Source organism: Lithobates pipiens, unplaced genomic scaffold, assembly GCF_037356315.1.
Source record: "Lithobates pipiens isolate NorthernLeopardFrog02 unplaced genomic scaffold, aLitPip1_a1.2 Scaffold_35, whole genome shotgun sequence".
Lineage (NCBI taxonomy): Eukaryota > Metazoa > Chordata > Amphibia > Anura > Ranidae > Lithobates > Lithobates pipiens.
Genome location: NW_027507811.1, coordinates 17,164,957 through 17,236,636, shown reverse-complemented (window position 1 = coordinate 17,236,636; position 71,680 = coordinate 17,164,957). Strand labels below are relative to the sequence as shown.

General features: G+C 46.2%; 2 protein-coding genes and 1 long non-coding RNA gene across 11 annotated transcripts in view; all 3 read left to right on the top strand.

Annotated features, from left to right (window-relative positions):
- LOC143955398 (uncharacterized) overlaps positions 1-22,852 on the top strand; it is a 95,313-nt gene extending 72,461 nt beyond the window's left edge. The window contains exons 15-19 of the mRNA XM_077465453.1: positions 1-560; positions 5,819-5,895; positions 17,963-18,019; positions 18,497-18,668; positions 20,312-22,852. The exon at positions 1-560 is cut by the window's left edge and continues 646 nt beyond it. Coding sequence (XP_077321579.1) covers positions 1-560; positions 5,819-5,895; positions 17,963-18,019; positions 18,497-18,668; positions 20,312-22,365 — 2,920 coding nt within the window. The 3' untranslated portion in view covers positions 22,366-22,852. The remainder of the gene's footprint in view (positions 561-5,818; positions 5,896-17,962; positions 18,020-18,496; positions 18,669-20,311) is intronic.
- A 3,504-nt stretch (positions 22,853-26,356) lies between these two features.
- On the top strand, positions 26,357-29,700 carry LOC143956149 (uncharacterized). The gene is made up of 2 exons (XR_013269849.1): positions 26,357-26,387; positions 26,581-29,700. It is a non-coding gene; the product is annotated as an uncharacterized LOC143956149 (long non-coding RNA).
- A 1,108-nt stretch (positions 29,701-30,808) lies between these two features.
- Positions 30,809-71,209, top strand: LOC143955815 (oocyte zinc finger protein XlCOF8.4-like). 9 transcript variants are annotated; one of them, XR_013269817.1, is made up of 8 exons: positions 30,809-30,901; positions 54,710-54,829; positions 55,101-55,199; positions 55,286-55,349; positions 55,466-55,560; positions 58,856-58,988; positions 62,377-63,719; positions 67,177-71,209. XR_013269817.1 is itself a non-coding variant. In XM_077465933.1 (7 exons), the coding sequence occupies exons 1-7, from the start codon at positions 30,833-30,835 to the stop codon at positions 62,967-62,969; spliced, it is 1,173 nt and encodes a 390-aa protein (XP_077322059.1). In that variant the 5' UTR covers positions 30,809-30,832; the 3' UTR covers positions 62,970-71,209. The 9 variants fall into 9 exon arrangements, 2 of the variants coding, with proteins under 2 accessions (XP_077322059.1, XP_077322060.1); XR_013269814.1 differs by having other exon boundaries at positions 62,377-64,811; positions 65,210-71,209; XR_013269811.1 differs by having other exon boundaries at positions 62,377-68,413; positions 68,447-71,209.
- The last annotated feature ends 471 nt before the right edge of the window (positions 71,210-71,680 follow it).

The window sequence follows — 71,680 nt, the reverse complement described above, 5'->3', positions numbered from 1 at the left end:
CGGGAAAAGATTCATTGTGAAATATGGACTTGTTAGACACCAGAGGATTCACACAGGGGAGCGCCCTTATATATGCTCGGTGTGTGGGAAATGTTTGACAGAGAAAACAACATTCCTTTTGCACCAGAGAATTCACACGGGTGAGCTTCCATATTCATGTTCAGAGTGTGGAAAATGTTTTGCTGTAAAGAAATCACTTCTTACACACCAGAGAATTCATACGGGCGTGCGTCCTTATTCCTGCCTAATGTGCGGGAAATGTTTTAATGTGAAAGACGGGCTTGTTAGGCATCAGAGGATTCACACGGGCGAGCGTCCCTATCCGTGTTTAGAGTGTGGGAAGTGTTTCGTTGAGAAGGGAAGCCTTCTTAGACACCAGGGATGTCACACGGGTGAGCGCCCTTATTCGTGTTCAGAGTGCGGGAAATGTTTCGGCGAAAAAGCAAGCCTTCTTAAACACCAGAGAATTCACACGGGGGAGCGTCCTTTTTCATGTTCAGAGTGCCGGAAAGGTTTCATTCAGAGAGGAGACCTTCTTAAACACCAGAGAATTCACACGGGCTAGCACGCTTTTCAGCCTATAGGAAGCATTTCATCTGAAAGATGGCCTTGCTAAAGAGAGTCAATTTCAACCCAGACTCCATCCAGGTCATGCCTCCAACATGTTTCGCCCCACCAATGAGGCTTAGTCATGGAGGTCTTGAGCAGCTGAGGCTGCTTTCACTACAGAGTTCAACCCTTAACCCTGCAAGCCTCAGATTTTCCAGGGAAGGGGGACAGAAGGGCCTAATAGTACACTATGCCACTATGAACCCGCACCATAAATGGTTGTGCCGCTCCAGGCTCTTATCGGTCCAGGTCCGGTAACTCACACTGAGAGTGCAGGCTGAGGAACAGCTTGTCTCAGCTCACTAAATGCAAGCACTAGGAAAGGAAACGTCCCAGGTGCCGCATAGCCAACAAAACCCAGTGATATCTGTGGTGAAAACAGCCTTAGCCCAGTCTCCATCCAGGCCATGCCTCCAACGTGTTTCGCCCCACCCACGAGGCTTAGTCATGGAGGTCATGAGCAGCTGAGGCTGCTTTCACTACAGATACCACTGGGTTTAACCCTCAACCTCGTAACCCTCAGATTTTCCAGGGGAGGGGGGCAGATAGGCCCAATGGTATACTTTGCCACTATTAACCCACACCAAAATATTCAGGATGCCGCTCCAGGCTCCTATCGGCCCAGGTCCGGTAACACACGCTGAGAGTGCAGGCTGGGGAAGAGGTTGTCTTGGCTCGCTAAATGTAGGCATAAGGAAAGAAAATGTCCCAGGTGCCGCACATCCAGCAAAACCCAGCGATATCTGTAGTGAAAAGCAGCCTCAGACCAGACTGCATCCAGACCATACCTCCAACGTGTTTCGCCCCACTCACAAGGCTTAGTCATGGAGGTCTTGAGCAGCTGAGGCTGCTTTCACTACAGATACCACTGGGTTTTGTTGGATGTGTGGCGCCTGGAACATTTTCTTTCCCCATGCTTGCATACAATACCACTGTATGTTTGCCTGCCTTCAATATTGTGCCACTGTGGGGTATTGAGGGCATGGCAAAAATACAGATTTTTTTTGCAGGTATGATATGATATTCTCACATCCGCAGGGTTTAAAGGAACTAAACCCTCATATCCTTTTTAGCCAAGGAGGCTGCCATCTTAGCCTCTGTTTGACCTGCAACTGCCATGGTGCTGCACATATAATCAGTTATGATGCCAGCCATTTGACAAAGGGAACCAAACTGATACTTAGGCAAAAAACACAAGCAATGGCAGCAAAAATGAGAAAATAAAGTGCAGGAACTTCCATTCAGGATTTCTCTTTCACCAATGGACTCTTCTGTAAGTTTCTATGGGCCGCTGAACCCATTTCATCTATGGACTTTCCTGTAGGTTGCTTTAGGCTAGAGGTCTCCAAACTTTCCTAAACAAAGGGCCAGTTTACTGTCCTTCAGGCTTCAGGGGAGCCAGACTGTGGCCTGTGGGAGTAGAAAATGCCCCAGTGTCAGTGGAAGTAAACAATGCTCCATTCTTGGTGTCAGTGGGAGAAATAGTGCCCCATTGATGGTGTCAATTGGAGGAATAGTGCCCCATCATTGGTGTCAGTGAGAAGAATAGTGCCCCATCAGTGGTGTCAGTAGGAGAAATCTTGCCCCATTAATGGTGTCAGTGAGATGAATAGTACTCCATAGATGGTGCCAGTGGGAGGAATTGTGCCCCAAGGGCCAGATAGAGGCAAGCAAAGGGTCAAATCTGTCTCCCGGGCCACAGTTTGGAGACCAATGCTTTGGGCTGATCAACAAATTTCACCAATGGACATTTCTGTAGGTTGCCATAGGCTGATGAACCCGTTTCACCAATGGACTCTTCTGTAGGTTGCCGTAGGCTGCTGAACCCGTTTCACCAATGGACTGTTCTAGCGGTTGCCATAGGCTGATGAACCCATTTCACCAATGGACTGTCCTAGAGGTTGCCGTAGGCTGCTGAACCCATTTTACCAATAGACTGTTCTAGCGGCTGTTATAGGCTGATGAACCCATTTCACCAACGGACTATTCTAGAGGTTGCCATTGGCTGATGAACCCATTTCACCAATGGACTATTCTAGCGGTTGCCGTAGGCTGCTGATCCCATTTCACCAATGGACTTTTCTGTAGACTGCTGAATCCATTTTGCCAATGGACCTTTCTGTAGAATGCTATAGGCTGCCGAACCCATTTCACCAATAAACTTTTCTGTAGGTTGCTATAGGCTGTTGAACCCATTTCACTTATGGACTTTTCTGTAGGCTGCTGAACCCGTTTCACCAATGGACTTTTCTGTAGGCTGATGAACCCATTTTATCAATGGACCTTTTTATAGTTTGATATAGGCAACTCTAACCATTTCACCAGAGATGCCTACAGAAAACTCTGGGCATCACATACATAGACCGTATCACAAAAGAAGAAATCTCGAAGTGCTGTGGTATACAGAAGCTAAAAAAATCAGGGGCTACCCATCCACCTGCCTACCCAAAATTGCAATGTACTGGATGCCACCACACAAGGAAGACCACCAACAACCTGGTGGTCCACCTTTAAAACAATCCTGAAAGCCATTGAGGTTCCATGGGACGAGGCTGAACTGGCCACAACTGACAGAATTTGATGGACAGCACTTACTGCCCAATGCGCCAAATTGGGCAAGAGGAACTAAGTCTAAGTATAGGCTGTGGTGCATCACTGCTTCTCTTTTACTTAAGAAACAGTTTTTTTATTGATACAGCTAATGTATAATTTATAAAGTCGCTATATATTTTTCACCTAAGATTCACACATTTTCCAAATGAATAATTATAATACAGGATTTATATAGCACTAACAGTTTGTACAATACAAAGGAAGACAGTCTAGTTACAATGCAATTCGATCGAAGAGAGCTAGGGGGCCCTGCACGTGAGAGCTTACAATCTAAAGGGAAGTGATATAAAGGGTAAGCACTGTGGCAGGGGTTGAGTTGATTGAGGAAGGTAAAAGTTCAATTGTTAGGTGGGGGCGTGGGATAGGCTTTCCTGAAGAGATGAGTTTTCGGGGATCCCCTAAAGGCAGAGTAGACGATAGATGGACAGTTTGGGGATAGGGTGTTCCAGAGGATGGGAGAGGCTCTGGAGAAGTCCTGGAGAAGAACACGGGAGGAGACGACGAGGGAGTTAGAGAGCAGAAGGTCTTGGGAGGAGCAAGGTGGATGGTTTCTAGAGGTTGACGATGTAGCCGAGGGCAGAGTTGTGAATGGCTTTGTAAATTATTTATAATAAAGTGGAACTAAACCCATCCATTTAACAGTTGCAAAAAACAGTTCTGTTACCGGCATGCCGGGAGTGCCAACTGTCACAGTTGCTTGTGCTCTCAACCCAACTGTCAAACCATCAAATGGCCGGTGTCCGTACTGACCACATGTGCAGCATCATGGCAGCTGAAGATCAAACACAGGCCAAGATGGCACCATCCTTGGCTGTAAACAGTAGGAGGGTTTAGTTCCGCTTCAATTATGTTTACAAATGTGTGACCTGTTGGTGTAAGTTGGGTGAATCTTGGGTGAAAACATTGATAAATAGAACTCTTAAAGCTTAATTTTATTGTATGTTATTCATTTCTCATGAGTTTTTAAAATAAACAAGAAAGCTCCGCACTTTACAATATTTTGTTCTCAGTCCAATTTTTTTTTTTTAGATGATCAGGATTCTTACATGATCGGAATGTGATCAGTTCATAGAGATTCACCCATTGGTGTTTTAGTAACCACCAGCCGACCAGCGCACAATGATTTATGTCGGCACAATGGCACGGATGGGCAAATGGCCGTACCAGTACGTCTCCTTTAAGATGCAGCATTGTGGGCGCGCCCCCGCCGGTTCCCGCTGACCCGATGTCCGCCGGGAGCCCACGATCGTGTCACGGAGCGGAAGAACGGGGAGATGCCTTTGTAAACAAGGCATTTCCCCGTTCTGCCTTGTGACATGACAGGGGCCTACTGCTTCCTGTCATTGGGAGCCGTGATCGCTGTCATGTCAGTGGTAGCCCACCCCCCCCCACAGTTAGAATCACTCCTTAGGACACACTTAACCCCTTGATGGCCTCCTAGTGGTTAACTCCTTCCCTGCCAGTGTCATTTACACAGTAATCAGTGCATTTTTATAGCACTGATCGCTGTATAAATGACAATTGTCCCAAAATAGTGTCCGATATGTCCGCCATAATGTCGCAGTCCCGATAAAATTTGCAGATCGCCGCCATTACTAATTTAAAAAAATAATAATAAAAATGCCATAAATCTATCCCCTATTTTGCAGACGCTATAACTTTTGCGCAAACCAATATACGCTTATTGCGTTTTTGTTTTTTTTTACCAAAAATACGTAGAGGAATAAATATCGGAATAAAATGAGAACAAAATGATTATTTTATATATTTTTGAGGGATATTTATTATAGCAAAAAGTAAAAAAATATTGTTTTTTATTTTCTAAATTATCGGTCTTTTTTTGTTTATAGCGCAAAAAATAAAAACAGCAGAGGTGATCAAATACCACCAAAAGTAAGATCTATTTGTGGGGAAAAAAGGACGTCAGTTTTGTGTGGGAGCCACGTCGCACGACTGCGCAATTATCAGTTAAAGCGACGCAGTGCCGGATTGCAAAAAAAAAGTGCTCAGGTCAGGAAGGGGGTAAAATCTTCCGGGGCCAAAGTGGTTAATGAGATGGAGAGTCCAGAAGGTCCAGTTCTGTACAGGTGACAGCGGACGTATACATGGAGCCACTACAAATGCCACATATAATATTCCCAGTGCTGCCATCTTGGCTATCCTACTCGTGATCACATTCATAGGCTCCTTCATTTTATAGTCATTATCGGTGGTTATAAACCAAAAAGAAGGAAAAGCAGACTTTGACTACCAACCCCTTTACAAGAAAAGAAATAAAAAAACAATAACATTTATGACACCTCAGAATAAAAATGTAAAATAAAACATATTTATACTTTATTCGTGAACAGAATAAAAATCAGATACATTGTAAAAATCTTGGCCAAGATTAAATTGTATACACTGTAGATATGTGCTATTCGATACGTTTTTCGGACAAAATTTTTTTTTCCCATGGGTTCTGATGTGTCTAAATTTCAAAATAGACATAGAAACAAATGGCAATGAATCCGACAAAAGTTATAATTAATTTCTTTCATTCGGATGAAGCCATTTTACAATTTGTTTGATAATGATCTGAATTTATTGTAAATAGCTGTGGTTGTTAAGGAAAAGGCGGCTGTCGCATCCTTAACAACCATGGTTCGTTTGCTGTCAACAGGTTTCCTTGCTGTGAGTAGAATGTGAGCAGAACACGGGGGGGTACCAGGCCCTTCAGGTTTGGTATGGATTTAGAGGAGAACCCCCAACACCAAAATGTGTGAAAAAAAATGGCGATTGGTCCTCCCCTAACCCCGTACCAGAACAAGGGGTGGTGCCCCCCCCCAAAGTGCCTTGTCCCCAAGTTGATGAGAACAAGGGCCTCTTCCCCATAACCCTGGCCCAGTGATCCCCTGTCCTGTCACTCACCGAATTCCAGGTAAACATGGGTTTTCCCGGGTGGGAAATCCCGCTGTCAGCAGATGAGTTATGGTTGTTAAGGAGCAGGCGGCCGCCACGTCCATGACAACGGGGAGTACCGGACCCTTCAGGTTTGGTATGGATTTTGAGAAGAACCCCAACACCAAAATGTGTGGAAAAAAATGGCACTTGGTCCTCCCCTAACCCCGTACCAGACCACGGGGTGGTGCTTTGAGGAAGGGGGGCTTCCCCCCAAAGCGCCTTGTCCCCAAGTTGATGATAACAAGGGCCACTTGCCCATAACCCTGGCCCAGTGATCCCCTGTCCTGTCACTCACCGAATTCCAGGTAAACATGGGTTTTCCCGGGTGGGGAATCTCGCTGTCAGCAGATGAGTTATGGTTATTAAGGAGCAGGCGGCCGCCTGCTCCTTAACAACCATGACTCATTTCCTGTCAGTGGGTTTCCCTGCTGTGTGTGAGCAAAACAACGGGGAGTACCAGACCCTTCAGGTTTGGTATGGTTTTTGAGAAGAACCCCAACACCAAAATGTGTGAAAACAAATGGCGCTTGGTCCTCCCCAAACTCCGTACCAGACCACGGGGAGGTGCTTTTGAGGAAGGGGGGCTTCCCCCCAAAGCGCCTTGTCCCCAAGTTGATGAGAACAAGGGCCACTTGCCCATAACCCTGGCCCAGTGATCCCCTGTCCTGTCACTCACCGAATTCCAGGTAAACATGGGTTTTCCCGGGTGGGGAATCTCGCTGTCAGCAGATAAGTTATGGTTGTTAAGGAGCAGGCTGCCGCCTGCTCCTTAACAACCATGACTCATTTCCTGTCAGTGGGTTTCCCTGCTGTGTGTGAGCAAAACAACGGGGAGTACCAGACCCTTCAGGTTTGGTATGGTTTTTGAGAAGAACCCCAACACCAAAATGTGTGTAAACAAATGGCGCTTGGTCCTCCCCAAACTCCGTACCAGACCACGGGGAGGTGCTTTGAGGAAGGGGGGTGTCCCCCAAAGCGCCTTGTCCCCAAAATGATGAGAACAAGGGCCTCTTCCCCATAACCCTGGCCCAGTGATCCCGTGTCTTGTCACTCGCCGAATGCCAGGTAAACATGGGTTTTCCTGGGTGGGGAATCCCGCTGCAGGCAGCCGCCACATCCTTAACAACCATTACTAATTTCCTGTCAGCGGGTTTCCCTGCTGTTGGCAGAATGTGAGCAAAGCAACAAGAGTACCAGACCCTTCAGGTTTGGTATGGATTTTGAGAAGAACCCCAACACAGAAATGTACAAAGCAAGGTCCATGAAGACATGGATGAGTGAATTTTGGGGTGGAGGAACTTGACTGGCCTGCACAGAGTCCTGACCTCAACCTTATAGAACACCTTTTGGGATGAATCAGAGCGGAGACTGTGAGCCAAGCCTTCTTGTCCAACATCAGTGCCTGACCTCACAAATGCTCTTCTGGAAGAATGGTCAAACATTCCCATAGACACTCCTAAACCTTGTGGACGTCCTTCCCAGAAGAGTTGAAGCTGTTATAGCTGCAAAGGGCGGGGCCAACTCAATATTGAACCCTACGGACTAAGACTGGGATGCCATTAAAGTTCACATGCGTGTAAAGGCAGGCGTCCCAATACTTTTGATAATATAGACTATATTGTCAAAAAGTATTGGGACGCCTGCCTTTACACGCATGTGAACTTTAATGACATCCCAGTCTTGATATATATATAAAAACATATGTATGCTTACATTTATGTCGTTTTTCGGTTTGTCTCTTCATATTATTATAGCTAATATTATTCCTAATATCACCATTAATATTATCAGAATAACCCATTATAGGACCAAATATATTTATAATTTAATAATAAGTAGGGGGGAATAAAAAAAAAACCCTATTTATTTCAGTGCCGCATCTTCATTCACATATATTTTATTTATTTATATTTTTTATTATAACTTTTCATTTGTCAAGTATCCAGTAAAATATGCAAAATATTAAGAATCTCCTAGATTGTAAGCTCTAACGAGCAAGGTCCTCTGATTCCCCCTGTCTTGAATTGTATTGTAACGTCTACCCTAATGTTGTAAAGCGCCGCGTAAACTGTCGGCGCTATATAAATCCTGTATTATAATAATAACGAATGCACCAAAAAGAAGCTGTCACTTTATACAAAAAAAAAAAACATAGGCCGCAGTTCTAAAAACGTCCAGAAGGTGGGGATCTCACTTATTGTTCAGGGAACGCCGAGCAGCGAGATGATACCAAACAAAGAACAGAATTGAAGCGCTACAGACAGGAAGTTCCGGGTCAGAGGTCAGTCTGGAGAAGGAGGAGAGGAGACGTTAGAGCTGGCAGAGAGGGTAATAAGATATTGTATTCTACTTATACCCGGGAACCCCCCGTCATGTCCGAATTCTTCCTCCATAGTCACCGTGTTGTCTATTTATAGTACGTCTCCAACCTAAATATAGAACCATTTATCCAACTGTCCATCCAAAGCCTCTGGTTTATAGACCAGATACATCCTAAATATAGAACCATTTATCCAACTGTCCATCCAGAGCCTCTGGTTTATAGACCGGATACATCCTAAATATAGAACCATTTATCCAACTGTCCATCCAGAGCCTCTGGTTTATAGACCGGATACATCCTAAATATAGAGATTTTTATCCAACTGTCCATCCAGAGCCTCTGGTTTATAGACCGGATACATCCTAAATATAGAACCATTTATCCAACTGTCTATCCAGAGCCTCTGGTTTATAGACCGGATACATCCTAAATATAGAACCATCTATCCAACTGTCCATCCATAGCCTCTGGTTTATAGACTGGATACATCCTAAATATAGAACCATTTATCCAACTGTCCATCCAGAGCCTCTGGTTTATAGACCGGATACATCCTAAATATAGAACCATTTATCCAACTGTCCATCCAGAGCCTCTGGTTTATAGACCGGATACATCCTAAATATAGAACCATTTATCCAACTGTCCATCCAGAGCCTCTGGTTTATAGACCGGATACATCCTAAATATAGAACCATTTATCCAACTGTCCATCCAGAGCCTCTGGTTTATAGACCAGATACATCCTAAATATAGAACCATTTATCCAACTGTCCATCCAGATCCTCTGGTTTATAGACCGGATACATCCTAAATATAGAGATTTTTATCCAACTGTCCATTCCAGAGCCTCTGGTTTATAGACCGGATACATCCTAAATATAGAACCATTTATCCAACTGTCTATCCAGAGCCTCTGGTTTATAGACCGGATACATCCTAAATATAGAACCATTTATCCAACTGTCCATCCAGAGCCTCTGGTTTATAGACCGGATACATCCTAAATATAGAACCATTTATCCAACTGTCCATCCAGAGCCTCTGGTTTATATATTGTATATTCTAATGATAATTGGTGCCATCTAGTGGACAAATGCTGTATTTTAACTTAGTGAAAAACATTCGAACAGTATCGGAAATAGCCTAATAACCTTCCTTTTTTTCTTTTTTTTTTTTTGGTTTCATTTTTTGTTTTTGCCTCTTTCACACAGAATAAATGTACATGCACTTTCACCGTGCAAATTGCTATGCAAATTTTTGTTTATATAAATACACCTCACAAATCATCTCACAAAAGGTTACTAAATAGTGAAGCAAAGGGAAGATTTGAAGTGTAAAAATAGCAGACATGTAATGAAGGACTGCAAAATGGAGATGAGCTCCCGGTTCGGTTTGAACCACGTTTTGATTGAATTTTGCTAGTTCGGTCCTTCGATGAACGGCCAAACTAAATGGGCGCTTGGCTTAGCTGAACCTCTGCCTGCAGCGGGAATTGAAACATTTAGTTAGTAGTATTCTTAATGCTGCTGAATGGGACAGCTTTCCGCTCGGGTTGGTTGTTCGGAAGATGACAGCCGCTGACGTTCTAGCAACTGTGACTTATCCCTGCCCAAACCCATTTAGATGTCAGCCAGGGATTCCCAGCTGACAGGTAAATGGAAACAAAGAGGTGCTGAGAGCATAAAAATCTAAAGTCTTGGGGGGGCCTCCCCAACATTTATACCAGACCCTTCAGGTCAGATATGGATTTTAACCTCCTCCCGCCAATGCTATAGCTAGATGACGGCTACAGCGAGGGTCTTAATTGCTGGGAAGGCGCCAATAGACGTCCTCCCGTGCATAAGCTGCCTGGGTGTGTGCGGCGCGCTCTGTGATCACCGAGTCAATGAGACCCGGTTGTTCACAGTTCTGAGTAAGGGGCTAATAGACGTCCTCCCGTGCATGAGCTGTCTGCGGGTGGCGCACTCTGTGATCACTGGGTCGATGAGACTCGGCGGATCACAGTTCGGAGTAAGCGGCCGATCCCAGGCCCCTTACCATGTGATCAGCTGTCAGCCAATGACAGCTGATCACATGATGTAAACAAAATATCAGTAATCGGCTGTTGACAGAGGTACATCGGTTGCGAACAGGGAGAGGCACTTCTGCTATGCAGTGCCACCTGCCAGTGAATATCAGTGCCACCTACAGGTGCATATTAGTGCCACCTATCAGTGCCTCATCATCAGTGCCACGTATCAGTGCAGCCCATCAGTACCCATCAGTGCAGTCCATCAGTGCAACCCATCAGTGCAGCCCATCAGTGCAACCCATCAGTGCCTCATCATCAGTGCCACGTATCAGTGCAGCCCATCATTACCCATCAGTGCAACCCATCAATACCCATCAGTGCAGCCCATCAGTGCAACCCATCAGTGCAACCCATCAGTACAGCCCATCAGTGCCTCATCATCAGTGCCATATATCAGTGCAGCCCATCATTACCCATCAGTGCAACCCATCAGTGCAACCCATCAGTACCCATCAGTGCAACCCATCAGTGCAGCCCATCAGTACAGCCCATCAGTGCCTCATCATCAGTGCCACATATCAGTGCAGCCCATCAGTGCAACCCATCAGTGCAACCCATCATTACCCATCAGTGCAACCCATCAGTACCCATCAGTGCCACGTATCAGTGCAGCCCATCATTACCCATCAGTGCAACCCATCAGTGCAACCCATCAATACCCATCAGTGCAGCCCATCAGTACAACCCATCAGTGCAACCCATCAATACCCATCAGTGCAGCCCATCAGTGCAGCCTATCAGTGCACATCAATGAAGGAGAAAAATTACCTGTTTTCAAAATTTTATAACAAACTATGAAACTGCTTATTTTTTTTTTTTTCAAAATAATTTTTTCGTTTTTTTGTAGCAAAAAATAAAAGACCAGACAGGGATTAAATATCACCAAAAGAAAGCTCTATTTGTGTGAAAAAAATATGATAAAAATGTCATGTGGGAACAGTGTAGCATGCCCGCGCAATTGTCATTCAAAGTGCGACAACGCCGAAAGCTGAAAATTGGTCTGGGCAGGAAGGGGGTTTAAGTGGCCAGTAAGCAAGTGGTTAAAAAGGATCCCATGAAAAAAAAAAATGCTGTGGGTTCCCACCCAAATTTCAGAACAGATGTTTCACATTTGATATGGAATTTAAATGGGAACCTTATGTATAACAAAAACATTTGGTGAGTCCCCCTCCCCCCCCCCCCAAAATCCATACCAGACCCTTATTTTAGCATGCAAGCCTTGCAGGCCAGGAAAGGCAAGTGCGCATTCCCTCTTCCCCTCTCTGAATCCATCATCAGGCCCACCAAAAGTGTCCAATTCCATCACTCTACGTAAATGAGAGTCGCCAGCCCCCCTGCAGCAAATTTTTAACAAAGGAGGAATACAATGGAGACATTCTTTATCCCAGTATAGTGCAAAATAACACTCAGTTTATTGTTTGTCGACAGAGAGGAGTGTCCTGTTTTGAATCACGTGACCAGATCGAGAAGCATGGACAAAGAACAAAGCCAAGTGACCGAGGGAATATTAAATCCAGAGGTAAGCTATCACAAGAAAATCTCATGGGTACGTCTGAGTTTGTACCTAAAGAAAGCTGTCAGGAATTGGATCACCTGCTGGTGGCACTGTGGTTCCCCGACCTGTAGGTTGTAGTTCTGGTGTTCACCAACGGGTGTTTCTCAGCAGCAGTTTCTAGCTATTAGTCATCACCTGATGCTGGCTGCTGGGAGGGTATTTAGTCCCTCCTTTGCTACTCCGTCTTACCAGCGTTCTGCCTGATCCTCTTTGCACGACCCCGGCTTTGATACCGATGACACATTTTCAGTCTTATTCCGCATACACACGATCGGAGTTTCCGACAACAAATGTTCGATGTAAGCTTGTTGTCGGCAAATCTGACCGTGTGTAGGCTCCATCGGACATTTCCTGTTGTAATTTCAGACAACAGATGTTTGAGAGCTGGATCTCAAATTTTCCAACAACAAAATCCGTTGTCGTAAACTCCGAGCGTGTGCAGACAATTCCGACGCACAAAATTCCACGCATGCTCTGAATCCAGCAGAAGAGCTGCACTGGCTATTGCAGTTAAGTTTTATCGGCTTGTTGTACGTCAGCGTGTTCTTGGCGATCGGAATTTCCGACAACATTTGTGTGACCGTGTGTATGCAAGACATGTTTGAGCCAACATCCGTTGGAAATAAATCCACAGTTTGGTTGCCGGAAATTTCCGATCGTCTGTATGCGGCAATTCACTGCTTTCTATATTCAGTATATTGTATTAGAGTTAGTTCAGGGTTTCTGTTACTTAGGTTGCTGGTTAGGTATTTTGTCATTTGGTTATGGTACACTTGTATCTTCCCGTTTGCTGTATATTATGTTTGCTAGTGTTTGGATGGGGTTTGTTTCAGTTAAAGTGGTTGTAAACCCTTACAAACCACTTTGACCTACAGGTAAGCCTAGACTAAGGCTTACCTGTAGGTCCAAGCAATATCTCCTAAACCTATATGGTTTAGGAGATATTTGCCCGACAGCGGCGCGCAGGCGCACTGAGCGCGGCAGTTCCAAGAATGGAGCTGCCGCATTTGTCGACTCCCGTGCGCATGCGCGGGAGTGACATCATCGCGGCTTCGCCGAATGACAGCGGCGGAGCTGCGAGACGCCACCAGCAAGATGGATGCGGCGGACTACAGGGGACAGCGGCGACTTCGCTGGCTCCTGTGTCAGGTAAGTGACACATAATGGGCTACTATGCGATGCATAGTAGTCCATTATGCTTTACCTTTGCAGGGAAAAAAAGAGGAAGTAAACTCATCAGGGTTTACTTCCTCTTTAAGTACCTTTATTCCTGCAGCCCTGTTGAATGGTCACATAATCTTTCCCTGTTCTTTGGCATCTGCAGGAAAAGTTTGTTGGGGAGGGGCTTCTATTACTGTAGCATGAGTCTGTGTCTGGCCAGCCCTGATTGGTGCTTCTATTAGGGTTGCCACCTTTTCTTCAAATCAAACCCGAACACTTTAGCGGCGCACAGCAATTTTTTTTTTTATAGTATAAACGATACATATATTTTGCTATTGAATCATAATCATATGACGTTAATAACAAGAATCCCCCTTTACATCAGGGTCCACAGAGTTCCCCTTTTACATTTGAACTTGCAGAGTTCCCTTTCACTGTAAGAGGGGACTCTGTAGACTCTGATGTAAGGGAGAACTCTGGGGCCTCTAACATAAAGGATGCTCTGGTAACCCTGATGTACGGAGAGGATTCTGATGTAGGGGGAACACTGTGGCCTCTGGTGTAAAGGGGAACTCCGATGTAAGGGGTGCTGTGAGAACTCTGATTTACCTTAGTGTACTCACTTAGAGGCAGGAGAGAGAAGGGGGGGAGACTTCAGTTACAGACAGGGATGGATGGTGAGCTCACTCACCCCTTGGCAGTCAGCTCTTCTCAATCCAGATGTATTTGAGATTGCTGGACTTCAAATTTCAGGCCCCAACTTTCCTTTTCTGAGGCACAGCACCAGGGATTGGAGTGTGGGCAGAAACAGAGGTGTGGGGGAAAGAGGTGCAGATCTAGCCCTCTCTCCTCTCCCTTCTGTGTGTGTGTTTGGGGGGGGGGGGGGGGATTGTTAGTGCTGGCTTTGGGCATAGTGAAAATGTGTAACAGACACCCTCAGCTTAGACAACTGCAGCCAGCAACCCTGCTGGGAGGCCATAGTCCAGTCTAAACAATGTGTCCGGGTTTCAGGCTGTCTGAAACCCGGACACATGATTCCAAACCCGAACTGTCCGGGTGAATCCTGGACAGGTGGCAACCCTAGCTTCTATGCCGGTCACATGACAAAAGAAAAACTATTAAAATTTGATTATAAATATCAAATAACTGTTTTACAATAAATCTTTATTGAACATCAAATGTGCATTTTTTGTACATTAATATGGTGTGGGCAGAGTCAAAGATGATTGACAGATTTCATTTTGTTCAGATGGCATCTGAATCCAAGGCTTTTTTTTTTTTCTGTACAGGTATTAGCAATTACATTGAATATATTTAATAGCAATTTATTAAAATAACAAAGCATTTTTGTGAGCTTCTTAATGAATGTATTCAATCAGCATACTATATCCCACCCCCATAGTGTTTAGCAATAGGAGGACATGATGGAGGAGGGAGAGAGGGGAGTGTCATTTACCACATGTGTGACTCTGAGTTTGTACCTCTACCCCAAATAAAGAGAAGCTGTCGGGAATTGGATCACTTGCTGGTGGCACTGTGGTTTCCAGTCCTGTAGGTTGTAGTTCTGGTATTCACCAGCGGGTGTTTCTCAGCAGCAGTTTCTAGCTACTATTCATCACCAGATGCTGGCTGCTGGGAGGGTATTTAGTCCCTCCTTTGCTACTCCATCTTGCTTGTGTTCTGCCTGTGTGCCCCTTGCTCCTTGTGAACAGTTGCGCTGTTCCTGATCCTTTTTCCACTTGCTGGAATCGACTCCTGTCTCCTCTCCCTGTCCTGATTTGCTCCCTGCTCCTGCTGCCTGATCCTCCGTGGATGACCTTGGCTCTGTTACTGACAACACCTCTTCAGTCTTACCCTGAGACTGGGCTACATGGAAGACTAGTCTACTGCACTAAGGTCAACTGATGAGAACACAGGTCTGGGTAGTGTCTCATTTTGAAAATATAGCACAGACACCACCTACTCAACATATCTTTGTCGCAGTGAGACACTACATATCGGGTATACAGTTGTATATGAAAAATGAAAACCGCTCTGCGGGTAACTGATCCAGTATGCACAGGTCTGGAAAGCGCCCGATGCAGAGCTTACATCGCAGATCACACTAATCAAGATATCTGCACCAGAGGTAGACACGAGGAACTGGGAACATCTCAGAGGTTGTACCACCTCTCACAAACTTGGAAACGTTCGGCAGCAATCTGACACAGTTCTGAAAGGGCCAAAATACAGAACCTGGTGCCTGAAGCTCACGTTCCAATATAGACTATATTACCAAAAGCAGGGGTTGACAAATTTGCTTGGAATCTAGGAGCCAGCTAAAAAAGTTAGGAGCCAGGTCCGTGACGGCGATCTGGACCTGTCCCTGGCCTGACATGGAGACGAGTGAGGGGAAGATAGCGCCCCCAGCCTCCCACCTGTCTCCAAGTCATTGCCCATAGCTCTTAGAGGGACATTTTTAAATTGCATTTTAGTGTAAATATGAGATGTGAGGTCTCTCTGACCCCAGATCTCATATATAAAAGAGGACCTGTCATGATTTTTTCTATTACAAGGGATTTTTACATTCCTTGTAATAGGAATAAAAGTGACACACATTTTTTTTTTTTTTTTAAAGAACAGTGAAAAAAATAAAAATAAAAGTTAAAATAAGAAAAAAAAAATTGTTTTAAATGCGCCCTGTCTTGCCAAGCTTGCGTGCAGAAGCGAACGCATATATGAAAGTGGTGTTCAAACCACACATGTGAGGTATCGCTGCGATCGGTAGAGTAAGAGCAATAATTCTAGCCCCAGACCTCCTCTGTAACTCAAAACGTGCAACCTGAAGAATTTTTTTAAACGTCGCCTATGGAGATTTTAAAGGGTAAAAGTTTGTCACCATTCCATGAGCGGGCGCAATTTTGAAGCGTGATATGTTGGGTATCGATTTACTCGGCGTAACATTATCTTTCACAATATAAAAAAAAAAAAAATTGGGCTAACTTTACTGTTGTCTTTTTTTTTTTTATTAAATAAAAAATTTTTCCCCAAAAAAAGTGCGCTTGTAAGTCTGCTGTGCAAATATGGTGTGACAGACAGTATTGCAACGACCACCATTTTACTCTCTAGGGTGTTAGAATAAATAATAAAAAAAAAAAATATATATATATATATATATATATATATATATATATATATATAAATATAATATATATAAATATAATATATATATATATATATATATATAATATAATATATAATATATATATATATATATATATATATATATTTTTGTTTAGGGGTTCCAAGTAAAGGGATGGAGAAAGACTGGCCCATTAGCATTGTTGGTTGTAATTCCAACGGCCACCACAAGAGGGCGCCAGATTCCAGAAGGAACCATAGGATCACAGAAGGCCTCAAAGCCGGGGGCTCAATTACCGGCCGCCTGCGGCGCGGCCCGACGCGATCGCGCGGGGGGGGTCCACGGAGACGGGATACCCCCAGCTATGCTGCCCCAGGCGCAAGGTCGCTGATTCTAGTCGCCAATGCGACCTGGCGACCGGGTTTTGTCGAGCACTGACCAAAAGTATAACAGATTTGGCCCTTCTGCGAAGGCCGTCCACAATTTTTAGGAGTGTGTCTATGGGAATGTTTGACGATTCTTCCAAGAAGTGCATTTGTGAGGTCAGGCACTGATGTTGGACTAGAAGGCTTGGCTTACAGTCTCCGCTCTAATTCATCCCAAAGGTGTTCTATCGGGTTGAGGTCAGGACTCTGCACAGGCCTGTCAAGTTTCTCCACCCCAAACTTGCTCATCCATGTCTTTATGGACCTTGCTTTGTGCACTGGTGTGCAGTCATGTTGGAACAGGAAGGGGCCATCCCCAAACTGTTCCCACAATGTTGGGAGCATAAAATTGTCCAAAATGTCTTGGTATGCTGATGTCTTAAGAGTTCCCCTCACTGGAACTAAGGGGCCAAGCCCAACCCCTGAAAAACAACCCCTACACCACCAAATGATTTGGACAAAGCAAGGTCCATAAAGACATAGATGAACGAGTTTGAGGTGAAGGAAATGCGCTTCTGGAAGAATGGTCAAACATTCCCATAGACACTCCTAAACCTTGTGGACGGCCTTCCCAGAAGAGTTGAAGCTGTTATAGCTGTAATGGTGGGGCCAACTCAATATTGAACCCTACGGACTAAGACTGGGATGCCATCAAAGTTTATGTGTGGAATGGATATGACAAACATTCGCACAATTGAAGAAAAATCCCCAAGTATTTCCGAAGCTCACTGCCGCCCCCCACCTCTGGCCACATGCGGTATTGCATGTAATAGAAGTCAATGCAGAACAAATTATCTTAATTTCCATTGACTTCAATGGGGAAACTCGCTTTGATATGCGAGTGCTTTGGATTACAAGCATTCTCCTGGAACGGATTATGCTTGTAATCCAAGGTTCCACTGTAATAGAGGAAATACACTATTTTTCACCCTGATTGTGCGCAGGTTTGTCACATCCGCTCAACAAACATTATATACATAGACTTATAGGTGTCTGAAAAACACCAATATAAGCCCAGCACCCTGGGCTCATATTACAGGCAGGCCCAGCAACCTTTGGTTCCCTGGGGTCTAGATATGGCTTCGGTGTAACTTCTTGTTCCTTTTTATATATGTATTCTGGCATCTTTGGGGTTTAGGATGAAGAAATGAAAGAAATCAAAATTGAGATTAAAGAGGAAGAAGAAGAGATTTTAGTGGGTGGAGATCAGCAGTCTATGGAGGAGGAGGAGATGAGTATGAAACATGAAGAGGAGGAATCTTCTCTACATATAGACACAAGTAAGTAACAAACACTAAACGAAGAAACCATTTACATTTTACTTTTATATATAGTATAAAGTATGTCTTTACATTGTTACATGAGTTGAAAAACAAGATAAATGTCCATCCAGTTGACTAAAAAAACAACAACCTGAAACAATGTATTCAGTCAGTGTGTGTGTTTCCTACAGATGGATCCAGTAATGGGAACCCACCAGAGAGATGTCCCCGTCCTCTGTATTCCCGGGATTCCACACAGGAAGATCTCACCATCCCCCACCATCATCAGGTAGGTGGGACTCGGCATGAAGATCTAAAAATGAATTTATAGTACGAGAGGACATTCTTGTGTGATGTATGTAATCTCTTGTTCCTTTTCTCAAATCTATTCTATCATTTTTGGGGTTTAGGATGAAGAAATAAAAGACATCAAAATTGAGGATAAAGAAGAAGAAGAAGAAGAAGAAGAAGAAGAGGAGACGTCAGTGAGTGGAGATGAACAGTCTACAGAGGAGGAGGAGAATGTGAATGAGACGAAGGTGGAAAGTAAAAAGGATGGTTCTTCTCTTTATATCGACACAAGTAAATATAACAAAACTAAATACAGAAACAGTTCACATTTTCATATAACATCTATAAATATAAAGTGTGTATTTACATTGGTACATGAGTTGAAATATAAGATATCTCCATTGAGTTCACCTATAAAATCCAAAGTGGTAATTCTTCTAGAGTAGGGAAGAAAAGTTAAAAACAAATGAGGAGGAGATACTGTCCACCATATGAAAGGTCCATCTCCATTCCCCAATATAACGTCATGTTCCCAACAAATGAGGAGGAGATACTGTACACCATATGAAAGGTCCATCTCCATTCCTCAATATAACGTCATGTTCCCAACAAATGGAGAAAATATGATGAAGCTTCTGCACTAGAAACCCCTGAGGGTGTCCTGTTGGACGAAACACGTAGGGTCAGAGTCTCAGCGCTGAAAGCTCCATTTCTATTTCTCAACATAACACCATGTTACCACCAAAAGAGAATAAGATACTGTACACCATATGAAAGGTCCATCTCCATTCCTCACTATGATGTCATGTTCCCAACAAATGAGGAGGAGATACTGTACACCATATGAAAGGTCCATCTCCATTCCTCAATATAACGTCATGTTCCCAACAAATGAGGTGGAGATACTGTACACCATATGAAAGATCCATCTCCATTCCTCAATATACCGTCATGTCCCCAACAAATGAGGTGGAGATACTGTACACCATATGAAAGGTCCATCTCCATTCCTCAATATAACGTCATGTTCCCAACAAATGAGGTGGAGATACTGTACACCATATGAAAGATCCATCTCCATTCCTCAATATACCGTCATGTCCCCAACAAATGAGGTGGAGATACTGTACACCATATGAAAGGTCCATCTCCATTCCTCAATATAACGTCATGTTCCCAACAAATGAGGGGGAGATACTGTACACCATATGAAAGGTCCATCTCCATTCCTCAATATAACGTCATGTTCCCAACAAATGAGGAGGAGATACTGTACACCATATGAAAGGTCCATCTCCGTTCCTCAATATAACGTCATGTCCCCAACAAATGAGGTGGAGATACTGTACACCATATGAAAGGTCCATCTCCATTCCTCAATATAACGTCATGTTCCCAACAAATGAGGAGGAGATACTGTACACCATATGAAAGGTCCATCTCCGTTCCTCAATATAACGTCATGTCCCCAACAAATGAGGTGGAGATACTGTACACCATATGAAAGGTCCATCTCCATTCCTCAATATAATGTCATGTTCCCAACAAATGAGGAGGAGATACTGTACACCATATGAAAGGTCCATCTCCATTCCTCAATATAACGTCATGTTCCCAACAAATGAGGAGGAGATACTGTACACCATATGAAAGGTCCATCTCCATTCCTCAATATGACGTCATGTTCCCAACAAATGAGGAGGAGATACTGTACACCATATGAAAGATCCATCTCCATTCCTCAATATACCGTCATGTCCCCAACAAATGAGGAGGAGATCCAGTATCCTTTATCAGGCTTGTATACATATTTGTATTATGATTGCACACAGCTCCATGGCCGCACTCCGTTAAATTGTTTAGCTCTAGACCTAATGATATGGTTTTTGAATGTGAAGGATACTTGTAAACGTTTAGAAATTGTTTTCCAACAGGTGGACGTTACGTCAGGACCACCTCTGAGGATCCTTCTATTTCATCCTCGGATTATAATGCAAATCATAAGAACATCGCAAAACACATCCCGGGAGTGAATTTCATCATCCAGAATACACGGAGATCAGCGGATCCCTCCAATCTTCAGGAATCATCTGACAAGTCACATGCTGCTCCTCCTGATCCACATCTAAGAAACGACCCTCCGGAGAAGTCAACAGATCCACCTAATCCCGAGGATTCTTCCCTAAGCCATGAAGGAGGAGAGAGTTCATTAGAGAGTTCACTATCCTGTTCGGTGTGCGGGAAATGTTTCACTAAAAGCCAAGAGCTTCTTAAACATCAGAAAACTCACAGGGGCGAGCGTCCCTTTTCGTGCTCAGAGTGCGGGAAGCGTTTCACTCAGAAGGCGCACCTCCTGACGCACCAGAAAATCCACTCGGACGAGCGTCCCTTTTCATGTTCAGAGTGCGGGAAACGTTTCCGTCGGCAAGAAAGCCTTCTTGCGCACCAGAAAAGCCACAAAGCTGACACGCCTTTTTCGTGCTCGGAGTGTGGGAAATGTTTTACCAAGAAAAGAAAGTTTCTCACCCACCAGAAACTTCACAAGGGCCCTCGTCCTTTTTCGTGTTCAGCGTGCGGGAAAAGCTTTGCGACCAAACAGCACCTGACTATCCACGAGAGGATTCACACCGGGGAGCATCCTTATTCCTGCTCCGAGTGCGGGAAACGTTTCACTCAGCAATCAAACCTTCTTAGACACCAGAGAAGTCACGCCGGTTTGCGTCCTTTTTCGTGTTCGCAGTGCGAGAAATGCTTCACCAATAAAAGAAGTCTTCTTAAGCACCAGAAAGTTCACTCGGGGGAGCGTCCTTATTCGTGTTCAGAGTGCGAGAAGTGTTTTGCCCGGGTAGAAGAGCTGCAGAAACACCAGAGAATTCACACGGGTGAGCGTCCCTTTTCGTGTTCGGAGTGCGGGAAAAGTTTCACTAAGAACTCGCACCTTCTTTCACACCAGAGAGTTCACACGGGCGAGCGCCCTTTTTCGTGCTCGGAGTGCGGAAGATGTTTCACTCAGAAAACAAGCCTCCTGAATCATCTGAGGATACACACAGGCGAGCGCCCTTACTTATGTTCAGAGTGCGGGAAATGTTTCGTCCGGCTAAAGCAGCTTCAGAAACATCAGAAGTTTCACACGGGCGAGAGTCCTTATTCGTGTTCAGAGTGCGGGAAACGTTTCAGTCAGAAAGAAGGGCTCCTTATACATCAGAAAATTCACACGGGTGACAGACCTTATCCCTGCACAGAGTGCGAGAAAAGTTTCATTCAAAAAGGAGACCTGCTTACCCACCAGAGAATTCACACGGGCGTGCGTCCTTTTTCATGTAAAGAGTGCGGGAAAACTTTCACTATGAAGCAACACTTGCTGACCCATGAGAGAATTCACACAGGGGAGCATCCCTATTCGTGCCCGGAATGCGGGAAATGTTTCAATCAGAAATCAAACCTTTATAGACACCAGAGAAGCCACATGGGCCTGCGCCCCTATTTATGTTCGGAGTGCGGGAAACGTTTCACTGATAAAAGAAATCTTCTTAAACACCAAAAAACTCACACGGGGGAGTGTCCTTATTCGTGTACGGAGTGTGGGAAGTTTTTCAGTCACAAAGAAGCTCTTCTTCTACATCAGAACATCCACACTGGTGAACGGCCGTATTCGTGCTCAGAGTGCGAGAAGTGTTTCATTCAGGAAGGAGACCTCCTTACCCACCAGAGAATTCACACGCGTGAGCGTCCTTATTCATGTTCGGAGTGCGGGAAATCTTTCACTATGAAACAACACTTAATAACCCATGAGAGAATTCACACGGGGGAGCATCCTTATTCGTGCCAAGAGTGTGGGAAACGTTTCACTCAGAAGTCGAACCTTCTTAGACACCAGAGAAGTCACATGGGTGCGCGTCCTTATTCATGTTCAGAGTGCGGGAAATGTTTCACTGATAAAAGAAATCTTCTTAAACACCTTAAAACACACATGGGTGAGCAATCCTAATTCATGTCAGGAATAAAGGAAGTATTTTGTTCAGGTAGAACTTCACAACATTCACACAGGTGAGCATCCCTTATACTGTTACAGAGCGCAGTCTAAAAGTTGCACGCCAAAAAATTCACAGAGATGACAGACTTTATTCATGGTCAGAGTGCGGGAAATGTTTTATTCACAAACAACAATTACTTATATACACTAGAGAAGTCATATAGGTGAGCATCTTTGGAGTGTGAGAAATGGACGTTCACCGGCCACTTTATTAGGTCCACATTTGCTAGTAGCGGTTTGGACCCCCTTTTCCCTTCATTCTTCGTGGCATAGATTTTAACAAGGTGTTGGAAACATTTCTCAGAGATTTCTGTCCATAGTGACATGATAGCATCACCCAGTTGCTGCAGATTTGTCGGCTGCACATCCATGATTCACCACATCCCAAAGGTGCTCTATTGAATTGAGATCTGGTGAGTGTGGAGGCCGTTGGATCTGGTGAGTGTGGTGCCCGTTGGATCTGGGGAGTGTGGTGCCCGTTGGATCTGGGGAGTGTGGTGGCCGTTGGATCTGGGGAGTGTGGTGGCCTTTGGATCTGGGGAGTGTGGAGGCCGTTGGATCTGGTGAGTGTGGAGGCCGTTGGATCTGGTGAGTGTGGAGGCCATTGGATCTGGTGAGTGTGGAGGCCATTGGATCTGGTGAGTGTGGAGGCCGTTGGATCTGGTGAGTGTGGAGGCCGTTGGATCTGGTGAGTGTGGAGGCCCAATGGATCTGGTGAGTGTGGAGGCCATTGGAGTACAGTGACCTCATTGTCATGCCCAAAAAAAGTGGTGAGATGATTTGAGCTTTGTGACATGGTACAATATGCTGCTGGAAGGAGCCATCAGAAGATGGGTACACTGTAGTCATAAAGGGATGGACATGGTCAACAATACTCAGGTAGGCCGTGGCGTTTAGACGTTCACCGGCCACTTTATTAGGTCCACATTTGCTAGTAGCGGCTTGGACCCCCTTTTGCCTCATGGCATATATTCAACAAGGTGTTGGAAACATTCTTCAGAGATTTCGGTCCATAGTGACATGATGGCATCAACCAGTTTCTGCAGATTTGTCGGCTGCACATCCATGATTCACCACATCCCAAAGGTGCTCTATTGGATTGAGATCTGGTGAGTGTGGAGGCCGTTGGATCTGGTGAGTGTGGAAGCCAATGGATCTGGTGAGTGTGGAGGTCGTTGAATATAGTGAGTGTGGAGGCCAATGGATCTGGTGAGTGTGGAGGCCAATGGATCTGGTGAGTGTGGAGGTCGTTGAATATAGTGAGTGTGGAGGCCAATGGATCTGGTGAGTGTGGAGGCCAATGGATCTGGTGAGTGTGGAGGCCAATGGATCTGGTGAGTGTGGAGGCCAATGGATCTGGTGAGTGTGGAGGCCAATGGATCTGGTGAGTGTGGAGGCCAATGGATCTGGTGAGTGTGGAGGCCAATGGATCTGGTGAGTGTGGAGGCCAATGGATCTGGTGAGTGTGGAGGCCAATGGATCTGGTGAGTGTGGAGGCCAATGGATCTGGTGAGTGTGGAGGCCAATGGATCGGATGAGTGTGGAGGCCAATGGATCGGATGAGTGTGGAGGCCAATGGATCGGATGAGTGTGGAGGCCAATGGATCGGATGAGTGTGGAGGCCAATGGATCGGATGAGTGTGGAGGCCAATGGATCGGATGAGTGTGGAGGCCAAGGGATCTGGTGAGTGTGGAGGCCAATGGATCGGGTGAGTGTGGAGGCCAATGGATCTGGTGAGTGTGGAGGCCAATGGATCTGGTGAGTGTGGAGGCCAATGGATCTGGTGAGTGTGGAGGCCAATGGATCGGGTGAGTGTGGAGGCCAATGGATCGGGTGAGTGTGGAGGCCAATGGATCGGGTGAGTGTGGAGGCCAATGGATCGGGTGAGTGTGGAGGCCAATGGATCGGGTGAGTGTGGAGGCCAATGGATCTGGTGAGTGTGAAGGCCAATGGATCTGGTGAGTGTGGAGGCCAATGGATCTGGTGAGTGTGGAGGCCAATGGATCTGGTGAGTGTGGAGGCCAATGGATCTGGTGAGTGTGGAGGACAATGAATCCGGTGAGTGTGAAGGCCATTGGAGTACAGTGACCTCATTGTCATGCCCAAAAAAAAAGTGGTGAGATGATTTGAGCTTTGTGACATGGTACATTATGCTGCTGGAAGGAGCCACCAAAAGATGGGTACACTGTAGTCATAAAGGGATGGACATGGTCAACAATACTCAGGTAGGCCGTGGCGTTTAAACCATGCTCAATTGTTACTAATGGGCCCAAAGTGTGCCTCAAAAATATCCCCCCACACCATTACACCACCTCCACCACCATCCTGAACCATTGATACAAGGCAGGATGGATCCATGCTTTCATGTTGTTTATGCCAAATTCTGACCCTGCCAACTGAATGTCGCAGCTCAAATCCACCATCACTCATCAGACCAGACAACGTTTTTCCAATCTTCTATTGTCCAATTTTGGTGAGTCTGTGCGAATTGTAGCCTCAGTTTCCTGTTCTTAGCTGACAGGAGTGGCACCCCGGTGTGGTCTTCTGCTGCTGTAGCCCACCTGCTTTAACGTTTGATGTGCGCTCAGAGATGGTATTCTGCATACCTTGGATGTAACGAGTGGTTAAAGTTACTGTTGCCCTTCTATCATCTGGAACCAGTCTGCCCGTTCTCCTTTGTCCTCTGACATCAACAAGGCATTTTCCTCCACACACCTACCACTCACTGGATATTTTCTCTTTTTCCCACCATTCCCTGTAAACCCGAGAGATGGTTGTGTGTGAAAATCCCAGTAGCCACCAACAACCATTCCACGTTAAAAGTCACTTAAACCCCCTTTCCTCCCCGCTCTGATGCTTGGTTTGAACTTCAACAAGTCGTCTTCTCCATGTTTTAGATGCCTAAATGCAATTTGTGTTACCAAGCCATTGAACAAGTGTTCAATAAAGTGACTGGTGAGTGTATATCTATATGAAACAAATGTTACCCAATCACCAGCAAGTCACACGGGTGAGCGTCTGTTCTCATGCTCAGAGTGTGGAAAATGTTCTATTTCCAAAGAAGACCTTTTTTTACACACCTGAGATGTTATACAAGAGCGTCCGTATTCATACCCAGAGTGTTGAAAATGTTTTAACCAGAAAAAGTAAAAATGGTGAGCATAATAATTCATGTTCAGAGGGCAGGAAAGGTTTCTCTATGAAACGACTCTTATGCAGCAGAGAAGTCAGGTGGACGAGCGTCCTTTTCTCATGTTCAAAAAAATTCCAGATACTTCAATCAGGCTAATACCCTTTCCATGTTTAGACTGTGGGGAAGATTTCGCTTGGAAAGAAAGCCTTGTTGGACATCAGGGAAGGATCCTTTTGTTCAGAGTGCAGGAAATGTTTTACACCTGAATGAAATCTAATTAGGCATCAGAGAACACATACCTGGTGATTCTGTTGACAAATGTTCACTCCATAGAATAACTGCATGATTATGTAAATTCGTTTTTGTTTTGTTTTTCGTACGGGGTACATTCTGGCAAAAGGTGGAGTCCATTGGGTTGAGCCTTCTGCTGGCTACAAGTAGAATCTATTGGGTTGAATCTGTACAATCCATTGGGTTGAGTCTCCTGCTGGCTACAGGTGGAATGCATTGGGTTGAGCTTTCTGCTGGCTACAGGTAGAGTCCATTGGGTTGAGTCTGTAGAATTCATTAGATTGCATCTCCTACTGGTTTATGTTGAGTTTCCTGCTGGCTACAGGTGGAATCCATTGGGTTGAGCCACTGCTGGCTACAGGTGGAATCCATTGGGTTGAGCCACTGCTAGCTACAGGTGGAATCCATTGGTTTGAGCTTCCTGCTGGCTACAGGTAGAGTCCACTGGGTTGAGTCTGTAGAATTCATTAGATTGAATCTCCTGTTGGTTTTAAGTAGAGTCCATTGGGTTGAGTCTTTAGTCCATTGGGTTGAGCCTCCTGCTGGCTACAGGTAGAATCTATTGGGTTGAATCTCTAGAATCCATTGGGTTGAGTCTCCTGCTGGCTACAGGTGGAATCCATTGGGTTGAGCTTTCTGCTGGCTACAGGTAGAGTCCATTGGGTTGAGTCTGTAGAATTCATTAGATTGCATCTCCTACTGGTTTATATAGAGTCCGCTGGGTTGAGTCTCCTGCTGGCTACAGGTGGAATCCATTGGGTTGAGCCTCCTGCTGGCTACAGGTGGAATCCATTGGGTTGAGCCTCCTTCTGGCTACAGGTGGAATCCATTGGGTTGAGCCTCCTTCTCGCTACAGGTGGAATCCATTGGGTTGAGCCTCCTGCTGGCTACAGGTGGAATCCATTGGGTTGAGCCTCCTGCTGGCTACAGGTGGAATCCCTTGGGTTGAGCCTCCTTCTGGCTACAGGTGGAATCCATTGGGTTGAGCCTCCTTCTGGCTACAGGTGGAATCCATTGGGTTGAGCCTCCTGCTGCCTACAGGTGGAATCCATTGGGTTGAGCCTCCTGCTGCCTACAGGTGGAATCCATTGGGTTAAGCCTCCTGCTGGCTACAGGTGGAATCCATTGGGTTAAGCCTCCTGCTGGCTACAGGTGGAATCCATTGGGTTGAGCTTCCTGCTGGCTCTAGGTAGAGTCCATTGGGTTGAGTCTGTAGAATTCATTAGATTGAATCTCCTGCTGGTTTTAAAGTGGTTGTAAACCCTTACAAACCACTTTGACCTACAGGTAAGCCTAGATTAAGGCTTACCTGTAGGTCCAAGAAATATCTCCTAAACCTATACGGTTTAGGAGATATTTACCGGAAGACAGCAACCACTGGGCAAGCCGGAGATCACGGCGATATGCTGCGAGTCTCGGCTCCCGTTCGCATGCGCGGGAGTGACGTCATTGCGGCTCTGGCGAATCACAGCGCCGGAGCAGCGAGACCCACCAAGAAGATGGACGCTCGGAACTACAGGGGACAGCAGTGACTTCGCTGGCTCCTGTGTCAGGTAAGTGACACATAATGGACTACTATGCGATGCATAGTAGTCCATTATGCTTTACCTTTGCAGGGAATCAAAGAGGAAGTAAACCCATCAGGGTTTACTTCCTCTTTAAGTAGAGTCCATTGGGTTGAGTCTGTAGTCTGTTGGGTTGAGTCTCCTGCTGGCTACAGGTACAGTCCATTGGGTTAAGTCTCCTGCTGGCTACAGGTACAGTCCATTGGGTTAAGTCTCCTGCTGGCTACAGGTACAGTCCATTGGGTTAAGTTTGTAGAATCCATTGGGTTGAGTCTCCTGCTGGCTAAAGGGGGAGTCCATTGGGTTAAGTCTCCTGCTGGCTACATGTAGAGCCCATTGTGTTGAGTCTCCTGCTGGCTACAGGTGGAGTCCATTGGGTTGAGTCTTCAGCTGGCTACAGGTGTAGTCCATTTGGTTGAGTCTTCAGCTGGCTACAGGTGGAGTCCATTGGGTTGAGTCTTCAGCTGGCTACATGTAGAGCCCATTGTGTTGAGTCTCCTGCTGGCTACAGGTGTAGTCCATTTGGTTGAGTCTTCAGCTGGCTACAGGTGGAGTCCATTGGGTTGAGTCTTCAGCTGGCTACAGGTAGATTCCATTGGGTTGAATCTTCTGCTGGCTACAGGTGGAGCCCATCGGTTTGAGTCTTCAGCTGGCTACAGGTGGAATCCATTGGGTCTAGTCTTCTGCTAGAGACGTCTTTGTGGGGAGTTTTTCAGGCTCTTGTGCTGACATCTGTTTTTTCTGTTCTATTTTTTTTCCAGTCAGTATTTTTTTTTTCTTTTTGTATTTTTCATGATAAAAAAGAAAATATGTGAACCCTCATGTGGGTAGGTAGACCCAGAAACTCTGTAGATAGAAGTCCGCTGGCCTGAGTTTCCTGTTGGATTCCATTTTCTTTCTTGGGGATTCTTTTGGTGTTGTGTCTACTACAGTTCCTGTCTATCTTCCTACCAACACATGCCCCATGTAGACCCAGAAACTCTGGTGGTAGAAGTACACCAGAGTTATGTTTTGTAATGCCATGATGTTCAGATTCTCTAGGATAGACCCAAATGGTGTACTTTGCTGCAAAGTATTATTGTGTGAAAAAAAATTCTGACATTTTTCAGGGTGTGATTTGATCATTTTGGGCCCGTTGGGAATAAATTATAGTAAGACAAGAGAACTACGCAACTGGCAATATGCATTGCAACACACTGGCCAGGGCCGTCTTTAATATTGATTGGACCCTGGGCAAACATTTTCTTGGGCTCCCCCCCACCCCCCTCCACCTGCTCTGAGACATACAATAAATAGCAGCTAGACTTAAAATCAGTTTACTGTATCAGATCGGGCAGCAATTGCGATTGGTTGTGGGCTGTTACAGCATATCATTACTGCTTACTGACTGGTTGCTAGAGGTTACAGCACACATTATGGCTCACCAACTAGTTGCTAGAGGTTACAGCAAATGATTTCTGCTTGCAATTGGTTGATAGAGATTAATGCACAGTAATTCTGCTCACTGATTGGTTGCTTGAGGTTATAACACATCATCGCTTCACTGCAGGGGGGCATGATATACATATGAATGGCGCCTTTATTTACATGTCATTGCCACTGGACACAGCTGTTTACTTACGAATTCCGCCACTATTTACATATGTATGACGGTTATTTACATGTAAACACAGGGTCTGCAGGTGAGTCATCTGTACACAATAATAGGGCAGAGCTGGGCAGCATTAGTACCAGCACTTCACACTGAGATATCGGGACACAGCATGGGACAAAAACTTCAAGGGACAAGGGAATTTAAACGTGGATAGTTGGCAAGTATGAGGCAGCTGCTTTGGGCCTCACAACAATGACAGGGCCCAGGGCAGCTGCCCCTTTTGCCCTGCCTTAAAGACGGCCCTGACACTGGCAACTGTGTGAAGGAGGTGGGCAGCAAAGACAAGGTAACACATTGGCTGTCATGACAATACATGAACAACTGTACCAACTCACAGGCTACAAACAAGCAATGGTGGGATTACATAGGCAAGAAAACTGTGAAATATCCAATCAGGATTTGTCTTTTCCCAATGTGTAAGTTGCTATCTGCTGCTGCATGTCATTGCTCTTATTTTATTTATTTATATATATATTTTTTGTTGTATTGATAGAGCTGGGTTTTCATTGGTCCAGCCAATGTATAATAAATTGGATGCCATTTTTGTGCTTCAGTTATACAAGATTTGATTTGAATTCAGTCTGTTTTATTGTATGTTAATCAGTCCATGTCTGTAAAATAAACAGGAAAGATCTACACGTGAGAATTTTCTGTTCGGAGTCCCTTTTTTTTTTTTTTTTAAATGACCACTATCATTAGATGGTGACTGGAATGTGTTAAGTTCATAGAGCAGGCATCACTAAATGGTGGATCGTGGTCCGGATCTGGACCAAGTGATAGTCCCATCCCTATCACGTGGTCGTCCCACTTAGAAACCTGGTCACTTGCGCTCTTTTGCCTGGCCTCCTTGTAGATCCTGCTGCTGTTTTATTTTCCCCCAGCCGCCGCACTATCATCTTTGTGACAGGGTAGAGGACAGGGGAAGGCGGCAGGTCGGGATGGAAGGAAGGAGCTGCAAGCGGGTGATTGGCTGCTAGAATGCTGGGTGGTCCTAGCAACCAATCGCCAGCTTGTTAAAAAAGAAAAGTTGGCCAGCTCCCACCCTTTATGAAAAGGTGAGTGGGGGGGAGGGGAGTGAGGGTGCTGCTATGAAAGGGGGGGGTGAGTGAGGACAGTGGTTTCAATGGGGGGGACACTTCTATGAAAGGGTGGAGGGGTGAGGACACTGCTATGAAAGGGTGGGGGGGAAGGGGAGTGAGGGTGCTGCTATGAAAGGAGGTGAGGACAGTGGTTTCAATGGGGGGGACACTTCTATGAAAGGGTGGAGGGGTGAGGACACTGCTATGAAAGGGTGGGGGGAAGGGGAGTGAGGGTGCTGCTATGAAAGGGGGTGAGGACAGTGGTTTTAATGGGGGGGGCACTGCTATGGAGGGGTGAGCACACTGCTATGAAGTGGGGAAGGAAGAGTGAGGACAGTGCTTTAAAGAAGGGGTTGAGGACACTGCTGTAAAAGGGTGGGGGTGGTGAAGGAGGGGGCAGGGGGAACTGTGATGTAAAGAGGGGGGAATGTGATGTGAGAGGGGGACTGAGGACATTGATGTAGAAAGGGGACTATAATATAATTGTAGGGGGGGGGGTTGGGCAGCTGTGATGCAATTAAGACTTCTGAAAGAAAATTTTACGGACTAAACCTCCATGAATTGTAATTCGATAACCCGTCATAGGGGGTCTTGCGTTGGTGTTTTATTTGTGAATTGGTAAGTCCACAAGGTCCAGTTCCACACTTGTATCAGCTGACATCTTTTGGCAAAAATTACATTCCGTGTCCTTAAAGTGGAATGGCTCCAGAATTAGGAGGAGAAAAAAAGCGAGAAGAGGAGGAAATGATTCTGGAGAGGCCACTCATGGTGTTGTATTTGGCATGCAGAATGATACAGAACAAAAGATTATGGCTGAAAATGTTTAGAATCACATCAGTGAGGTTGCCGTTGTGATCTGAGAGGTTGGTAACCTGAGTCATTAGTGTAAGCCCTTGTACACACAGTTGGACATTCCGACAACAAAAAAAATCTGTCAAATTTTTTCCGATGGATTTTGTCCGAAACTGGTGTTGCATACACACGGTCGGACAAAGTGGTCGGAAAATCCAATCTTTCAGAATGTGATGACGTGATTTTGTTACGATGGGACTACGTTCAGGCTAGTAGCCAATAGCTTTGATGTAGGAATTTGATCTGAGCATGCGTGGCACTTTGTTCGATCAAAATTCTCTACACATGATCGGAGTATGTCCTATCGGACCAGTTGGTCGGAAAATATTTCCAACATGTTGGAAAATTTGGTCCGACGGAGATTCCGACGGAAACAGTCCGATGCATACCACACACAGTCGGATTATCCGACAGTACAGTGTACAAGGGCTGAGATCTTTCAACATTTCACTCTCTAGGCTCTGGGGATACTTGGGCCATCTTTGTTTTCCCAATGAGATGATCATCATCTTGGACTCTACCATAGAGGTATGGTGCCAGGTCACTCAGTTAATGGATTGGTTTTCTTTAATAGACAGTCACGTTGGTGTACCTAAAAAAAAAAAGTGCATGTGAATAACAACACACACAAAAAGTACACTTAAAGGGGTGTCTCATGTCCACCCCTTAAAGGAGAAGGACCTTAGCCTGATCTACCCTCCCTGGGTGCAAGGCTCCTGACAGGGGCAAGGCTCAACTTAGCCATAAGGTCTGGTGGACCCCTCTCCTCGTGGTCAACCAAAGCTGACCAACGAGTACTAGATGAGGAACTCTTTCTTAGCCCCTGTACACACGGTCGGAGATTTCGACAACCAAATCCGTTGGATTTTGTCCGTCGGATCTTGTCCGAAACTGCTGCATACACACGGTCGGACTAAGTTGTCGAAAAATCCGATCTTTCAGAACGTGATGACGTTATTTTGTTATGATGGGACTACATTAAGGCCAATAGCTTTGATGTAGGAATTTGATCTGAGCATACGTGGCACTTGGTCCGATGAAAATGCTCTACACATGATCGGAGTATGTCCGACCGGCCCAGTTGGTTGGAAAATATTTCCAACATGTTGGAAAATTGGATCCGATGGATATTCCGACGGAATCAGTCCGATGCAGACCACACACAGTCGGATTATCCGACAACGCGGTCCGATAGGACACATTCCGACGGATTCTCCGACTGTGTGTACAAGGGCTGAGATCTTTCAACATTTCACTCTCTAGGCTCTGGGGATACTTGGACCATCTTTGTTTTCCCAATGAGATGATCATCATCTTGGACTCTACCATAGAGGTATGGTGCCAGGTCACTCAGTTAATGGATTGGTTTTCTTTAATAGACAGTAGGGATGAGCCGAACACCCCCCGGTTCGGTTCGCACCAGAACTTGCGAACGACCCCCGCGTTCGGCACGAACGTTAGAACCCCATTGAAGTCTATGGGACTCGAACGTTCGAATTGGAAAGTGCTAATTTTAACGGCTAATATGCAAGATAGTGTGCTAAAAAGGGTTTGGCGATCTGCCTCCTGCCTCAGGGGACATGGGTCACTGCAAAAAAAAGTTTTAAAAACTACCGTTTTGGCGGGAGCACTGATTTTAACCACTTCAGTTCCGGACCAATAAACACCTTAAGGACCAGAGGTCTTTTTGCAATTTCGCACTGCGCTGCTTTAACTGGTAATTGCGCGGTCATGCAATATTGCACCCAAACGAAATTTGCGTCCCTTTCTTCCCACAAATAGAGCTTTCTTTTGATGGTATTTGATTGCCTCTGCGATTTTTTTTTTTTGCGATATAAATGAAAAAAGAGCGAAAATTTTGAAAAAAAAAGATATTTTCTTCTTTTTGTTATAAGAAAAATCGAATAAACTAAATTTTAGTCATACATTGAGGGCAAAATTTATTCAGCCACATGTCTTTAGTAAAAAAAATGTCAATAAGCGTATATTTTTTGGTTTGCGCAAAAGTTATAGCGTCTACAAACTAGAGTACATTTTCTGGAATTTACACAGCTTTTAATTTATGACTGCCGATCTCATTTCTTGAGGTGCTAAAATGGCAGGGCAGTACAAATCCCCCCCAAATGACCCCATTTTGGAAAGTAGACACCCCAAGGAAATTGCTGATGGGTATGTTGAGCCCATTGAATATTTATTTTTTTTGTCCTAAGGGATTGAATAATGACAAAAAAAAAAAAAAAAATTTTTTTTTACAAAAAGTTGTCACTAAATGATATATTGCTCACACATGCCATGGTTATATGTGAAATGACACCCCAAAATACATTCTGCTGCTTCTCCCGAGTACGGGGATACCACATGTGTGGGACTTTTTGGGAGTCTACTCGCGCACGGCACCCCGAAAACCAATCACCACCTTCAGGATTTCTAAGGGTGCAAATTTTTGATTTAACTCCTCACTACCTATCACAGTTTCGAAGGCCATAAAATGCCAAAATAGCACAAAACCCCCCCAAATGACCCCATTTTGGAAAGTAGACACCCCAAGCTATTTACTGAGAGGCATGTTGAGTCCATGGAATATTTTATATTTTGCCAAAAGTTGCGGGAATATTACAAACTTTTTTTTTTTTGCACAAAGTTGTCACTAAATGATATATTGCTCACACATGCTATGGGCAGAAGTCAAATTACACCCCAAAATAAATTCTGCTGCTTCTCCCGAGTACGGGGATACCACATGTGGGGGACTTTTTGGGAGCCTAGTTAACTAGCTACCTAGCGACACTAGCGACACTGATGCAGCGTTCAGAAAAATTATCGCTTAGTGACACTGGCAAAAGGGGGTGAAAGGGTTAACTAGCGGAAATCAGGGGGTTAAAACCATTATTGGGTAGTATATCGGGGTACCTAGCGCTATAAAAACCTGGCGGTGAACCTAAAAAAATAACTAGCTACCTAGCGACTGTAGCGACACTAATGCAGCGATCAGAAAAACGATCGCTTAGTGACACTGGCAAAAGGGGGTGAAAGGGTTAACTAGCGGCAATCAGGGGGTTAAAAACATTATTGGGTAGTATATCGGGGTACCTAGCGATATAAAAACCTGGCGGTGAACCTAAAAAAATAACTAGCTACCTAGCGACACATGCAGCGATCAGAAAAATGATCGCTTAGTGACACTGGCAAAAGGGGGTGAAAGGGTTAACTAGCGGCAATCAGGGGGTTAAAAACATTATTGGGTAGTATATCGGGGTACCTAGCGCTATAAAAACCTGGCGGTGAACCTAAAAAAATAACTAGCTACCTAGCGACTGTAGCGACACTAATGCAGCGATCAGAAAAACGATCGCTTAGTGACACTGGCAAAAGGGGGTGAAAGGGTTAACTAGCGGCAATCAGGGGGTTAAAAACATTATTGGGTAGTATATCGGGGTACCTAGCGATATAAAAACCTGGCGGTGAACCTAAAAAAATAACTAGCTACCTAGCGACACTAGCGACACATGCAGCGATCAGAAAAATGATCGCTTAGTGACACTGGCAAAAGGGGGTGAAAGGGTTAACTCTAGGGGCAATCAGGGGGTTAAATCTTTATTGGGGGGTGATAGGGGGCTACCCTGGACCTAACACTAACTGTCCTGACAGTTTTTACTGTCACAACTGACACTGAATGCATTGATCAGTAAAGAAATGATCAATGCAATCAGTGACACTGTGACTGGGGGGGGAGGGGGGGCGGGGGGGGGATCGGGGGGCGATCGGGGGGGGATCGGGGGGGGTTTGTGTGCCTGTGTGTACCTACATGTCAGTGTAGTGTTCGTGCAGACTTACTTTTACTCTTCTCCTCGTAGTCCGGTCAAAAAGACCGCCCCGAGGAGAATGACATCACTTCCTCCTTCCTGTGTAAACAATACACAGGGGAGGAAGCTTCTCATTGGCCAGGAGCGATCCAGAGGGGGTGGCCGAAAACGAACGGCCATCCCCTCATCACGGATCGCTGCTGGACCGAATCGGACCGCCGTATCCAGCGGGAGGGGGTCCGATGGGACCCCCCACCCGCTGGAAGGCAATCACGTAGATGTACGTGATTCTGCCTGCCTGTGCCATTGTGCTGACGTACAATGGCAATACGGCGGTCCTGAAGTGGTTAACCACTTGCCGACCGCCTCACGCCGATGTACGTCATCAGAATGGCACGGGCAGGCATAAGCACATATATGTACGTCCTTTGCCTCCCGCGGGTCGGGGGCCCGATCGGGCCCCCGCCCGGTGCCTGCGGCGGTCGGTTTTCGTTCGGGAGCGATCCCGGACGAGGGGACGGCCATTCATTCATGGCCACCCCCTCGCGATCGCTCCCGACGAATGGAAATCCCCGGTGACATCACTTCCTCTCCTGTAATGTAAACACAGGAGAGGAAGTGATGTATTCTCTCCTCCGTGTCGGTATTTTTCGTTCCGACACGGAGGAGAGCGGATCAGTGAGTTGCACCAACACATCCCACACACAGTAGAACATGCCAGGCACACTCACACCCCCCCTTTACCCCCCGATCACCCCCCCAATTACCCCTGCCCCCCAGTCACAGTGACACCAATGTCATTTTTTTTTTTTTTTTTTTGCATTGGTGTCATTTGTGACTGTAATAACTGTTAGGGCAGTTAGGGTTAGCCCCCTTTAGTTCTAATGTACCCCCCTAACCCCCCCAATAAAGGTTTAACCCCGTGATCACCCCCCGTCGCCAGTGTCACTAAGGCTGGGTTCACATTGCAGCGGTTTATGAGAACGAATGTGATTCGCACCGCACTGCAGTGCAAATCACATCCGATCTCTGTGCGATTCGAGTTCAGCCATTCGCCGCACCCGCCGCACCCGCCACACCCGCCGCACCCGCCGCAAATTCGCACGGGACCCTTTTTTTGGCCCGCAGCAGAATCGGATCGCATGGGTGTTCACACCATGCGATCCGAGTTTGCAGATCGCACTGCGATATGCGAACTGATCTGGGGGTGTCAGTAACATTTCACTGACACTCCCAGCAGTTCGCATAGGGCAGTGTGAACTGCCGCCGGGAGGCATGCGATGCGGGAACCCGCCGCGGATTCGCGGCGTTTCCGCATCGCTCCAGTGTGAACCCAGCCTAATAAGCGATCATTTTTCTGATCGCCGTATTAGTGTCACAGGTGACGCTAGTTAGGCAGGTAGGTATTTAGGTTCGCCGCAGCTTTTTATAGCGCTAGGGACCCCCATATACTACCGCATAAAGCCCCCTGATTGCCCCCTAGTTAACCCTTTCACCAGTGATCACCATATAACTGTTACAGGTGACGCTGGTTGGTTAGTTATTTTTTTATAGTTTCAGGGCACCCGCCATTTATTACCTAATAAAGGTTTAACCCCCTGATCACCCGGCAGGTGTCATTTGTGACTAATAACTGTTAGGGCAGTTAGGGTTAGCCCCCTTTAGTTCTAAGGTACCCCCCTAACCCCCCCAATAAAGGTTTAACCCCGTGATCACCCCCCGTCGCCAGTGTCACTAAGGCTGGGTTCACATTGCAGCGGTTTATGAGAACGGATGTGATTCGCACCGCACTGCAGTGCAAATCACATCCGATCTCTGTGCGATTCGAGTTCAGCTATACAGATAGTATGGCTGAATTCGTGTCGCACCCGCCGCAAACTCGCACGGGACCCTTTTTTTGGTCCGCAGCAGAATCGGATCGCATGGGTGTTCACACCATGCGATCCAAGTTTGCAGATCGCACTGCGATATGCGAACTGATCTGGGGGTGTCATTAACATTTCACTGACACTCCCAGCAGTTCGCATAGGGCAGTGTGAACTGCCGCCGGGAGGCATGCGATGCGGGAACCCGCCGCGCATTCGTGGCGTTCCCGCATCGCTCCAGTGTGAACCCAGCCTAATAAGCGATCGTTTTTCTGATCGCTGTATTAGTGTCACAGGTGACGCTAGTTAGGCAGGTAGGTATTTAGGTTCGCCGCAGCTTTTTATAGCGCCAGGGACCCCCATATACTACCGCATAAAGCCCCCTGATTGCCCCCTAGTTAACCCTTTCACCAGTGATCACCATATAACTGTTACAGGTGACGCTGGTTGGTTAGTTATTTTTTTATAGTTTCAGGGCACCCGCCATTTATTACCTAGTCTCACTAGTGTACCCCTAAATTTAGGGGTGTCTACTTTCTAAAATGGGGTCATTTGGGGGGGGGGGTTTGTGCCATCTTGGCATTTTATGGCCTTCAAAACTGTAACGCCCTTAGAAAGCCTGAAGGCGGTGCTTGGTTTTTGGGGCCCCGTACGCGGCTAGGCTCCCAAAAAGTCCCACATATGTGGTATCCCCGTACTCAGGAGAAGCAGCAGAATTTATTTTGGGGTGTCATTTCACATATGCCCATGGCATGCGTGAGCAATATATCATTTAGTGACAACTTTGTGAAAAAAAAAAAAAGTTTGTAATTTTCCCGCAACTTGTGGCAAAATATAAAATATTCCATGGACTCAACATGCCTCTCAGCAAATAGCTTGGGGTGTCTACTTTCTAAAATGGGGTCATTTGTGGGGGTTTTGTGCCATCTTGGCATTTTATGGCCTTCAAAACTGTAATAGGTAGTGAGAAGTGAACTCAAAAAATTACGCCCTTAGAAAGCCTGAAGGCGGTGCTTGGTTTTCGGGGCCCCGTACGCGGCTAGGCTCCCAAAAAGTCCCACATATGTGGTATCCCCGTACTCAGGAGAAGCAGCAGAATTTATTTTGGGGTGTCATTTCACATATGCCCATGGCATGCATGAGCAATATATCATTTAGTGACAACTTTGTGAAAAAAAAAAAAAAAAAAAAAAAGTTTGTAATTTTCCCGCAACTTGTGGCAAAATATAAAATATTCCATGGACTCAACATGCCTCTCAGCAAATAGCTTGGGGTGTCTACTTTCTAAAATGGGGTCATTTGTGGGGGTTTTGTGCCATCTTGGCATTTTATGGCCTTCAAAACTGTAATAGGTAGTGAGGCGTGAAATCAAAAATTGACGCCCTTAGAAAGCCTGAAGGCGGTGCTTGGTTTTCGGGGCCCCGTACGCGGCTAGGCTCCCAAAAAGTCCCACATATGTGGTATCCCCGTACTCAGGAGAAGCAGCAGAATTTATTTTGGGGTGTCATTTCACATACGCCCATAGCATGTGTGAGCAATATATCATTTAGTGACAACTTTGTGTAAAAAAAAAAAAAAAATTTTTTTTTTGTCATTATTCAATCGCTTGAGGCAAAAAAATAAAATATTCAATGGGCTCAACATGCCTCTTATCAATTTCCTTAGGGGGTCTACTTTCCAAAATGGGGTCATTTGGGGGGGTTTTGTACTGCCCTGTCATTTTAGCACCTCAAGAAATGAGATAGGCAGTCGTAAACTAAAAGCTGCGTAAATTCCAGAAAACGTACCTTAGTTTGTAGATGTGACAACTTTTGCGCAAACCAATAAATATACAATTATTGACTTTTTTTTTACCAAAGACATGTGGCTGAATACATTTTGTCCTAAATGTATGACTAAAATTGAGTTTATTGGATTTTTCTAATAACAAAAAGTAGAAAATATCATTTTTTTTCAAAATTTGCGGTCTTTTTACGTTTATATCGCAAAAAATAAAAATCGCAGAGGCAATCAAATACCATCAAAAGAAAGCTCTATTTGTGGGAAGAAAAGGACGCAAATTTTGTTTGGGTACAACATTGCATGACCGCGCAATTACCAGTTAAAGCAGCGCAGTGCCAAAGTGTAAAAAGACCTCTGGTCATTTACCAGCAAAATGGTCCGGTCTGAAAGTGGTTAATGACGATTAAAGTGAAAAAAAAAAAGTGAAATATTCCTTTAAATATGGTGCCTGGGGGGTGTCTATAGTATGCCTGTGAAGTGCCACGTGTTTCCCGTGTTTAGAACAGTCCCTGCACAAAATGACATTAAACGGAAATAACACCATTTAAAACTGCTTGCGGTTTTAATGTTATATCTGGTTCCTGCAATATGGTTGAAAATCATTCAGAAAAATGGCATGGGTATCCCTCCCTGCCCATTACCAGCCTATTTGGGTCTTGTACGCATATTAAGGGGAACCCCGTACCCATATTAAAAAAAGGAAATGCGTGTGGCCCCCAGGCCCTATATACTCAGAACAGCAGTATACAGGCGGTGCAAACAAGACAGGGACTGTGTAGGTTTGTTGTGTTAAGTTGAATCTGTTTGTAATTTTCAACTGGTACATTTTTAAAGTGTAGCTCCAGTCAAAAAAACTATTTTTAAGCTTTTTGGAAAACATAGGGAAGGGTTATCACCCCTGTATAATTTGTTTTGTCGTCCATCTTTTTTCATCTCACTTGCTGTTGTCTCCTTCCGTTTGCAAGTAGGAGATGTTTGTAAATTGGATGTTTGAAAGTAGGGGCCTGCCCTATATGCTCTGCAGAAATGGCGGAACAAGGTGTTGGTTTTGCAACAACATTGTAAGCCTTCAAAGTGACTCTTGGTGGCCGCTGGAGCGCCCTGCTGTGAACGATTATATCAAGAATTGTAATTACATGCCATTGTTGATCCGTGGTAGAAAAATTGACCTTTGGTGGTTGTGGTGCTGGTGCCACAACACTATAAGTCCTCACAGTTACTCTGGGTGGGCACAGGAAGGGGCCCTCCTGTGAAATATTATATCAAGAATTGTAATTACATGTCCCTGTTAAACAGGGGCAGAAAAATTGGGCCTTAGGCACTGGTGCCATCACACTGCAACCTCTGCCATACACTCTAGTTTTTTTGCAGGAATTAGCCCTGCTGCAAAGCATTGCATCAAAAATTGTACTTAAACGCCCCTGTTAAACAGGGGCAGAAAAATTGGGCCTTAGGCACTGGTGCCATCACACTGCAACCTCTGCCATACACTCTAGTTTTATTGCAGGAATTAGCCCTGCTGCAAAGCATTGCATCAAAAATTGTACTTAAACGCCCCTGTTAAACAGGGGCAGAAAAATTGGGCCTCAGGCACTGGTGCCATCACACTGCAACCTCTGCCATACACTCTAGTTTTATTGCAGGAATTAGCCCTGCTGCAAAGCATTGCATCAAAAATTGTACTTAAACACCCCTGTTGAACAGGGGCAGAAAAATTGGGCCTTAGGCACTGGTGCCATCACACTGCAACCTCTGCCATACACTCTAGTTTTTTTGCAGGAATTAGCCCTGCTGCAAAGCATTGCATCAAAAATTGTACTTAAACGCCCCTGTTAAACAGGGGCAGAAAAATTTGGCTGCTGGCATCACCCAGAACCAAAAATGTTCTTCCAACATATCATCGGAGGAGGAAGAGGATAGACAATCAACATAACAGGACAGTCACTCAGCATCAGCATAGGCAGTCTTGAAGGGATGTGGTATTTCAAAAAAAATTATTCGGTTACATCAGCTTCAGGTGCTTGGTAGCTGTGGGTGATCCAAGACTGATTCATCTTGATGAAGGTCAGTCGATCAACTGATTCGGTGGACAGGCGCACCCTGTGATCGGTAACGAAGCCACCAGCAGCACTGAAGGTGCGTTCCGAAAGAACGCTGGATGCAGGACAGGCCAGTAGCTCAATTGCATACTGTGCAAGCTCTGGCCAGTGATCCATCCTCAAGACCCAGTAAGCCAGAGGATGTTCAGTGGGAAAGGTGTCCAAGTCTGACCTTGCCCCTAGGTATTCCTGCACCATGTAAATTAGACGCTGGCGATGGGTGCTGGAACCAATCATACCTTGGGGCTGCGGACTAAAAAATTGTCTGAACGCATCAGTCAGACGGCCACCTTCTCCAGCGCTCCTTCTGACTGATGCCTCAGCAACACGTTGTCCAGGACCAGGAGTTTGTGATCTCCCAGTCTCTGGGAACGCGTTGCACAGAGCTTTCTGCAAGGCCTCCCGGAGATGTCTCATCCTCTGCTCCCTCTGCGATGGCAAGATAAGGTCGGCAACCTTACCCTTGTACCGTGGATCAAGGAGAGTGGCCAGCCAGTAATGGTCCCTCTCCTTGATCCGAAGAATACGAGGATCCTTCCGCAGGCTTTGCAGGATCAGGGAGGCCATGCAGCGTAGGTTAGCTGAGGCATTCGGTCCGGAGTCCTCTGGGTCACTAAGGACAACATGATCCGCAGCTACCTCCTCCCAGCCACGTACAAGTCCACGTGTTTCTTGGGACTGTAAATCATCCCTATAAGACTGCTGCTGCTGATGCTGAGTGCCAGCCTCCACCTCCATGCTGACACAATCATCCTCCTCCTCCTCTTCCTCCTCCTCACCCTCTTCCTGTGTGATGGGTGGCACAGCAGGAACACTGTCTGGATAAAGGGGGCCTTGAGAGGCAAGGAAGTCCTCCTCTTCCTGCCTCTGTTCTGCCTCAAGTGCCCTGTCCATTATTCCACGCAGCGTATGCTCCAAGAGGTGGACAAGAGGTATAGTGTCACTGATACATGCACTGTCACTGCTCACCATCCTTGTGGCCTCCTCAAACGGTGACAGGACAGTGCATGCATCCCTGATCATGCCCCACTGGCGTGGTGAGAAAAAACCAAGCTCTCCTGACCCTGTCCTGGTGCCGTAGTCGCACAGGTACTCATTGATGGCCCTCTGCTGCGTGTGCAGCCGCTGCAGCATGGCCAATGTTGAGTTCCATCTGGTGGGCATGTCACATATAAGGCGGTTCTTGGGCAGGTTCAACTCCTTTTGGAGCTCAGCCAGCCGAGCACAGGCATTAAATGATCGGCGGAAATGCACACAGACTCTCCTGGCCTGTTTCAGGACATCCTGTAAGCCAGGGTACCTGCCCAAGAACCGCTGCACCACCAGGTTAAGGACGTGAGCTACACAGGGCACATGGGTCAGTTGTCCCTGTCGGAGGGCGGAGAGGAGGTTGGTGCCATTGTCGCAAACCACCATTCCTGGCTTAAGCTGGCGTGGCGTCAACCACCTCTCGGCCTGCCCCTGCAGAGCTGATAAAACATCCGCCCCAGTGTGGCTCCTGTCCCCCAAACAAACCAGCGCAAGCACGGCATGGCATCGTTTTGCCTGCGTACTTGCGTAGCCCCTGCAACGCCTACGGAGCACCGCTGGTTCTGAGGACAGAGCACTGGAAGAGGCTGTGGAGGAAGAAGAAGAGGAGGGGGTGGAGGAGAGAGGTGTGTCACAACCAATAGTAGCATTTTGGAGGCGTGGTGGCGGAACAACCTCCAATACTACTGCACCTTGTCCTGCATCCTTCCCAGCAGCCAGAAGAGTGACCCAATGGGCCGTGAAAGACAGGTAACGTCCCTGTCCATGCCTGCTGGACCATGAGTCAGCGGTAATATGCACCTTACCGCTGACCGCCCTGTCCAGCGAGGCAAGGACATTGCCTTCCACATGCCGGTAGAGAGCCGGAATTGCCTTCCGTGAGAAAAAGTGGCGTTTGGGGACCTGCCACTGAGGAACCGCACATTGTACAAACTCACGGAAGGGGGCCGAATCTACCAACTGAAAAGGCAGCAGTTGAAGTGCTAGCAATTTAGCCAAGCTAGCATTCAACCGCTGGGCATGTGGATGGCTGGGAGTAAATTTCTTCCGCCGGTCCAGCAGCTGGGGCAGGGACATTTGTCTGCTATAATCGGACGTGGATGTACCACTAGCAGAGTTCCCGGAAGCACTTGGCTGTGACACACCTAATTCTACACCTTCATTCCTCTCAGAGCAGGTTTCAGAGAGGACTGAAGGTCTAGTGGGGTTGGAGATGCCAGCTGATGAGGAGCAAGAAGAGGTCCGCTTTGTTCTTTGGTGTGGGTCTTTGAGGTATGCTTGCCAACGAGCTGCATGGCAGGTCAACATATGTCTGGTCAAGCATGTGGTGCCCAAGCGGCTGATGTTTTGGCCACGTGAGATACGCTTGAGACATATGTTGCAAATAGCAGCGGTGCGATCTGATGCACTCGTCTCAAAAAAGGCCCACACCAAAGAACTTTTAGAATAACGCGCAGAGGAAGCGCTCTGCGCAGAGGAAGCGCTCTGCGCAGGCGGAGCTCTGCGGTGTGATTCAGTCGGTGTGCTGCCCCTAAGCTGGCCCCCGGAGGGCATCCTGCCTCGTTGGACATGTGCCTCCTCCTCCTCCTCCTCCTCCTCCTCCTCCCTCCTTCCAGGCACCCACGTGGAGTCAGTGCCCTCATCATCCCCTCCCTCTTCATCGCTGTAGCAAACCTGGCAGTATGCTGCAGCTTGTGGAACATTACTGCCAGATTGCTGTCCTTCTTGAGCATCCCCTCTCTCTGTGCTCACGCTACTGCCTTCCTCTAGCTGAGTGTCATCATCAGAGCCCACCAAACACTGGGCATCCTCCTGGAGCATGTACCCAACACTGTGCTCAAAGAGTTCAGGAGACTCCTCAGGAGGACGTGGTGGGTCTAGGGAAGGAGTCACTGATGATGACATTGAGAGGAGGGACGACGATGTGTTGGCAGCTGCTTTTCTACTACCCTGAGACTGGGTGAGAGAGGATGAGGAGGATGAAGAGGGCTTGGTCATCCACTCTACCAAGTCGTTGGCATGTTGCGGTTCAACATGTCCAGCTGCAGAAAAGAAGGACAAGCATGTCCCATGGCCACGTGCTGATGACAATGCACCGCGTCCCCAACCAGCACTGTTGTCTCTAGACACAGAGCCTGCTTGCCCTCTTTTATCGGCTCGCGCCTGTCTGCCTCTCCTTGCTGGCCTTCCAGACATGGTAATGGCCTGAAGGGAGTTGGGTAAAACAGTAGTTGGGTAGTTTATATTGTGCTGGAGGCACACAACACCCACTAACTCCTGCAGATGCCTTTTTTATAGAACAGCAGAGTTAAAGGGGTATATACAGATGTATACTGTGCTGTGCTGGAGGCACACACAACTTCCAATAACTCCAGCAGATGTCAATCTGGCCCAAATACAGAACAGCTATGTAGGTGGATAATAGCGGTATGTACTGGGTACAGAGCAGGCACACAGCACGCACTATCTCCTGAGTGACACTGCTGACTGCAAGCTCTATTGTTAAAGATGGACCACTAGCTATATAGGTGAGGTGAATATCACGGTGTATACTGCGGTCAGGGCACGCAGACAATAACAAGAAAACAGCAGAGTTAAAGGGGTATATACAGATGTATACTGTGCTGTGCTGGAGGCACAGACAACTTCCAATAACTCCAGCAAATGCCAATCGGGCCCAAATACAGAACAGCTATGTAGGTGGATAATAGCGGTATGTACTGGGTACAGAGCAGGCACACAGCACGCACTATCTCCTGAGTGACACTGCTGACTGCAAGCTCTATTGTTAAAGATGGACCACTAGCTATATAGGTGAGGTGAATATCACGGTGTATACTGCGGTCAGGGCACGCAGACAATAACAAGAAAACAGCAGAGTTAAAGGGGTATATACAGATGTATACTGTGCTGTGCTGGAGGCACAGACAACTTCCAATAACTCCAGCAGATGCCAATCGGGCCCAAATACAGAACAGCTATGTAGGTGGATAATAGCGGTATGTACTGGGTACAGAGCAGGCACACAGCACGCACTATCTCCTGAGTGACACTGCTGACTGCAAGCTCTATTGTTAAAGATGGACCACTAGCTATATAGGTGAGGTGAATATCACGGTGTATACTGCGGTCAGGGCACGCAGACAATAACAAGAAAACAGCAGAGTTAAAGGGGTATATACAGATGTATACTGTGCTGTGCTGGAGGCACAGACAACTTCCAATAACTCCAGCAAATGCCAATCGGGCCCAAATACAGAACAGCTATGTAGGTGGATAATAGCGGTATGTACTGGGTACAGAGCAGGCACACAGCACGCACTATCTCCTGAGTGACACTGCTGACTGCAAGCTCTATTGTTAAAGATGGACCACTAGCTATATAGGTGAGGTGAATATCACGGTGTATACTGCGGTCAGGGCATGCAGACAATAACAAGAAAACAGCAGAGTTAAAGGGGTATATACAGATGTATACTGTGCTGTGCTGGAGGCACAGACAACTTCCAATAACTCCAGCAAATGCCAATCGGGCTCAAATAGAGAACAGCTATGTAGGTGTATATAGTGGTATGTACTGGGTACAGAGCACGCAGACAGCACGCACTAACACTACTGACTGCAAGCTCTATTATTAAAGCTAGATCACTAGCTATATAGGTGAGGTGAATATAGTGGTGTATACTGCGGTCAGGGCACAGACAGTAACCACTACACAAGAGCAAAATAGTAAATCAGCCAAAAACGATTGGTGTGTAACTGTGTTGAAGGTACACAGAACACCCACTGCTTCAGATGCTAACAAACACTACACGAGGCCGCCTGAAAGGCAGCTTTATATAGTGTGGGGCGTGCACTACACAGTCTGAGCTATGATTGGCCACAGGCAGGATGCCTGTGGCCAACCATTGCTCTTCCCGCTACTGGCGCTGCGATTGGCCAAGCATGCGGGGTCACAGTGCATGCTTGGCCAATCGTGAGACAGCAATGCATTGCGCCATCGCAGTGCATTGTGGGCCACACGAATTTTGCCGCGAACGGCCCAAACGTTCGGAATTCGGCGAACGCACGAACGACCAATGTTCGAGTCGAACATGCGTTCGACTCGAACACGAAGCTCATCCCTAATAGACAGTCACGTTGGTGTACCTAAAAAAAAAAAGTGCATGTGAATAACAACACACACAAAAAGTACACTTAAAGGGGTGTCTCATGTCCACCCCTTAAAGGAGAAGGACCTTAGCCTGATCTACCCTCCCTGGGTGCAAGGCTCCTGACAGGGAAAAGGCTCAACTTGGTCCACCTAGCCATAAGGTCTGGTGGTTATATGCTCAATTCTCACAGTGGCATCTCTAAGTGATACTAAGAACATTCCTGGGGCTGCCAACTCCCAGGGGACACAGCGCCGCAGATTCTTTGCCTTCCCAGCCCATGGCCAGGCAAGGTAGACCCATTCAAACCAGGAGGCACTTGGCCCCTTCAATCTTTTCCGTGTGAGAACCCAGGGTGCTGGAGAACCCTCTCAGGTGGCCATGAGTGGGCCTGTAAAGCAAGGTGCGGTGACAAGAAGACAGAGAGAGCTTGAGGAACCTGTGGTCGGAGGAGACCATTGCTAATAGCGGCGGAGCTATTATATCACACATATCACACATCATATACTGTTTATTACCAGTCACCTAACCAGTCCAGCTGTGGGTGGCCCTGTTGGCTCTCCTGGCTTGATGATGGAAAAAAAAAAAACACAAAGATGCCAGGCAGAAAATTTTCAGCTAAACAGTGATGGCATACAATCAGATGAGGTCACTGTATGGGTGGTTTGACAGCTGCTGAAATAGTGTCTGTCGTTGTGGTATAGCAGGCAGTGGAGATCCCTCTGCCTACGTTATACTTGGTGGTTGGACAAATCTCCTCTGGTAGCTATTGGATTCTGATCACTGGATGATGTGAGCAATGATGGATGTACATCGTGGGACATAGTTTTTTTTGTTGTTTTTTTTGTATACTAAAGGGCCTGTCAAAAACTGAGTTTGTGTTATTATTTACACAGGAGTAGGGGGTACTATGTGCCCCCTACTCATTCACATGGAGGGGCTGGTATCTGGGACTCCCTGTAGTGTTAAAGGGGGCTTTCCAACTCTGATAAGCCCCCCAGCTTGCAGACTCCCACAACCAACAGACTAGGGTTGTGAGGAAGAGGCCCTTGATCTCATCAACCTAAAGGATCCCAGGAGGTGGGAGGGAACACGTTCTTATGCCCCTCCTTCCCTGGCCCATGAAACGGCATACTCCAACCAGGGTCCAGTAGGATTTTTGTGGGGGGCCTTAAGCTTTTTTATCTTGACTTTTGCAGAGGATTTTTTGCAGACCTGAAAGTTAAGGGGGAAGACTTCATGCCTTATTTTTTTGGTGGAATCTCCCTTAAATGAAATGTATATGTTTTTTTTTTTTAAGAACCATATTTACCTAGGTGGAGGTAGGATTGGCTTTAACCCCCAAACACATAATAATTGCACAAGTTCCGTGGCTAATTTAATGCAGACAAGGCACTAAGAGAGTTTAAAGGGGTTGTAAAGTTTTGTGTTTTAAAAAATGTCATACTTCCCTCCAGTGGCGTCACTAGGGGGTGGCTTTTGGGGCTATAGCCCCGAATCGGGCCCATAGCCCTGAGTCTCTGTAGGGGTTCCCAAGGGGAGGGGAGGCTCTCTGGGGACCCTGATATAAGTGGGGGGCTCTCTGGGGATCCTGATGCAAGGGGGAGGCTCTCTGGGGACCCTGATTTTAAGGGATAGGCTCTCTGGGGACCCTGATTTAAGGGGGAGGCTCTTTGGAGACCCTAATGTAAGGGGGGCTCTCTGGGAACCCTGATGCAAGGAGGAGGCTCTCTGGGGACCCTGATGTAAGGGGGGCTCTCTGGGGACCCTGATGTAAGTGGGGGGCTCTCTGGAGATATATACACACACGTATATTACTGTATATACATGTGTATGCCCGCCCAAGCGTATTGAAATGGATGAGAACTACAATCTAGTTCAAGGTTATCTGCTGCTGTTTCTAATTAAAAAGTATAAATGTGCATGCACATTACAAGTAAACACTCTCTGAGACATGTTCGGCTCGGTTACTTCTAACTTCTTTCCTTCACAGTATGACTTTCTTTACTACGCTGCTATGGGCTCTAGCCCCAGATCTTTTGTAGACCTAAGATGCCCCTGCTCACCTCCTCTGTGCAGTTGGTTGTGGCCCCGATCCCCCTCTTCTGGGGTCCCTCAGCGACGCTCCTGGCTCCTTCTCTTGTCAAGTGTCCCTTCGGAGAAGCGTTCTCCCTCGGGACATCCGTACAGGCACGCCCCCGTGTACTGCTGCTGCGTCTATTGACACAGACGGCAGGACTCGGCCCCGCCCCCTGGTGCCTGCATTATTGAATTCGATTGACAGCAGTCGGAGCCAATGGCTGCCCTGCTATCAATCTAGCAAATCAGGACACGAGACACCGGCTAGAGCTGGTGTGCTCATCCCAGGCACGAGAAAGACCAGCTTCAGGTAAGTAAAATGGTGGCACTGGGGCGGGGGCTGCTGCACTGCAAATCACCTCAATGCATAGAATGAGGGTTTACAACCCCTTTTATTACCATCTTAATCAGCCACTGAACCTTTATAATTAATATGTGTTTGGGACAGGTTTAAAGGGATGAGGTGGTAACCCTAGACCAGGGATGGCAACTTGGCACCCAAGATGTTTTGGAACTACATTTATCATAATGCTCAGCTACACTGCAGAGAGCACAAGCATCATGGGAAATGTAGTGGCAAAACATCTGGAGGTGCCGAGGTTCGCCATACAGGAGTCCTGTGCGTCTTTGGCTCTGTTTCAGGTCCAAATTCAGACAAAAATTCGGGCCTGATTCATCCCTGGAACAGGGAACGGGGATGCACCGGACCCCCTGCTATGAGCCGGTGTTCTGCCAAAATATCCAACTCGTCATAAACTCCAACTACTTAACTTCTGGTTGCTTTAAAACATCAGTAACTGGACATTTTGATGAAGTGCTGTTTGGACACCACACCTGCAACCGAATACAGTCCGGTGCAGGATATTAGGAGCGGTAATTGTTGCTCCGCACAGATACCAGCCAACAAAATGGCCACCTCCGAAACTTTTCCTCGTTAGCCGCTGTGCTGTCAAACCAGCTATATCTTGCTGTACCGGACTCTATTCGGTTGCCGGTGCTGTGCCCAAATAGCAATTCGTCAAAATCTCCAATTAATAAGGGTTTAAATAAACTGGAAGTGACATGGTTGGAGTTTTTGATGGATTGGAGAATTTGACAGAACACTAGGGTTGCCACCTGTCCAGGATTTACCCGGACAGTTTGGGTTTTGAATCATGTGTCCGGGTTTCAGTCCACCTGAAACCCGGACACAACATTCAGACAAGAATGTGGCTAGGTACAGGGCCTGACAGGAGAGTGGGGGGACACTATGCACACTGCAGTACTATTCTCTTTGGAGTGCCCAAAAGGTGTCTCAGGTCTCTTACAATCCTATAGTGAATGCTAAAAAAGATTTTTTTTCTGTGCACCGCTAAAGCGTTCGGGTTTGGCTTGAAGAAAAAGTGGCAACCCTACAGAACACCGGACCCAGCCCTTTTTTCTTTCTGTCATTAATTAAAAAAAAAACATAATTATTTATAAAACAAAATTTAAAATAGTGTTTCTGTTTATTGTCAGTGAAATCAACATAGAAATAGGTTGCACAGAAGTGATATTAGGTGAGGACAGGAAGTGATGTCAGCTACACATAGGAAGTGATTGAAGACAGGAAGTTCCGGGTGAGAGGTCAGTTGGGAGGAAATAGAGAGGAGACATTGTTGGAAATGGCAGCAGAGGAGGTAATAAGATCTTGTTTTATATTTACACACATCATGTCAATTTTCTGCCTCCTTATTCCTTTATCCTGCATCCTATATACACACAGAGACATATATACTGTATATATCTTGTTAATGTGTATATATTGTTTGTATTTTTGTAAACCAGATGCATCCTAAATATAGAGCCATTTATCCAACTGTTCATCCAGAGCCTCTGGTTTATAGAACTATTTATCCAACTGTCCATCCAGAGCCTCTGGTTTATATACCGGATACATCCTAAATATAGAACCATTTATCCAAATGTCCATCCAGAGCCTCTGGTTTATAGACCGGATACATCCTAAATATAGAACCATTTATCCAACTGTCCATCCAGAGCCTCTGGTTTATAGACCGGATACATCCTAAATATAGAACCATTTATCCAACTGTCCATCCAGAGCAGGGGTAGGCAACCTCTAAGAGATGGAGATCTACATGGACATTGAAAAGATCAAAGATTACCGGGGAGCAGCACACCTCCCCCCCTTTAAAAAAAAAGAAACTAGCAAGCCTCCAATAAAAAAAATTAAAGACAGCATTAAAAACCTAGAAAAATCTACTAAAACTATCACTGTAAAAATACAAACAGTGAGAACCTCGCCATTCACTTTCACACTTATTTTTTTCATGTCTGGTGAGTAATTGGTCACCCCCACAAGTCTGTTGCCGGGGTTCATCATGGAAACAGAACATCTGGTGCTGTGGGCTGATTTTCTTGGCTAATTTCAGGCCTGGCTATCTGCCCTGATATCTGACTAGTGCAAGTAGTTTGTAAGGCAGTGTACAGAGGTCAGTAGCTTGTAGAGCAGTGTACAGAGGTCAGTGATATGTAGGGCAGTGTACAGAGGTCAGTGATATGTACAGCAGTGTACAGAGGTCAGTGATATGTAGAGCAGTGTATAAAGGTCAGTAGTATGTAAAGCAGTGTACAGAGGTCAGTAGTATGTATAGCAGTGTACAGGGGTCAGTAGTATGTATAGCAGTGTACAGGGGTCAGTAGTATGTATAGCAGTGTACAGCGGTCAGTAGTATGTATAGCAGTGTACAGCGGTCAGTAGTATGTATAGCAGTGTACAGGGGTCAGTAGTATGTAGAGCAGTGTACAGAGTTCAGTGATATGTAGGGCAGTGTACAGGGGTCAGTAGTATGTAGGGCAGTGTACAGGGGTCAGTAGTATGTAGGGCAGTGTACAGGGGTCAGTAGTATGTAGGGTAGTGTACAGGGGTCAGTAGTATGTAGGGCAGTGTACAGAGGTCAGTCTTATGTAGGACAGTGTACAGAGGTCAGTAGTATGTAAAGCAGTGTACGGAGGTCAGTGATATGTAGGGCAGTGTACAAGGGTCAGTAGTATGTAGGTCAGTGTACAGAGGTCAGTGATATGTAGGTCAGTGTACAGAGGTCAGTAGTTTGTAGAGCAGTGTACAGAGGTCAGTGATATGTAGGGCAGTGTACAGGGGTCCGTAGTATGTAGGGCAGTGTACAGAGGTCAGTCTTATGTAGGACAGTGTACAGAGGTCAGTAGTATGTAGAGCAGTGTACAGAGGTCAGTGATATGTAGGGCAGTGTACAGAGGTCAGTGATATGTAGGGCAGTGTACAGAGGTCAGTAGTACATATGATGGGGGGAGGGCAGGAAAGTATGGTACTGGGAGATATAGAGGGAGCAGTACAGGGGTATTAGGAGGTCTGGGGTCTCAAGAGGGCATGGCACTGGGGGGACAGGAAGGTATGGTATTGGGGGGGATCAGGAGGGCTGGTGTGTTAGGCATGGTATTTGGGGGGTGAGGGCTGGGGGGCAGGAGGGTATGGTATTGGGGGGGCTGGAGTGTCAGGAGGGTATGGTATTGGGGGGGCTGGAGTGTCAGGAGGGAATGGTATTGAGGGGACAGGAGGGCTGGAGTGTCAGAAGACATTTTAAATGCGGAGCGGCGCAGAGAAGGTGCAGTGGCTCTGATCCCTACCAGTGTCACAACGGCAATCCTCTCTCACCTTCCCATCTTGGATCAGGGAGGAGAGCCGGTGGCGAGGGGCGTGCAATATGAAGAGCTTGAACCCCCCTCCCCCCCGAGATATTCCGGAGGCTTTCCCAGCCCCGCAGCCGCACGTTGCAAGAGGTGGGGAATGCCTCTGCAGACTGGAATTGGATGCGCACGCGCACTCCGCCGCTCCAGAGCAAGGACCGGGTCGCAATGGGGGACGTTTGTGCGGTCTTCCTGTTGGCGATGGATGGGTTCCCGAGCCCCCGATCCAGAGCCTCTGGTTTATAGCCCAGATACTTCCCATAAATAGAATGTGAATGAGCGCCTTTAACCACTTCCCATCCCAGCCATAGTCATATGACGTCTGCAGGAGGGATCTCCCATCCTGGGCAGGTGTCATATGACGTCCTGGGCTTCCCGGCCGTCTGGGGGGGCATGCGCATGCACCCGCTGCATCACTCGGGAGCCGATACTCGTGGCCGCGATGTCCGCCGGACACCCGCGATTGCCCGTTAACAGAGCAGGACCGTGGATCTGTGTGTGTGTAAACACACAAATCCATGTCCTGTCAGGTGAGAGGAGACCGATCGTGTGTTCCCAGTACAGAGGAACACTGATCGGTCTCCTCCCCTTGTGAGTCCCCACACCCTACAGTTAGAATCACTCCCTAGGTAACACAGTTAACCCCTTTGATCGCCCCCTAGTGTTGACCCCTTCCCTGCCAGTGACATTTATACAGTAATCAATGCATTTGTATAGCACTGATCGCTGTATAAATGTGAATGGTCACAAAATAGTGTCAAAAGTGTCCGACATGTCCGCTGCAATGTCGCAGTCATGATAAAAATTGCAGATCGCCACCATTACTAGTAAAAAAAAAAAAATAATAATAAAAATACCAAATTATCCCCTATTTTGTAGACGCCAAAACTTTTGTGCAAACCAATCAATATAGGCTTATTGCGATTTTTTTTTTTTTTTTTTTACCAAAAATATGTCGAAGAATACATATCGGATATTGGGATATTTATTATAGCAAAAAGTAAAAAATATTGTGTTTTTTTTTTTTTTTTTTTTTTAAACTTGTCGCTCTTCTTCTTTTGTTTAAAGTGCAAAAAATAAAAACCGCACAGGTGATCAAATACCGCCAAAAGAAAGCACTATTTGTGGGTAAAAAAATAATAAAAAAATGTATTTGGGTGCAGTGTTGCACGAGCGCGCAATTGTCATTCAAATTGCGAAAGCGCTGAAAATGGGCCTGGGCAGAAAGGGGGTGAAGTGGTTAGAACAAATAGAAAATCAGCAGACACCGGGCATTTGCCTGGCTTTATTAACGCATCAAAAATGCATGTTAAAGAATTAGGCACTTTAATATCCGCTGCTAATCAATGCAAGTGTAAACAAGCCCTTAGTAACTCCTCCGCAGCTCTAATTTTCTCCCCCTTCATAGCTATTATTTATTGTTGATTTTCTATATCTTTTTTTTTCTTATTTTTTATTTTTATTTTTTTTTACCTTCATTAATCTTGTTTCATTTGTTGTGTTTTTTTTTTTTTTTTTTTTACAAAACAATTTTTTTTTTATCCATAAATTTTTTATTTTATCAAAAGAGAACATAACAATTAAGATTGTTGCAAATTGTACATATCATTGTAATGAAAAAAACATTGTAAAGGCATATAAAATAGGTACATTAACACAGAAATAGGTTGCAAAGAAGTGATATTGGGAAAGGACAGGAAGTGATGTCAGGCACACACAGGAAGTGATTGAAGATGCAGACAGGAAGTTCCGGGTGAGAGGTCAGTTGGTAGGAAGTAGAGAGGAGACATTGTTGGAAATGGCAGCAGAGGAGGTAATAAGATATTATTTTATATTTACACCCAGTAACCCCCCCGTCATGTCCGTCCTCTTCCTCCTTATTCCTTTGTCTTGCATCCTATACACATATATAAACGATCGATAAATGGCTCTATATGTAGGATATATCCAACTGTCCATCCAGAGCCTCTGGTTTATAGACCGGATACATCCTAAATATAGAACCATTTATCCAACTGTCCATCCAGAGCCTCTGGTTTATAGACCGGATACATCCTAAATATAGAACCATTTATCCAACTGTCCATCCAGAGCCTCTGGTTTATAGACTGGATACATCCTAAATATAGAACCATTTATCCAACTGTCCATCCAGAGCCTCTGGTTTATAGACCGGATACATCCTAAATATAGAACCATTTATCCAACTGTCCATCCAGAGCCTCTGGTTTATAGACCAGATACATCCTAAATATAGAGCCATTTATCCAACTGTCCATCAGGAGCCTCTGGTTTATAGACTGGATACATCCGAAATATAGAGCCATTTATCCAACTGTCCATCCAGAGCCTCTGGTTTATAGATCGGATACATCCTAAATATAGAACCATTTATCCAACTGTCCATCCAGAGCCTCTGGTTTATAGACCGGATACATCCTAAATATAGAACCATTTATCCAACTGTCCATCCAGAGCCTCTGGTTTATAGATCGGATACATCCTAAATATAGAACCATTTATCCAACTGTCCATCCAGAGCCTCTGGTTTATAGACCGGATACATCCTAAATATAGAACCATTTATCCAACTGTCCATCCAGAGCCTCTGGTTTATAGACCGGTACCTCCTAAATATAGAACCATTTATCCAACTGTCCATCCAGAGCCTCTGGTTTATAGACCGGATACATCCTAAATATAGAACCAGTTATCCAACTACCTATGATTGGACACTCAACATATGATCTCAAACCCAGATACATCAAACTCTGATAAGTTGAATCGAGGACCAAATGTTTAAGGAGCCTCCGTTATGTCTAGTAAGGTCAATTGAAGAGTTTTTGGAAGTATTTAAATGCACAATAATGTAAGTGGAACGCATCAACTGGAGAAGAGCCGGGAGAGTATTCACTCGTTTATTTTTCATTGTAAACAACTGAGCGCCGTAAGGTAGGTGTAAGAGGGCTGCATGCCCATAAAACACTTGACCTGTCTGATCTAACCCTTCCATGCAAACCTAGAAGAAAAAAAAAAAAAGTTCTGGTTTGAGTTGCACTTAAAAGGTTTTCTTTTGGATCATTGAAATAATATAGAGCCCGTACTATACTATAACTAGAGATCCAAGAGAGTTTGAAGGAACATTGTGGACATTCTTCATTCCAGTAAAGCCCTTCTAATTATCCGTTTTTTTTTTTTTTTTTTTTGACAGAGAGGAGTGTCCTCTTTAGGTTACATGGCCAAATCAACAAGCATGGACAAAGACCAAAGCCAAGTGGCTGAGAGAGTATTGAACCTCACCCTGGAGATCGTCTACCTGCTGACCGAAGAGGTGAGGAGCATTCTGGGGGGGTCACATGACATCACTCTTATCTCTATTAATAAAACACAGACCTGACCGGAGAGGTGAGGAGGATTCTGGGAGGTCACATGACATCACTCTTATCTCTATTAATAAAACACAGACCTGACCGGAGAGGTGAGGAGAATTCTGGGAGGTCACATGACATCACTCTTATCTCTATTAATAAAACACAGACCTGACCGGAGAGGTGAGGAGGATTCTGGGAAGTTTTTAGTAATTATTTTCTCAATTTATTCAGGTATCCATCACAACAGCTCCACTTCGCTCCCTGACAGCCAAAAGAAAAGAGAATATTCTAAATGCCACTAAAGTTATCATTCAGTTGCTGACAGGAGAGGTGAGCGGTACCGGGAATTCTGGGAGATTATCCAGTAACAGACAAGGGATGTGTCTGGATGGTGACTGTATCATTGTGTGTTTCAGGCTCCTATGAGGTGTGAGGATGTCTCTTTCTCCATGGAGGACCTGCTGCCCCTCACATCACCGGGTAAGAGGAGACTTTATTGTAAAGGAGAGAGCAGTACGGAGGCTCCACCTAGATCCCCCATCGTCTGATAAACACATAGAAACAATGTATTCAGTCAGTGTGTGTGTTTCCTACAGATGGGTCCAGTACAAGAAGACCAAAAAAACGTCCCCATCCCGTGTTGTCTCGGGAGTCTACATGGGAGGATCACACCATCCCTCACCAGGATCAGGTTGGTGGGACTGGGCATGTAGACTTAAAAAAAACAAATAATAATTTGCATTCAACGTAAAATGTTTTTCTTGGAATCCATTCGGGAACACGGGAAGAGTAGAATTCATGAACAGTTGGGTTATGCTGCTGCTCTCAGAAAAGGTTAATCCAGCCCGCTGTAGAGCCCCCGCCTCTAATTGTCATAAATCAACTGGGGATACAAACAATTATTAAAATGTATGCCGCGTACACATGACCGGACTTTCTGGCAGACTAGGTCTGAAGGCATGAGTCCGTCGGACAATACGATCGTGTGTGGGCTAGTCCAATCGTTTTTTTCGGGGAAAAATAAATAAATCAGACGGACCTAGAAATAGAACATGTTTCAAATCTATCCGACGGACTCAATTCCGACTGACTAAAACCAGGAAAACGGTTCGTCTGTGTGCTGATCCGACGGACCAAATATAACGCAAGGACAGCTATTGGCTATTGAACTTCCTTGTTCAGTCCCGTCTTACGCCATCACGTTCAAAATGAACTGACTTTCAAACGGTCTTAGCCCTTGTACACACGGTCAGAGATTCCGACAACCAAATCCGTCGGATTTTGTCCGAAACTGTTGCATACACACGGTCGGACAAAGTTGTCGGGAAAATCCGATCTTTCAGAACGTGATGACGTTATTTCGTTACGACGGGACTACGTTCAGGCTAGTAGCCAATAGCGTTGATGTAGGAATTTGATCTGAGCATGCGTGGCACTTTGTCCGATCGGAATTCTCTACACATGATCGGAGTATGTCCTATCGGAGCATTTTGTCTGAAAATATTTCCGGCAAGTTGGAAAATTTGGTCCGACGGAAACAGTCCGATGCAGACCACACACAAAATTTGGTCCGACGGAATATCCGCCAAAATGCTCCGATCGGACACATTCCGTCGGAATCTCCGATCGTGTTTACAAGGGCTTAGTCTGTTCCTGTGTGGCCAAGTCTGTTCGTTCAGATAGTCCGTCGAAAGACCCTCGGACCTAGTTTGCCGGAAAGTCGCCTAGAGGCGATTCAGTACGCATTGTGCGCTATACAAGTATTTCATTCATTCATTCATTCAAAGTCCGGTAGTGTGTACGCGGCATTGAAATTAAAGGGGCGGGGCCTGTGTCTTTCTTGTAAATACAAAGATCTTTTTTTTTTTTTTATATCGTCCTTTGAGAGACAACCGGGGCAACCAAAAGCAGTGGGTGGGGAAACCTCTGCTGGACAGTGTTAGTTTCGGCAAAGATGTCATCGTCGGCATTTTTACAGTGACGAAAATTAAAGTAAAAGTACAGCACATTTTCATCCACTGAAGAAAACTATGAGCAAAATCAAATCCGTCTTCGTTAAGGAACGAAAACTGGATGAAAATGGCGAGGAGGGACGTTTACCCTCATGAACTACCGTATTTATCGGCATATTTAGCAAATTGGATCACTTTAGCAAATTGGATCATGCTCTGCTGGGGTTTTTTGCCTTCCTCTGGATCAACTGTGGGTATAGAATTGGGTATATGGGCTGGTATGATATTTTATATATATATATATATATATATATATATATATATATATATATATATAAATATAATATTTTTTATTTTTTTTTGGTTGAACTGGATGGACTTGTGTCTTTTTTTCAACCTGACTATGTAACTATGTATAACACAGTGCATGTTATATGTTTTTACCAACGGGGGGGCAGTGCTGTCCAAGGACCTCCTGCCTGCCGAGTGAGGGGAAGATGGACCCCACTCGGCTCCATAGCATTGACTGGCAGAAGCGACGTCAAACATCCCTTTGCTGACCAGCCGCTGCAGTTACACCACGGCAGGTTGGCACGGCTGCGCAAATCACCGTCGACTCTTTAAGACGCTATAGGAGGCGCTCAGCGTGTCCCCGGAGCCGACGCTTGTGCCCGGCGGGTGCGATGTCTGCTGGCCACCGGCGATTGCTTGTTACAGATCAAGAACGGAGGTGTGTGTGTGTGTGTGTGTGTGTGTGTGTGTGTGTGTGTGTGTGTGTGTGTGTGTGTGTGTGTATAAACACACATACACAGATCCTGGTTCTCTCAGGGGAGAGGAGACAGATCGTGTGTTCCTACTAAGTAGGAACACCAATCGGTCTCCTCCCCTAGTCAGTCCCACCCCCCTACAGTTAGAACATACCTAAGGAACACAATTAACCCCTTCCCTGCCAGTGACATTTATACAATATTGAGTGGATATTTTTAGCTCTGTATAAATGTCACTGGATCCAAAATAGTGTCAAAAGTGTCCGATCTGTCCGCCGTAATCTTGCAGATAAAAATCGCAGATCGCCGCCATTACTAGTGGAAAAAAAAAAATCATGAAAATGCCATAAATATATTCCCTATTTTGTAGACGCTATAACTTTTGCGCAAACCAATCAATGTACGCTTATTGTGATTTTATTTATTTTATACCAAAAATATGTAGAAGAATACATATCGGCCTAAACTGATGAAGAAATTAATATTTTTAAGTTTTTTTTTTGCGAGGATATTAGTTATAGCAAAAAGTACAAAATATTGTGTTTTTTTTAATTAATTTTTTTCAAAATTGTTGCTCTTTTTCTTGTTTATAACGCAAAAAATAAAAACCGCAGGGGCGATCAAATACCACCAAAAGAAAGCTCTATTTGTGGTGGGGGGGGGGGGGGGAAGGGGAAGGACATAAACTTTGTTTGTTTACAACATCGCTCGGCCGCGCAATTGTCAGTTAAAGCGACGCAGTGCCGAATCGCAAAAAAAGGGCTCTGGTCAGGAAGTGGGGTAAAATCTTCCGGGGGCTGAAGCAGTTAAATATGAGAACTAGAGTTCAAAAAAACCTCAGATCTCACATTTACACAAAAATGCAATTTAAAAAAAAAGTCATTTTTTTTTTTTTTTTTTTTTTAATTTTCCTTTTAAGAGCATTGGGGTGGAAGTGACGTTTTAGCATTGCTTTCACTCTCCAATGCTATGGAGCCGAGCGGGGGGCCATCATTCCCTCACTCGGCATCCAGGCAGTGAGGGGAGAGGAACTGATGGGCCCCGCCGCTGCCGACGGCTCCGGTAAGCGGCGGAGACGGCCATTTAAAAAAAAATACCGGGGTTATGGCAGCTAGCTGCTGCCATAAAAACGGTATTTAACGCCAAAGTAGCGTCGTATAACGACGGTGGCTGGTCCTTAACAGGTGAAGCACCGGGGAGGACAGTCTTCTGTGTGATCTCTTGCTCCTCTTTTTTACAAATCTCTTCTATCCTCTTTGGGGTTCAGGGTGAAGAACTGGAAGACATCAAGATTAAAGAAGAAGAAGAAGAGAGGTTGGTGAGTGGAGATCAGCAGTCTATGGAGGAGGGGGAGATGATTATGAAAAGTAAACAGGACTCTTCTCTGCTAATAGACACAAGTAAGTAATAAATACAGAAACGCGTCACAATTTCATTTAATCTCTGAGAATAAAGCATGTTTCTTACTCGTACGGGACGCAGAGTCTGAGACCATTGGGTTATCTTCTGCTACCTTCAGACACTGGCGAATCAGAGCTGTAAGGACCCTTAGACATGTGCAGTGCGTTTCGCTTCCGAATTGAAATTCGGACAAATCTTTAGTTTTTTTGGAAATTCGAATATATCCGAATGACTTGCATGGAGCCCCAGACCGAGGGAGATTGACACTTAATTTGTGTGTTTCTTCCGTTTGCGAATAATTTCACAAACTGTTGTCACCCTCTCACCAAGCTGTTTGGCGATGGTCTTGTGTAGGTCTACAGCCTTCTGGCTTAGTTTGCCCTCCTTAATGGGGTCTCCTTTTTGGGTGGGTCTGTTTCGGCAGACCCAAAGAATGGGGTCCGTCTCTCTCATGGGGTCTCCCTTCGAAGGGAGCCCCACCTAGTACTTGGGGTGGTCGGTGGGGTGGACAGGGCCTTCTGGCTTAGTTTGCCCTCTCTCATGGGGGTCTCCCTTTTTTGGGTGGGTCTGTTTCGGCAGACCCAAAGAATGGGGTCCGTCTCTCTCATGGGGTCTCCCTTCAAAGGGAGCTCCACCTAGTACTTGGAGGTGGTCTGTTTCGGCAGACCACCTAGAGAACAGGGTCCATCCTGGTTTTGGCCAGATGGACCATGTGAAGTTCCTCAGTCCTCTTCTGGAGCCTAACGCCCCGGGGGATCAGGGCTCAGGTTCTTCCTCTTTGGAGGGGGACCATATGTACACCCTATGTGCACTTTTTTTGCACCGGGTGGAGTTTTTCAGAAGCAATCAATCAGATTCCAATCTCTCCACCATTTTTTTTCTTTATTTTTTTAAGCCCGTGGTGTGTGAACACACTCCAAAAACTCCACCCGCCAGAAGGCCATGTCCACGATCTCCTGAGACTTTCAGGGCAGGGCCGAGGGGACCTACACCCTACTCATCAAATGTGAAAACGTGTATATAACCAACAACAACGAACAAAGCTAGAAGGCCATGTCTTCTATATAGGTAACAAGCTAAGATTAGGAGCACTCCCTTTAAGGGAGTGCTCCTAATCTCAGCTTGTTACCTGTATAGAAGACACCTGGGAGCCAGAAATCTTGCTGATTTGATAGGGGATCAAATACTTTTTTTCTTTTTGGTGTTCCCCTGAAGGGAGACCCCAATGAGAGAGGGCGAACCCAGCCAGAAGGCCATGTTCACCCCCTCACAAGACTTTCAGGGCAGGCCCGAGGGAACCTACACCCTACTCGTCAAACGTGAAAACGTGTGCATAGCCAACAACAACGACCCAAGCCAGAAGGTCATGTCTTCTATACAGGTAACAAGCTAAGATTAGGAGCACTCCCTTTAAAAGAGTGCTCCTAATCTCAGCTTGTTACCTGTATAGAAGGCACGTGGGAGACAGAAATCTTGCTGATTTGATAGGGGATCAAAACCTTTTTTCTTTTTGGTGCTCCCCTGAAGGGAGACCCCAATGAGAGAGGCCGAACCCAGCCAGAAGGCCATGTCTTCTATACAGGTAACACACTAAGATTAGGAGCACTCCCTTTAAAGGATTAGGAGCACTCCCTTTAAAAGAGTGCTCCTAATCTCAGCTTGTTACCTGTATAGAAGGAACGTGGGAGACAGAAATCTTGCTGATTTGATAGGGGATCAAAAACTTTTTCCTTTTTGGTGCTCCCCTGAAGGGAGACCCCAATGAGAGAGGCCGAACCCAGCCAGAAGGCCATGTCTTCTATACAGGTAACAAACTGAGATTAGGAGCACTACCTTTAAGGGAGTGCTCCTAATCTCAGCTTGCTCCATGTCTAGAAGACATGGGAGCCAGAAATCTTGCTGATTTGATAGGGGATCAAATACTTTTTTCCTTTTTGGTGTTCCCCTGAAGGGAGACTCCAATGAGAGAGGGCGAACCCAGCCAGAAGGCCATGTCCACCCCCTCACAAGACTTTCAGGGCGGGCCCGAGGGGACCTACACCCTACTCATCAAACGTGAAAACGTGTACATACCCACAACAACGAACCAAACTAGAAGGCCATGTTTTCTATATAGGTAACAAGCTAAGATTAGGAGCACTCCCTTTAAAAGATTAGGAGCACTCCCTTTAAAAGAGTGCTCCTAATCTCAGCTTGTTACCTGTATAGAAGGAAAGTGGGAGACAGAAATCTTGCTGATTTGATAGGGGATCAAAAACTTTTTTCTTTTTGGTGCTCCCCTGAAGGGAGACCCCAATGAGAGAGGCCGAACCCAGCCAGAAGGCCATGTCTTCTATACAGGTAACAAACTGAGATTAGGAGCACTACCTTTAAGGGAGTGCTCCTAATCTCAGCTTGCTCCATGTCTAGAAGACATGGGAGCCAGAAATCTTGCTGATTTGATAGGGGATCAAATACTTTTTTTCTTTTTGGTGTTCCCCTGAAGGGAGACCCCAATGAGAGAGGACGAACCCAGCCAGAAGGCCATGTCCACCCCCTCACAAGACTTTCAGGGCGGGCCCGAGGGGACCTACACCCTACTCATCAAACGTGAAAACGTGTGCATAACCAACAACAACGACCCAAGCCAGAAGGTCATGTCTTCTATACAGGTAACAAGCTAAGATTAGGAGCACTCCCTTTAAAAGAGTGCTCCTAATCTCAGCTTGTTACCTGTATAGAAGGAACGTGGGAGACAGAAATCTTGCTGATTTGATAGGGGATCAAATACTTTTTTTCTTTTTGGTGTTCCCCTGAAGGGAGACCGCAATGAGAGAGGGCGAACCCAGCCAGAAGGCCATGTCCACCCCCTCACAAGACTTTCAGGGCGGGCCCGAGGGGACCTACACCCTACTCATCAAACGTGAAAACGTGTACATACCCACAACAACGAACCAAGCTAGAAGGCCATGTTTTCTATATAGGTAACAAGCTGAGATTAGGAGCACTCCCTTTTAAAAGAGTGCTCATAATCTCAGCTTGTTACCTATATAGAAGACACCTGGGAGCCAGAAATCTTGCTGATAGGGGATCAAATACTTTTTTTCTTTTTGGTGCTCCCTCGAAGGGAGACCCCCAATGAGAGAGGGCGAACCAAGCCAGAAGGCCATGTCTTCTATACAGGTAACAAGCTGAGATTAGGAGCACTCCCTTTAAAAGAGTGCTCCTAATCTCAGCTTGTTACCTGTATAGAAAACAACTGGGAGCCAGAAATCTTGCTGGTTGATAGGGGATCAAATACTTCCCCCCCCCCCCCCCTCCCCTCACTGTAATTCTACATAATCACATCTGATTGGACGGCACGAGGAACACTTTATAGGAATGAGTGAAATCTTGTTCTTCCTACAGGTGGATGCTATGCCTGGAACATCTCTGAGGGACATCTCATACCTTCTCCAAAGAATCCCAAGGAATCTTCCGCGGTCCACGAAGGAGCTCCCACCACGGGGAGAAGGGTTGACCGTCCCTTGTCCTTTCCGACCCGTCGGAAACCTTTCCCTAAAAATCTGGCGGGCGGCCGGTCTTTCTCGTGCACAGAGTGCGGGAAGGGCTTCGTGGAAAAAGCAGACCTTTATGTCCACCAGAGAGTCCACACGGGCGAGCGCCCTTTCGCGTGTTTAGATTGCGGGAGATGCTTCGCCATTAAACATCACTTAATCAGCCACCAGAGGGTTCACACCGGGGAGCGCCCCTTTTCCTGCCCGGATTGCGGGAGATGTTTCTCACAGAGGTCAAACCTCCGCAGGCACCAGAGAGGCCACGCCGGCATGCGTCCGTATATATGTCTGACGTGCGGGCAAAGCTTCACCGATAATAGAAACCTTCTCAACCACCAAATAAAGCACCAACCTTTTCCATGTTTACATTGCGGGAAACTTTTCGTTCGGATAAAAGAGCTCCTTAAACATCAGGAAGTTCACGCGGAAGAGCTTACCTTGTAGTGTTCAGAGTGCGGGAAATGTTAGAAAAGGAGCCTTTTCCCACACCAGAAAAAGTCACATGGGTGATCAGCCCCCCCCCTTTTTTTTTTTTTTTCTTTCATGTTTTTGAGTGTGGAAAATGTTTAATCAGTAAAGAAAGACATCTTATACACCCGGGAAGCCACGCGGATCAGCAACCTTATTCACATCCAGTGTGCGGGAAATGTTTTATTTAACAAAAGTTAGCTTCTAACACACCAGATATTTCAGAGTAATAAGAATCCCTATTCCTGATCAAAGTGCGGGAAATGTTTCATTATTCTTGATCAGTGAAGACATGTTATATACCGGAGAAGCCCAACGGGTCAGCAACCTTATTCACGCCCAGTGTGCGGGAAACAATTTATGTAACAAAAGTTGGGTTCTAACACACCAGATATTTCGGAGTGATGAGCATCCCGATCCTTGGTCAGAGTGCGGGAAATGTTTAATCCGTAAAGACATTTTATACACCCAAGAAGCCACATGGATCAGCAACCTTATTCACATCCAGTGTGCGGGAAATGTTTTATTTAACAAAAGTTGGGTTCTAACACACCAGATAGTTCAGAGTGATGAGCATGCCGATCCTTGGTCAGAGTGCGGAAAATGTTTCATTATTCTTGATCAGAGTGTGGGAAATGTTTCATCAGTAAAGACATCTTATACACCCGAGAAGCCACACGGGTCAGCAACCTTATTCACGTCTGGGAAATGTTTTATTTAACAAAAGTAAGCTTCTAACACATCAGATATTTCAGAGTGATAAGCATCGTTCTTCTTGATCAAAGTGCGGGGAATGTTTCATTCATCAGTAAAGGCATCTTATACACCCAAGAACCCCAATGGGCCAGGAGCCTTATTCACACCCAGTGTGCGGGAAATGTTTTGTTTAACAAAAGTAAGCTTATAACACACCCGATATTTCAGAGTGATAAGCATCCCTATTATTGATCAGAGTGCGGGAAATATTTCATTAATCTTGACCAGAGTGCGGGAAATGGTTTATCAGCAAAGACATCTTATACACCTGAGAAGCCACATGGGTCAGCAGCCTTATTCACGTCCAGTGTGCGGGAAATGTTTTATTTACAAAAGTAAGCTTCCAACAAACCAGATATTTCAGAGTGATGAGCATCCCCGTTCTCGGTCAGGGTGCGGGAAATGTTTCTCTTATGAAACTCCACCAGGACATGCATGGATTAAAACTTGTCCAGTTCAGGAAGGAGAGGCCGAATTTCGATCCATCTGTGGGCAGGCTGGTTGATCAGAAGGCGGTCTACCGATCGCCTATTGGACAAATTTCCGCAGGATCGGCGCTGTCGGCTGTACCCAGCAGTGCTGATCGGTGTATATTGACAGCAGGGAAATCTCCCAATAGTGGAAGGATCTCCCCGCCGCCGTCCACATCGAGTGTGTGGATGGGGGGGGAGGGTGAAGTCATTTTTTTTTTTCCGTTCGACCTGCTGGCTGAAGGAAAAAAAATTAAAAAGTCACGTGATTATAAGCCCCGCCTCCGAGGCATCTTAAAAGAGGTGTATGGGATTTTTTTTTTCTTGAATCGTACATGCCTCGGCGCATGCTGCATCTGTCCCCCGGCGCCTCTAAGACCTGAGAACCGAGCGATCAAACACGGCAGATCGCTTGGTTCTCGCAGCTCACCGAGCAGAGAGCTGGCGTTTGTCAGTCACTCCCTCCTCGATCGCTGCGCTGCGGAGGGGGGCGGGAGCGGCCGGCTCAGGCTCTCATAAGCTCGCTGAGAGGCTGAGCCGGGTGCTGGTCCAGGCATGTGGGCGGATCCCGACTCCGTCTTGACCGGCTCAAGTGACGTCAGCAGGCAACAGACTTCTCCTTTAAATTCATGCCAGACCTGAAGGACTTCAACTGAGAGGTTGAGCCGGGTGCTGGTCCGGGCATGTGGGTGGATCCCGAATCCATTGTCAAGATCTTGCCTGAGCCAGGACCGGCTCAGGTGACGTCAGCAGGCAACGGATTTCAGCTCGCTGTCTGCTGAAAAGGGGGCACAGGAGTGTAGAACGAACGAACTTCAATCCCGTGATCCACAGGAGAAGTAAAGCCAAACGAGCTTTCCCCCTACTTCTTTAAATTCAGGCCAGACCTGAAGGACCTCAACTGAGAGGCTGAGCCGGGTGCTGGTCCGGGCATGTGGGCGGATCCCGAAACCATTGTCAGGATCTTGCCCCGAGCCTGGACCGGCTCAGGTGACGTCAGCAGGCAACGGACTTCAGCCCGCTGTCTGCTGAAAAAGGAGTCACAGGAGTGCAGAACAAACTTGACTCCCGTGATCCACAGGAGAAGTCCAGCCAAACCAACTTTCCCCGTACTTCTCCTTTAAATTCATGCCAGACCTGAAGGACTTCAACTGAGAGGTTGAGCCGGGTGCTGGTCCGGGCATGTGGGTGGATCCCGAATCCATTGTCAAGATCTTGCCTGAGCCAGGACCGGCTCAGGTGACGTCAGCAGGCAACGGATTTCAGCTCGCTGTCTGCTCAAAAGGGGGTCACAGGAGTGTAGAACGAACGAACTTCACTCCCGTGATCCACAGGAGAAGTAAAGCCAAACCAGCTTTCCCCCTACTTCTTTAAATTCAGGCCAGACCTGAAGGACCTCAACTGAGAGGCTGAGCCGGGTGCTGGTCCGGGCATGTGGGCGGATCCTGAGTCCATTGTCAAGATCTTGCCCCGAGCCTTAACCTGGCTCGGTGACGTCAGCAGACGGCGTCCTTCAGCCCGCTGTCAGCTGAAAACGGGTCAGAGGAGTGCAGAACGAACGAACTTCAATCCCGTGAAGTAAAGCCAAACCAGCTTTGGTTGCACTTCTCCTTTAAACCCCTTAAAGGTCCAGAGGCGCCGGGGCGTTAAGCGCTTAAAGAGGAGCTTTAGTCTGTTTGAAAAACATTAAAAGCCAGTAACTACAAACACTGTGGCTGCTAAGGACCCTCACCCATCCAAGGATCCAGTGCCGTCTTTATCTTTTGGCGTTCTTCAAGTCCCCGATGCTGGTATGTATACTGGCTTCCTTGTGGCTTCACAGCCGGCTTCTCACCGTGCACGTGCGAGCCGCGCTGTGCTTTGTGAATGGTCCCGCAGCCTTCTGGGACCTAGGACGCATCCTAGAAGTTCGCAGGTGGGGGGAGAACTTCCGGTTAGATTACTGCAACGATTCCACCGGAAGTTCTCACCTGCAAACTTCTAGGATGCCTTGTAGGTCCCAGAAGGCTGTGGGACCTATACTCTGGTAGGTTTACTGTGGGAAGCCGACTGCGATTCCTTGTGCCTTCACAGCCGGCTTCTCTCTGTGCACGCGCAAGCCGCGCCATGCTTTGCGAATAGTCTCGTGGCCTTCTGGGACCTATGACACGTCCTAGAACAGCCTTTTTCAACACAGAGGAACCCTTGAAATAGTTCTCTGGTCTCGGGGAACCCCTGCTAAAAATTTGAGATCTACAACTCATGATACATTAGTGTGATGGTCAGTGAGAAGAACGGTCCTTACACGTGTGGTCATTGGCAAGAATTACCTCCTTACAGATAGCTAAAAAGTTCAGTGGGAACTTGTCTGAGAGGCAGAAATTGCCCAATGCTGAAGGAACCTCTAGCAACCTTTGGAGGAACCCTAGTTGAGAATTACTGTCCTAGAAGTTTGCAGATGGGGAGAACCTCTGGTTGGATCGCTGCAGCAATTCCACCAGAAGTTCTCCTCCCCACCTGCAAACTTCTAGGATGCGCGTTCCCAGAAGGCTACGGGACTATTGGCAAAGGAGGAAGCCAGCTGTGAAGACACAAGGAACCACAGCTGGCTTCCCACAGTAACAATACTGGCATCGGGGGACTTGAAGTATGCCAACGATGAGGACGGGGCTGGATCCTTGGACAGGTGAGGGTCCTTTTATTAAAAGTCAGCAGCCACACTATTTGTAGTTACTGGTTTTTAACATTTCTCAAACACACTGGAGTTCCTCTTTAACCACTTAACGCCGGCCCTTTAAGGGGTTTAAACCACAAGGAATCACAGCCAGATTCCCACAGTAAGCCTACCGGGGACTTGAAAAATGCCAAAGATGAGGACGGCGCTGGATCCTTGGACGGGTAAGTGTCCTTTTATTAAAATTCAGCAGCTACACAATTTGTAGGTACTGCCTTTTTAATGTTTCCTTGTGGTTTCACAGCCAGGTTCCAACAGTAAACCTACCAGCTCCGGGGACCCCGAAGATGAGGAGTGGGTGGCGGTCAACAGGTGCAAGACAAGGTGTGGGCAGGAGGGGAAGCTGCCCTGGGCGCTGGGGGGCAGAGAATGGACACATTCTATGGCATGCATTACAAGTAGGCAAGGAGGTCCAGCTTTGCACCCTTGCCCTGGGCGCTAGACAACTCACTTTTCCATCTTCACACTGTGGTAAACACTTTTGATTTTGGTTAATACCTTGTTGGACACCAGGAAAGGAGGCCTTTTGATGTTCAGAGTGCGGGAAACGTTTTACTACTGAAGGAAACCTAATTAGACATCAGAGAACACATACCTGAGGATTCGATTGACAAGTGTAGGGGGAGTGGCATTTAGTCCACGTTTTCTTCAGCAAAAAAAACCTTAAAAACCAAAGAAGTCACGCAGGCTTACAAACTTCTCCATGTTCAGACTGTGAGGGACATTTCGCTTGGAGAGAAAGCCTTGTTGGACACCAGGAAAGGAGCCCTTTTTTGATGTTCTGGGTGCAGGAAATGTTTTACTCCTGAAGGAAATCCAATTAGACATCAGAGAACACATACCTAATGATTTGATTGACAGATGTAGGGGGACATTTAGTGGAACTGTTCAGGTTGTAAATTGAATGGGTATATTAAGCAAAAGTTACGTTTTAACTACAGGCGGAGTCCATTGGACTGAGTTTCCTGCTGGTTTTTTATTTTATTTTAATTTTTTTAAGAGATTCTGTTGGTGAGTCTGTTTACTACAGTTTCTGTCTCTTTCTGCTAACTTTGAGGTGCCCCATGTAGAGCTCTTGAGATAGAAGTATACCAGAAAACTTGTGTAATCCTATGAGCCTTGAACAGGGTTCTATGGAGACCTAGGGTTCCTCCAGAGGTTGTTATGGGTTCCTTGAGGGTTTCCTCCAGAGGTTGCTAGGGGTTCCTTCTTGAGTGTTCCTCCAGAGGTTTCTAGGGGTTCCTTGAGGGCTCCTCCAGAGGTTGCTAGGGGTTCCTCCAGATTTTGCTAGGGGTTCCTTGAGGGTTCCTCCAGAGGTTGCTAGGGGTTCCTCCAGATTTTGCTAGGGGTTCCTTGAGGGCTCCTCCAGAGGTTGCTAGGGGTTCCTCCAGATTTTGCTAGGGGTTCCTTGAGGGCTCCTCCAGAGGTTGCTAGGGGTTCCTCCAGATTTTGCTAGGGGTTCCTTGAGGGCTCCTCCAGAGGTTGCTAGGGGTTCCTTGAGGGTTCCCCCAGAGGTTGCTAGGGGTTCCTCCAGATTTTGCTAGGGGTTCCTTGAGGGTTCCTCCAGAGGTTGCTAGGGGTTCCTCCAGAGGTTGCTAGGGGTTCCTTGAGGGTTCCTCCAGAGGTTGCTAGGGGTTCCTCCAGATTTTGCTAGGGGTTCCTTGAGGGTTCCTCCAGAGGTTGCTAGGGGTTCCTTGAGGGTTCCTCCAGAGGTTGCTAGGGGTTCCTCCAGAGGTTGCTAGGGGTTCCTTGAGGGTTCCTCCAGAGGTTGCTAGGGGTTCCTTGAGGGTTCCTCCAGAGGTTGCTAGGGGTTCCTCCAGATTTTGCTAGGGGTTCCTTGAGGGCTCCTCCAGAGGTTGCTAGGGGTTCCTTGAGGGTTCCTCCAGAGGTTGCTAGGGGTTCCTCCAGATTTTGCTAGGGGTTCCTTGAGGGTTCCTCCAGAGGTTGCTAGGGGTTCCTTGAGGGTTCCTCCAGAGGTTGCTAGGGGTTCCTCCAGAGGTTGCTAGGGGTTCCTTGAGGGTTCCTCCAGAGGTTGCTAGGGGTTCCTTGAGGGTTCCTCCAGAGGTTGCTAGGGGTTCCTCCAGATTTTGCTAGGGGTTCCTTGAGGGCTCCTCCAGAGGTTGCTAGGGGTTCCTTGAGGGTTCCTCCAGAGGTTGCTAGGGGTTCCTCCAGAGGTTGCTAGGGGTTCCTCCAGATTTTGCTAGGGGTTCCTTGAGGGCTCCTCCAGAGGTTGCTAGGGGTTCCTTGAGGGTTCCTCCAGAGGTTGCTAGGGGTTCCTCCAGAGGTTGCTAGGGGTTCCTCCAGATTTTGCTAGGGGCTCCTTGAGGGTTCCCCAGAGGTTGCTAGGGGTTCCCCCAGAGGTTGCGAGGGGTTCCTCCAGAGGTTACAATGGGTTCTTTAAAAAATGGAAAAGGTCTGGGGGGGGGGGGGGGGTTGGGGTTTGGCAGCTAATTATAGATAATGAGAGAATAAACATTGGATAAAGCATTGGAATTCTTTATTGAGAAATAGAATGGATTAATAAATGAGTGTTAAAATATGAGCTCAAATGGGGATATACCCATGCCAAATACAGAAAATAGCAAACATAAGGGTTATACACAGCATGTAGTAATGACTATTGCATAACAGTACTGACGCATTTCGACCCATAGTATTTGGGGTCTCCCAAATAGATTCCTTGAGGTTTCCTCCAGAGGTTGCTAGAGTTTCCTCCAGAGGTTGCCAGGGGTTCCTTCAAAGGTTGCTAAGGGATCCTCTAGATTTTTCTAGGGGTCGCTTGAGGGTTCCTCCAGAGGTTGCTAGAGATTCCTTGAGGATTGAGCAATTTTTGCCTCTCAGATAAGCTCACCTGTAAGGAGGTAATTCTTCTCAATGACCACAAGTGTAGGGAACATTCTTCTCACTGACATCACACTAATGTATCATGAGTTGTAGATATAGACTGGAAAGTTATTTCAAAGGTTCCTCTGTGTCGAAAAGGTTGAGGGGGGATGCTGTATGGTCTAGGGCATGGTTCTTCAAACCTTCTAAGGGCTAATTTATTGTCGGGTTTTGAGGTGGCCAGACTGGCCAGGGAGAGTAGAAAGTTGCCAGACATCAATGGGCGTAAACAATTATTGGTATCGGTGGGAATACTGTGGCATTATTGGTGTTAGAAGAATAGTGCCCCATCATTGGTATCTGTGGGAGGAGTAGTGCCCCATCATTGGCGTCAGTGGGAGGAATAGTGCCCCTTCATTGGTATCTGTGGGAGAAGTAGTGCCCCATCATTGGTGTCAGTAGGAGGAGTAGTGCCCCATCATTGGCGTCAGTGGGAGGAATAGTGCCCCATCATTGGTATCTGAGGGAGGAATAGTGCCCCATCATTGGTATCTGTAGGAGGAGTAGTGCCCCATCATTGGTGTCAGTAGGAGGAATAGTGCTCCATTCATTGGTATTAGTATAAGGAGTAGTGATCCATCATAGGTGTCAGTGTAAGGAAAATAGTGCCTCTTTATTGGTGTAAGTGGGAGAAATAGTGCCCCAAATGTTGGTATCAGTGGCAGGAATTATGCCCCAGTGTGGTTGTAGTAGAATGAATAGTGATCTAAGGGCCAGATAGAGGCAAGCAAAGGGCCACATCCAGCCCTGGGGCCGCAGTTTGGAGACCACTGCTCTAGGGGGAGGATAGACCCAAGTGGTGTGACTACAAGCCACAAAGTATTGAGGATGAGTCAAAATTTATGACTTTTTTTTTTTTTTTAAAGAGTTTGGTTTGATAATTCTAGGCCTGTATGGATTAAAATTTAGTAAGACTACAGCAATAAACTGGTTACACATGGGCAATCATGGCAATTGTGGAAATACACAGCAATACACTGGCAACTGTGAATGAATGAATAATTTGTATAGCGCTGTGACAAGGAAGCGGGCAACAAAAAAGGGTAACACACTGGCTATCATGACAAGACATGGAAAACCCTACTTATACAAAGGCCAAAAACAAGCAATGGCGGGAACACAAGAACAATTACGAAACATTCGATCCAATCAGAATTTGTCTTTTTACCATTGAACCTTTTAATAAGTCTTGTTTTTGGTTGCTGCACGTCAGTGTTTGTTTTTTATTGTTTTCTTTACTGGAGAAGATGAATTTTCATTAGTCCAGCCAATGTATTATAAATGTAATGTATATTTTTAGTTTGGTTGTACAAGATTTGATTTCAATTAAATCTTTGTTTTATTGTATGTTGATCAGTTGTTCCAATTTTCTAAAATAAATAGTTCTAAACTTATGCTGTTCGGAGTCCTTTTTTTTTTTTTTTTTTTTTTTTTTTACAAATGCCAATAATTTATAGATAATTGGTGATGGAAATGTGCTCAGTTCATAGATGGTCATCCATTGGTGTTCATCGATGTTCATCCCTTGTCGTTCATGGATGGTCATCCATTGACGTTTATGGATGATCATCCATTGGCGTTCATGGATGGTCATCCATTGGCGTTCATGGATGGTCATCCCATGGCGTTCATGGATGGTCATCCCATTGGCGTTCATGGATGGTCATCCCATTGGCGTTCATGGATGGTCATCCCATTGGCGTTCATGGATGGTCATTCCTTGGCGTTCATGGATGGTCATCCATTGTCATTCATGGATGGTCATCCCTTGTCGTTCATGGACGGTCATCCCTTGTCGTTCATGGACGGTCATCCCTTGTCGTTCATGGATGGTCATCCCTTGTCGTTCATGGACGGTCATCCCT

Coding starts and splice junctions, on each gene's coding strand:
- LOC143955815 (XM_077465933.1), top strand. CDS start 30,833: ATGGCTCCAGAATTAGGAGGAGAAAAAAAGCGAGAAGAGGAGGAAATG. Junction 30,902..54,709: donor TTCTGGAGAGGCCACTCATG/GTGTTGTATTTG, acceptor TTTTTTTGACAG/AGAGGAGTGTCCTCTTTAGG. Junction 58,989..62,376: donor TTCTCTGCTAATAGACACAA/GTAAGTAATAAA, acceptor TTCTTCCTACAG/GTGGATGCTATGCCTGGAAC.